The sequence below is a fragment of the Fukomys damarensis genome, unplaced genomic scaffold (genome assembly GCF_012274545.1).
Source record: "Fukomys damarensis isolate Sample0158 unplaced genomic scaffold, DMR_v1.0_HiC HiC_scaffold_23, whole genome shotgun sequence".
Classification (NCBI taxonomy): domain Eukaryota; kingdom Metazoa; phylum Chordata; class Mammalia; order Rodentia; family Bathyergidae; genus Fukomys; species Fukomys damarensis.
In genome coordinates, this window is record NW_022900935.1 from 6569097 (window position 1) to 6641185 (window position 72089).

The window sequence follows — 72089 nt, forward strand, 5'->3', positions numbered from 1 at the left end:
CCCGAATAACAAGCAAAAGATAACTGCAAATGAAGAAACACAAATAATAAGGAAATGAAAAAAGTTTTATCTTACTTATGGCCAAAGGAACAAATAGAAATAATCCTCTGCCTTTCCCTCCTCTAACTTTCTCACTGTGTGATCAGAGCTGGCTTGGCTGGGACTCTGGGGAACAGGTTCTGCCATTCCCTGATGTGAACCCTTCCCCTGCTAATTGGGTAATATATATTAGAAGCCTTAAAAGTTCCCACATGCTTTGATCTGGAACAGATCCTGAAGAAACAGTCTAGGATGTATACAGAGATTTAATTATAAGTGTATTTACCAAAACATTGTTGATGGTAGTGAAAACGTGAAAGCAATTTCAGTGTCTGACAATCGGGCTGGTGATATATCACAGTGGATTACTAGGCAGTCATTAAAAAATAATGTTGTGGAATATAATATTTAATGGCATAGAAAGATGTACATGATAAAGTGTTAAGTGAGGGAAAGCAGGTTACAAAACAGAGAAATTAGTGAGGGCGATAAGACATGAGCATAAACAAACATGAGTTGGAGCCTAGACGGCAGGGGGAAAAAAGTACATGCCCTGAATCTAGATTGCAGAATTGAAACCCCAGCTCTGCAAAAAAGAAAAAAAAAATTAGCTATGTGAGCTCAGGTAGGTGACTCAACCTCTCTGGGCCTTCACGGCCTCATTTGGTAATTGGGGATGCAAAATAGCATCTATCTGAATAAGGAAGCACATATATAGTGCTTGGAAGAGTGCCTGATACATTGGAAGTCCAAATTTTCAGTGCTGTCTGGAATCTGAGGAAAAGCAGCGCTCACTTTCTTGCAGGAGATATGGGTCCACTTCAGAGATGGCGGCACTTGCTTTTGCGGAATTGTTTCGGTCTTGAACAATGAGGGGCCTCTGTAGGTGGAGCAAGAGCAGGGGTGAAAAGTTTCTCCCAGGAGGCTCGAGACAAGGCTTGCCCAGATTCTTGCCCAAGCCTCTGCTCCACTGAGCTGCAGTGGCCTTGGGAAGTTCAGAGCTCCTGGGACCAAGGGAGGTTACTGTGGAGGTTGCTCTTGGTCTCCGCAGCAGCCCCCCTCTTGAACAATGAGGGGCCTCTGTAGGTGGAGCAAGAGCAGGGGTGAAAAGTTTCTCCCAGGAGGCTCGAGACAAGGCTTGCCCAGATTCTTGCCCAAGCCTCTGCTCCACTGAGCTGCAGTGGCCTTGGGAAGTTCAGAGCTCCTGGGACCAAGGGAGGTTACTGTGGAGGTTGCTCTTGGTCTCCGCAGCAGCCCCCCTCTGCGCCTAGGTGGGGCGTTTCCTTTGCTTGTCTGTGCCCTGCATTTCCCATTTTGCTAAAAGAAACTGCCTTGCCAATTTCAATACACAAAGTGAAGCCTTGTATTTTAAGAAATGCACATGCTTTTATTTTGTTAAATAAAATAGTTGTGTTTCAAAAAAAGTTTCTGCCAAGCCAAACTTTAGGCAATACATTTACAGCATTCTTGTGCATTGGAGCCTCAAGTGACCATTTAAGTCACACAACTGATAGTGGAGAAGGTAGCAGGAGTCTGGAAAGTTTTGCTCTGGAGGGCAGGGTAGCATTGTGCTGAATTCCTGGCTATGAACTCCCACTCAGGTACTGCAGACAAACCTACAATCCTTGTACTGGGGTCAGGGGAGCAAAAGGAGGCAGATTTGCTCAAGATGAAGATGATTTTTTTTTTGTACCAGGGATGAAAAACTCAAGACCTTGTGCTTCTGAGGCAGGCAGTAGAACCACTGAGCTAAATCCCTGGCAATTGAAGATTTTTGTTTTGATGGGCAAAACTAATCAGAAAAGAAGCAATAGCAATAGTGGATAGACAGTGAGCTTCCCATCACTAGGGGCATGTAAGCCAAGGCTGGAGGACTCTTGGGAAATGGTGCTGCGAGATTCCTTAACGTCTGGTTTTTCTTCCAGCTCTGGGATTGCACTGTTCCACGACATTTTATTTTCTTTTTTAAAAAGTTAATTATTTTAACAATGAAAGATTTCAAACATACAGAAATAAAGGGAGAAATAATATAATAGAAACTCATGGTACTATCCAGCTCTAAGATGTTAATATTTTCCTGTATTGGTGCAGCCCTCTCGTCTGTTTCTAAGGAAAAATAGCCACAGAAACAGCTCAAGCCCCCGTGTTTTCTTTCCTTTTCAGAGGTATCCATTAGCTGTCAGTTTTTCTTTTTTATTAGCACGTTTGCATTGCACAATGATCACATTCCCTGCGGGGACTTGGTACATGTACGTAGCACATTTCAATTCTTTTCTCATCCCTCCCTCCTCCCTTCCATCTTTTTTGTTGTTGTTGTTGTTTTACTTTTGAAATTAGAGCATTCACAAACACTATGTAGGGTTGCCTTTTGTGTTCTCAAAACTAACGTCAATAGTGTTTTACTGACAGCATCTCTTTGCAACTGATGTCTTCCATTTAATGTTGTTTTCAGACTTAACCATGTGGATGCACAAAAATTTAGTTCATTTGATTTCAGCAGTAGCACAATCACTCATTGTATGAATGAACCCGGCGTGACTGATTTATTCTGTCTTCATGGACATTTTGGTTGCTTCCCAACTTTTCTTTATCACAATATCTAAAAGTGAAAAAGCTGGATTATATGATGCGCACATCTTTAACTTTACCAGATGTTGGCGAGGTGCTCTGGAGAGCGCTACACCCATTTGTAGGCTCGTTAGCAGTGGAAAAGTTCTGATTCTTTCCACCCTCCGAAATATGTGATGTTATCGGCTATTTTAATTTTTGCAATCTGATAAGCACGAAAAGTTATTTCAGTGTTGCTTGCATTTATTTTCTTCCCTGCCTCCCTTCTGCTCTTCCCTCCTCTCCTTCTCACTCCATTGCTCTCTGCCCCAGAACCCCAGGTACCCTAGTCTGCTTGGCTCTAAAAGAAATGCTTCTAAACATCGGCCATTGAGTTTTCGTAAATACGTCTTACCAGGCTACAGTTCCCTCCCTGGTTTAAGAGGTTTATTAAAATCCCAAATTAATACTATGGGACTTTCATCAGCTCTCTTTTAAAATCGAGAGAAATGCTCGCATGGTCATTCTATTTTAATTTGTTAGTCTGGCTAATTAAAATGATAGGTTCTTTTCTTTTTGCCTCACTGGTAAAAATGAGTCAAATATTTCAGATATAATTGAAGCCCTATGTGCTCTGAACAGAACCCGTTCGCTTCCTTCCTTCTCCTGCAGGAAACACCACCCTCAATTCAGTGTTTACCATTCTCATGCATATTTTCATACCGTTGCTACATATGTATGCGTCATAAACAATATGTGGTGTTGTTCTGCATGTTTTCAAAGTTTATATAAATGGTGTCTTACTATGCATATTCTGCAAATTGCTTTTCCATTTTGATACTTAGCTGTAGTTCACAATGACACTGCATTGTGTCACTGCATGGTGATACATTCTTGTTTAGAAACACGATACTTTTAAAACATTTTAGTTACTTCAAATCACGGTACAGATAAACGTCTTATAAAAGATTCTTCCCTGAACAATGCAAGACTACCTCTTATATTTTTTTCTCCCAATGTTGTTAAATATGACCAATGTTAACATACGCAAGGAAATGTAATTAGAGATCTGGTTTTTCATATTCTCACCAAAATTTGGTGTTATCAGGCTCTCCATGTTTGCTAGTTTTGTAGCTACAGAATGATATCATAGCATTGTTTTAATTTGAATTTCTACAATTTGCTGGTATCGTACATATTATCATATATCTCCTCATTGCTCGATTCATATTTTTGTCCTCTTTTTTTACTGATTTTAAAACTAAAAATATGTGTATATTCTGAAAGTTAATCATTTATTAGTAATATACATCACAGAGCTATTCTCCTAATCTGTGACCTGTCATTTCTTCTAGCCTTTTAAAATTGTGAAACGAAACCTATAGTCAAAAAGAATCTTAAGACACAAACATGTTCACTATAATTGCACAATGAACACCGATGGGAATTACCATTCATTCAACTGGATAAGTAGGATGTTGTCACTTTCAAAAACCTCTCACGTATCCCTTTCTGCAAGTATAGTATTTATATTAGTTGGGTGTAAATTCAACTATCCTGATTTTTATTGGTCACACTCTGCTTTTCTATCTACTTTAGCCACCTTGGAAGAATCCTGAAACATTATAGATTTAGGGTTTCCTTCTTTTGAATCTCACATAAGTGAAATCATGTTGTACCTTCCTTTGTGTCCTGCTTCTGTGACTCGGTCTGTGTTTGTAAGATTAGTCCTTGTTGTGATATGGACTTTAGCTCCTCATCTCTGATAGTGCTGTTTGATCAACTGAACATTCCACAGTGTATTTGTCTGTCCTACTGTTGATTTTCTTCCTTCTTGGTTTTTAAATAATTCAATCAACATCACAATGAACTTGTTGTTCATGTTTCAGGTGCGCATATGCGTGAGTTTCTCCAGGGACTAGAACTGGGAAGGGAGTTTCTCAATCATAAGGTATGCATACTTTCGACTTGATTAGAGAGTGCCAGACTATTTTCCAAGTGGCTGTTGTGGCTTGTCTTTCACTTTGCTGTGGTGGCTATTGTTGAACAATATTTTAAATTAAAAGTCAAATTTATTTATTTATTTACTTTTTTTGGTCTTATAGTATCTTGTTTAAGAAATTCTCCTCTATAGTTTCCTAAACTTCAAAATTTTTTTTCCTTTTCTATTTAGGTTTTTAATCTACCTGGAATTAATTTTTGTATATAATAAAAATCAAGAGCATTTATGTTATTTGTTATTTATTTTTCAGTAAAGGTGGCCAATTGTCTCAGTGCCATTTATTGAAGATATCATTCATTGTTTGTTGGTTTGTAACACACCCTCTGTCACGTACCAAGTTTCCAGGTAAAAGTGAATATTTTTATTGAGGAGGATTTTTTTTACCATTTTATTTCTTTAATGGCTTGATTTATTCAGGTTTTCTACTTCTTAAGACACTTTTGGTAATTTTTATTTTCTAGAAATATAAAATTTATCTAGGTTTTTAAATTTAAAAGCGTACTGCTTGTCATGACCTATCATGGCTTTTGAAGTCTTGATTTTAGTGTTTATCCCCTTCTACATCCCCAAGTTTGGGCATTTATGCCTTTTTTCTTGTCTTTTTTTCTTGAGTCTTTTTAGAGAGACAAATTTTCTCTTCCTTTATCTTTTCTATTGTTTTCTTGTTTTTTATTTCATTAGTTCCTATTCTTAACTATAATATTTCCTTTTTAAAAATCTTGTTTCTATTTATTCTACAGCTTCTTTTATTGATTCTTGAGTTAAACATAGCTCCTTTGTTTTCTAATTTTATTTTAATTATGCGTTTTTGTTACAAATCCTCTTATCACTACTCTTCTAGTTACATAATTTTTATATGCAGCCTTCAATTACAATCCAGGTTAAGTATTTTGTAAATTCTAGTGTGACGTCTTCTTTTACAATGAGTTCTTTAGGAATACATTAAAAAATTTCTAACGCGTTTATTTGTCTTATTGGTTTTGAATTGATTTTTATGGTTGCTCTCTAACTTAGTTTTACCACAACAAGAAAAAATGGTCTATATAGTATTGAAGTTTGTTGTTTAGACTTTTTTCTCTGTGTTCTATTATTATAAAGGATTCATGTAAAATAGAAAATAATGCATTTTTTTTTGTATTTACTGGTTGAAAACTCTATGTACATTTATTAGAAAATGTATTGATTCGGTTGCTCAAGATTTCTATCCCTTAATATTTTATGTACTTGTTTCTAAGATAAGTTTGTTAAAAATATTCGACCATAAAACAAAACTGAAAACAAACCTCACATTTTTTCTAATTTTGTCTTTTTCTGTATTGTATATTTTGAGGTAACTTTGTTAGGTTTGTATACATTCATTCATTGCTACATTTCTTTGGTTCTTTGCTTTCTTAATATATGTAATATGCATTCTATGTGGATATTATATATGGTATATTACATATAAATTATGCATACCTTTAAAATTATTGGGTGTTACACTTTAGATTTTAGTTTGTCTCATATTAATAATACTACACTAGCTTTTGTTGTAGGTAGTTGTACGGTTCACCTTCCATGCTTTCATTTCAACCTTTCTAAATGATTTCGCTTCAGATGTGCTTCTTCTGCTTTTGTTGGATTTAAATCTATTCGTACGATTTATTTTAGTAGGTGGACTTATTATTATTATTATTTTTTTTTTTTACTTTTTGTCTTAAAAGCAGATCCTGAAAGAAAGAAGAAGGAGCCAGAGCAAGGGAAAATGGAAAGCAAATAGAAAGCCATAAGACAAGGCTCACCCTTGACAGGCGTACTCAGTCGGCCTGTTGGCCCGTCCCCACAGAGGCGGTGTAGAGACACACACTCCAGGGAGGGAAGGAGAGGAAACTTATGTATCTCTTGGCTCCTTCCTATCGCCTATCTAGTCAAACTTGCCCACTGGGGATTTAACTCTTCTGAACTTCACTTGGAGTTACCTGGTCTGTACACTGGGGCATAAAGTGCCAACTGAGTAGGAGAAGACAGAGTGTGGGCAGTGGCCTCCACCCACAGATGCACAGAGTTGGCTGTTACTTGGCAAGGTCTGCAGAGGAGTAAGAAGCTGCCTCCAGGAGACAGATGAGGTCAGTGTGTACAAGATACATCTCATATATTGTTTGCAAGTATGTATTTGTATATTTTTATCATATTATTTCGTATTTAATGTTTTCTCTTCCTTACTTCTTTTCCTCCTTTTCTTGCCTTGTGTTGAATACAAAAATTTCCCTACATCTATCCTGACCCCCCTACTTCCCCTGATATGGCAATTTGGAAAACAGACTGCATTTTTTTGTCTTATAGTAGTTATCCTTCAGTTTTTCATACTTTTTACTACATTCATACACCTAAATTCACATTTTTTCCTAGTATAGTTAAGTCATTCAATATCTATCTTCTTTCCAAACATGACAAAGACTTTAACACTCTTTTACTGCTCATTTTGTACACCATTCTCACAGTTATTGTCATATCTCTTTTACCTATTATTATTTTTTTATTTTTTATTTTTTGGGTACTGGAAATCAAACTCAGGACATCGCACTTGCCAGGCAGGCACAACGCCACTGATCCCTTACCTATTTTTTTTTTTTAAATCTCTTTCAGTTAATAAATAACTAAATTTACTCATATTTTAGTTCCTATTTCATTACCTTCCCTTTAATTTCACTTTTTTCTTGTTGAAGTAGATCTTTTAGTAGATCTTTTTAATTTTTTAAATAGTTGGCCAGTTTTTGTTTTTGTTTTCTGTGTATTTTTGGCCAGCCCGAGAGATCAAACCCAGAGCCTCACACAGGCAAAACAATCACTTGGACGTTGAACTACATTCTCAGCCCTATTTTTATTTTTCAAAATGGTCATAGTGTTTTAGATGTACAGAAAAGGTTGAAAATAAGTACAGAGATTTCCCGTATGCCCTGTACAGTTCCCCTATTCTTAACATTTCACACTAGAATGACATGTTTGTTATAATTAAGGAACCTATATGGATGCATCACTACTAGTTCAAGTCACACTTTACTCAGACATCTTTAGTTTTTACCTAACATATTTTTTCTGTTCCAGGAGGCCGTCTAGGAAACTACCCAACATTTAGCCACCATGTCTCCTCAGGATCCTTATAAATGTGGCATTTCTCAGACTTTACTTTTTATGCCCTTGACAGTTTTAAAGAGTACTGGTTATTTTGTAGGGTGCCCTACTGTGGAGATTTGTCTGAAGACTCGGGCTATGGTTTTTTTGGAGGAAGACCAGGCACACAACGTACTATCAGCATGATCTGTGACTGTTGATGTTGGCTTCCATCACTGGCTGAGGCAGTGTTTGTCAGGTTTCTCAACTGTAAACTCCTCCCTGCCCCTTTTGCTTTGTGAACATTTGGAAGGAAAATGGCACGTACAGTGCACATTGGAGTGGGGAGATGGGGTTCCCCTTTCTTCAGAGTGTAGTATACACATTATTAGAGATTCTTCTTTTTGGGAGATCTCTTAAAAATCACTTATTATATTTATTCAATCATTTATTTATAAAATATTGGCTCATTACTATTTATTTTATTTTATTTTTTTGGTTTTTCGAGACAGGGTCTCACTATGTAGTTGACACTGACCTATAACTCTCTATGTAGCCCAGGCTGGTCTCGAACTCACAGCAATCCTCCTGCCTCAGCCTCCCGAGTGCTGGGATTACAAGCATGCGCCACCACTCCCACCCCTTACTATTTATTTTATATTTTGGATTTAATCTGATACACCTTATTTATTTTGTTGTTTAAAGTATTCCGGCAGTTTCTATTTGCCCTGGTGCTTCTTTGACATACCCTCTTCAATATGTCTCTTACTTTATGGCGCTACAAAGAGGCTCCAGAATCCTCTGGTCTAATTCCCGCTTCACTCTGAGATTCATCCATTCATTCATTTTTCTCTAGGATCTTTGGTTCCTTTTATTGGAGAATGGTATTAGATACCAAGATCTGAACTTTATGTGTGCTATTGCTGCTGATGTGTCATTTCTTTCAGGGTCTCTCAGCTGATACAACAAAAATTTTCTGTGTTTATATTAAGCGATATGTTAGTGCGGGTTCTCCACAGAAACAAATGGGATATAACCAATGACCAATGAACCAATGTACATAATACATACCTGCATCAGTTTACTATAAGCAATTGGGTAATATGATTATCAAGGCTGAGAAGTTCGAGATCTTTAGATGACAATGTGAAAAACCAGGAGAACAGATGGTCTAAGTTACCATCCAAATCTGAATCTAAGTTGAAGGCAGGAGAAGATATCAGGACTGGGATCCAACTCAGGATCTTGCTCTTGCCAGGCAGATGGAGTGCCTGAGCTAAATCACTAGCCCGGGAGATGATATCCGAATCTACTGATTCAAATGTTAATCTCACCCAGAAATGCCATCACTGACATGCCCAGAAATAATTCTAGATAAATATCTGGGTACCCCAGAGCCCAGCCAAGTTAACACACAATATTAGCCTTTGTGATGATTCCATTAATATTTCTGTAATTAACCATTTACATCTGTATTAAGCTAACCATGAGTTCATACAGTCATGTCCCACTCTAATAGAAGTTATCGTAACTCTCACCACAACAGTGAGGACCGTGGCTCCTGACATCACCCACCTATTTACTGACTGTCCTGTCCGAGAATACACATATTTTGATGTCAGAATTGTTGACCCAGACCTCTGTGAAGAGCAACAACTTTATCATTTAGAGTGCTCAAGGGCAGTCCCTTCTGGTCTTCAGTTTTACCATTCAAATACCTTTCAAAGGTATTGAGGTCAGCACCTTTTTTAGCAGCCCTTTCAGTAAGGCTGTTTCAGGCCTTTATAATACTGTTAGATTTTCTTATCAGAGTTTGCATTCTTTCCTGTGGTCCCTGACTTCCTAGTTGATTTTTTAAAATTTGCATAAAGTTCCACTGTTTTGTGTTCTATGGATTCGACAAATATATATTGTAATGTATCCAGCATTACAATATCATACAATATAGTTTCACTGCTCTAAGATATTTCTTATTCTTTCCCTATTTATTGCTTCTCCCTACTCCCAAGTCCCTGTCAAACACTGATCATCTTGTTGTCTATAATTTTGCTTTTTCTGAAATGTTATGTAATTGGAATCATAAACTACGTAGTTTTCCTACTGTCTTTTTTCATCTAGCAATGTGCACCCAGATCTTTTCGTGGTTAATGGCTTGTTTTTTATTGCTACATAATATTCTTTGTATGCGTGTAGCACAGTTTATTTATTCATTCACCCATTAAAGGACATGTAGGTTCCAGTTTTGGGAGATTATGGTTAAAACATCTAAAAACATTCCCATGCATGTTTTTATGTGAGCATGAATTTTCAAATCTACTAGGTAAAGTGTTTCGGAGTGTGATTGCTGGATTGTCAGGTAAGGCTGTATTTGAGTTTCATGCTCTACTGACTGAGCTAGCCAGGCACCTGGCCATATTTAGATTTCCAAGACATCATGAAATTATCTGCTGAAGTGGCTGCACTATCTTGCATTTCCATCACCACTGAGTAAGACTTCCTTTAGTTTCACAACTTGGCCAAAAATTGGCATTGTTAGTTTTTTTTAATTAAAAATTTTAGCTGGGGATTTAGCTCAGCGGTTCAGTGGCCTGCCTTGCAAGCACAAGGACCCGAGCTCAATCCCCGGTACCCCCCAAAGAAAAAATTTTTTTTGGCTATTGTAATAATTTTGTTGTTTAATGGCAAATCTCTGATGACATATTAAGCAAGTTTCACATGATTGTTTTTATTTATATATATTTAAGTGAAGTGTCTACTCATGTCTTTTGTCAGCTTTTAAATGAGTTTATTTTCTTATTGTTAAGTTTTCAGAGGTTGTCTGATGTTGCTGTATCATTTGGATAAATAGTTATTTGTGGGTTTTGGTTTGGTACTGGGGATTAAACTAAGGACATTGCACTTGTGAGGCAAGTAGCAGAACCCCTGATCTAAGTCCTCAGCCCTGCAACAGTTATTTGTTTTGCAAATATTTTTTCCTATTCAGTGATGTGTCTTTTGATTCTCTTAATGGTACCTTTCATAGGGCAGAAATGTTTAATTTCAATAAAGTCTCCTGGATGATGCTTTTGGTGTGGTATCTAAAATCTGAAGCCAGGTGTATAGCTGTCATCCTAGCAATCAAGAAGATGAAGCAAAAGGCTTCCTTAAGGCGAGGAAATTTGAGACTGGCCTGTACAACATAATGAGAACCCTATTCCATCAGAAAAAAAAATTTCATTGCCAAATCTAATGTCACATAAATTTTTTCATGTATTTTCTTTTATAAATTTTATAGCATTGCACTTTATACTGTTTATGATCAATTTTTTTGAGGGTAGTGGGGATTGAACTTGCGACCTTGAGCTTGTGAGGCAGGCAGCAGCACCACTGAGCTAAATCCCTCGCCCAAGTTTATGATCAATTTTGATTTAATTTTTCTGAAGGTGTAAGGTCTGAATCTAAACTCTTTGTTTTTTCATTTTGAAGTCCAATTGTTCTAGCACCATTTATTGAAAAGATTATTCCTCTTCACTGAATTGTCTTTAATCCTTTGTCAAAGATCAGCTTGCTACATTTCTGTGGGTTTGTTTCAGGGCTTTCTATTTTTTCTTTATTCTCTTATCAAGACAATGCTATCTTTATTAATTTAGGCTTATAGAATGTCTTGGAATTGGGTAGTGTCAACCCTCTAATTTTGTTCTTCACGTGTTGACTTGCGTGGCAACTCTGGGTTTTGCTTTTCTGCATAAACTTTAGAATTAGTTTGTTATTCACAAAACAGCTTTGTGTAATCTTGATTGGGTTTACAGTGAATCTATAAATCAAATGGGGAAGATGAACTCATAGTCATTTTGAGTTTTTCTGTCCACAAATGATGAATATCTCTCCATTTATTTCTGCATTTTTTCATCTTGAGACTTTCATCAAAATTTCATAGTTTTCCTTATATATATCATTGCAGATTTATATCTAAGTACTTTTTTGTGCTACTGTACATTGTTCTTTTAAAAAATTCATCCAATGATTTCTTAGTGATTTTTGTATATTTGCCTTGTATTCTGCAACCTTGCCATAATAACTTAATTATTTAGGAGGTTTATTTTTGCTGTTATTGATTCTTTTGGATTTTTTATGTAGAAAATAAAATCAGCTACAATAATAATTTTATTTCTTCATTCCCAATTTAAATATTTACTGTGTTCTTTTTATGTCCATGGGATCCAAATTAATGACTCCTCTTTTATTTCTAATACTGTTATGTTAGTTTACGTCCTCATTCCCTTTTTCGCTTGGTTTCCCCAGATAGAGTTTTATCAGTTTTATGGAACTTTTCAAGCAGCACTTGTTTTCTTGATTTCTCTTTTTTTCTGTTTCCAATTTCATTGGTTGATATTTTAATTATTACTTTTTACATTTCAAACTTTCTATAATTGTCTATGGTGACAGCTTAAGTTATTGATTTTCAGATTTTTTTCACTACATACATTCAATACTGCAAACTGCTCTTTAATCACTGCTTTCCTTGCATCCCACAAAATTTTTTTTATTAATTCCTTTTTTTTTTTTAATTTTTTTTTTGGTACCAGGGATTGAACTCTAGTCCTTGCGCTTGCAAGGCAGGTGGCAGAACCACTGAGCTCAATCCCCGGCCTGCATCCCACAAATTTTGATAAATTGTGTTTTAATTTTCATTTTGCTCAGAATGTTTTAAAATGTCTCTTGTGACTTATTTGTAGACTCGTGTGTTACTTAGATGTGTGTTGTTTTATCTTCAAGCAGTTTTGAAACTGTCTCTTACTGTTACTTGATTTGTAGCTTAATTTTATTGTGATCTGAGTGCAAACAATGTATTACTTCTATTCTTTTAGCTTCCTTAAGCTATGTTTTGTGAACCAGTATGTGTTCTAGCTTGCTGATTATTCCATGTGAGCTTGAGAAGAATGTGTATGGCGCTATTTTTGGATGAAGTAGTTGATGGATGTCAGTGATATTGGGTTGATTGATGGTGCTGTTGAGTTCAACTATGTCCTTACTGATTTTCTGCCTACTTGATCTATCAATTACTTAAAAGAGTTGACGCCTCTAACTATAATAGTGGACTTTTTTTATTTCTCCTGGCAATTCTATTGGTTTTTGTTATGCGTATCTTGATATAGTTTTGTTAGTTGCCTTTTTATGAAGGACTATTATGTTTTCTCTGATTTTAATTATGTACTTTAAATAATTGTGTTCTCTCTCTTAATATATTAGTTATACTTTTTGGAAAAAAGTTAGTGTTTCCCAAGAGTTTGCAATGTGTACTTATAACTAATTTAGGTCTATTCTCAGAATTACTCCAGTATCTCTCAGACAGTAAACATTACTTTTTATAGAAAATTCTCACTCCTCCTTTTTGTCACATAATTCATTTCACGTATCTATATAATCACCCAATAGATAATTTCTGTTATTATTTTGAAAAAGTTTCCTATTAGATCAGTTAACAATAAGAAAAAGAAAATATTTTATTTTACCTTCATTTATTCCTTCTTTAATGCTCTTTTTTCTACATATATTCAAATATCTGACTTACATTATTTTTTCTTATTCTGAAGAACTTCCCTAACCATTTCTTGCAAGGTGAACTAGAGAAGAATTCTCTCAGATTTTGTTTGAGAAAGTAGTTAATTCTTATTATTTTTGAAGAATCATTTCACTTGATATAGAATTCCAGATTGATGGGCTTTTTCTTCAAGGTTTACATGTTTTTCTTGATTATCTTCTAGCCTTCATGCTTTTTTGTTTGCTTGTTTGTTTGTTTTTTGTACTGCCTATTGAACTCAGGACCTTGTGCTTGTGAGGCAGGTGGCAGAACCACTGAGCTAAATACCTGGCTCCAGCATGCATGGTTTTTAATGAGAAGTCAGGTTCACTTTTATCCTTGTTCTTCTATAAATAAAATGGGATTTTTTTGCTACTTTCAATATTTTGTTTTTTTCTTTGGTTTTCTGTACTTTGATTGTGACATTTCTATGGATTGATTTTTTTTTTTTTTGAAATTCATCTTGCTAGATGTTCTCTAGGCCTCCTGGATCTGTGTATTGGTGTCTGTCATTAATTTTTGGAAAATTCCTGGCCATTACTACTTTAAATAGTTCTTCTCTATCCCTCAATCTTCTTCTTCTGGCATCTAAATTAATTATATGCTACAAATTATCACAAAGTTATTGGATATTCTGTTCTCTTTCTTCATTTTTTTTTTCTCTTTGCATTTCAGTTTGGAAAATGTCCATTGGCATCTTTTCTTTTTTGAGACAATCTTGCAATGTAGTCCAGACTACATTGACATATTTTCAATCTCAGTGATTTTTTTCCTTGGCCATGTCCAGTTTACATATGTATGTGCACATGAAAGACACTCTTTATTCTGTTACAATGCTTTTCGTTTCTAACATATAATTTTAATTTCTCTTCTTCTATGATTCACTGCTTATTTTGTCCATTCTCACTCTGATAATTTCAAAATTCCTGTGATATCTGAGTTCTGATGATTGGTCTCTGGTGATACTGATGTCTTTTCAGATCTTTTTTTTTTCTTTTAATCACGCCTCATTTTTTTGTTGAAAGGAGGACATGGATCAGGAGATGAGGCATATCGGACTTTAGAGTGAGGTTTTGTGCTAATCTGGCTATGAGCTGTGTTGTCTTTAATGTTTGCTGTAACTGCAGATGTCAAATCTTGAATTTTCTCTATTGTTCTTGTGTCTGGGTTTCCCTCTAGGGCCTTCCTATCCTTTAGTGGTAAGCCTCTCTTACCGGACTGGAGCTTTGTAAATGTAGACGTAAGGAATGGGATGGGGGTGGAATAAAGTCACAGAGTTGTATAATTTGAGTCAGTCTTTCAGTGGATCTATGTTCCTGATCTGTGACCTGCACAAATGTTCCTCAGTTAGTTCTCCCTTTAAGTGACACAGGGACTGGAGATGCTTTATTAAAGTCTTTTCCATTGGTAATGAAGCCTTTGATAAAGAGAATGTTCTGGGTGTATTTCCAAGCAGTTACCTTTCTTTTACCCCTGTCAGAAACAGGGCATTTTTATTTTTTTTACTCTTTACCAAGGCAACTTGTTGGAGTTCCTGGAAGCAAAATCAATGTGACTATAAGGCAGCAAGACTACAGCTCTGAGGAGTCTCTCACTTTCATGCTAAGTCTATACCTTCAGCAGTTCATCACAGTTATTGTTTAAGCGTTCCTACCAGTGTTCTGGTTGAAGTAACTTCTGCTTCAGTTAAGCAAATTGTGGTTATAATTTTTTGTATCCACTTATCTTTCAGAATTTGTAGTAGTGATTTGTCTTTTGAGCTCTATTCTCTAGTGGTTTCAAGAAGTCTTTGGTTTTCAGTTTGTTCAGTATTTTTTTATGTGTGTGTGTGTGTGTGTGTGTGTGTTTTCAGTGCTGGAGATACAACCCAGGACCTGTGCATGCTAGTCAAGTGTTCTACCACTGAGCCACATGTGCAGCCCTGTTCAGTATTTTTGTTTTTGTAGAAATGGGAATTCTACCTTTACAAGTCAGAAATAAAAATGTAAATTGCTAATGGGTTTTAAAAAATGAATTAGGAGACTCCTAGTCTTTCTATGTCAGAACTTTTTCTCTTAAAAATTTGAGTGCTAGTTTATATGGGTATAAAATTCAAGATTGTCAGCTATTTTCATTCAGTACTTTGAAACTATTGCTTTACTATCTCCTTGCTATTTATTGTTTCTGCTGAGAATTTTTTCTCATTCTGCCATTATTCCTTCTTAAATATTTTTTCTGATAGCTTAAAAGATTTCATTTTTTTCCTTTGTATTTTATAGACTTCCTACTATATAATTCTAGTCATAAAATTATCTTCATTTTATCTATTTTTATATAATGAATTATATCTTCTTTAAATCTGAAAAATTCTCAGTTCCAATAGTTTTGAAGTTTCATTTCTATCATTTCCATTTTCTTTTTCTGAAGCTCCATTAAACTAATGTGTCCCTTCCATGTCTCTAACCTGCTCTTTTACACAAATCTATTCCTTCTATGTTCCTGGAAACTTCCTCATCATCTTTCATTTGTTCTCTGTGACCATTCTTGAGTTTATCCCATTACGCTGCTTTTATTAATGAAAATATTTTTCTCTTGAGCCAAAATTTTCATTCACTTATGGTTTGTCCTCTGATGACACGCATTCAAATGTGCCTACAAAAATTACTTGAAGCCAAAGAAGACACTTTCTCTTTTTTCTTTAGATTAAACACTATGATTAAGATCATTATAAATGTAAGTAGCTTACAATGGATATTTTCATTCACTGTGCAATGACCTCTTGCAATGCAGTTTTGAGAAGTTTGAAAAGCAGATCAGTATCTAAATATTAATCAATAATCCTATCAGTCTTCATTGGAAAACCTGTTTGGTATTGAACATAGAGTAAGATTCTTGTGTAAGCAGAGGGCAGGAATGAATTTCCCAGTTAATTGCCTCCTGTTTATTGAGTATACTTAGTTTAATAAAACCACAGGTATAACAACCTTAACTTATTTGATTCCTATCTGAAAGGTGACTATTGGCATCTTACAAAGAGATTTAAATCAAGTAGATTGGAAACTCCCCTAGGGTATGTAAATTAACTATGCGATTCATCTGGGTTTTATTCATTTCTTAAACAATACTTTATTATATGATCAATTTGTGTTAACTCCTTTCCAACTATAGAAACTATACTGGGGGTTAAGATGTGTTTCCTGCTTTGAAAGAACTTATAGACTAATGAGGGGACACAGAAAAACAAAGAGGTGCAGAATACAATGTGACAAGTGCTGCAAGGAAAACCATGGGAAAAGACATGAACCAAACTGTGGGCATAAAAGTTATCTTCATTGAGAAAGATATGTCTCGGCTGAGGTTTGAAGTAAGGAACATTCAAGCAACTGGGATAGAGTGAGAGTGTTTCCAGTAGAAGAAATTGCATATGCAGAAACCTGAGGGTGAAATAAACACTACATGCAAAAAATGTAAAGAGAGTGAGAACTTAACATTCACACAAAGAGAGAGGAGAAAGTTTAGGGTGGAAAGCTATTTAGGGGCTAGGTCCTGTAAGGTGCTGTAAGTAATGTGAGGAGTTTTGGGCACTGGGGAGCCAGTGAAGAGATATAAGCAAGGGAATGATATGGATAGATATTTTTTTTAAACAAAAGTACTCATCACATGTCTGTAAACGCCTGAGATGGCAAAAGCTTGTTAGCTGTGGAGATATAGAATGGACCTATATTAGTGAAGGAGAAGCAGGAGTTGACTTCCAGAGTTTAGACTTTGGGCAACTGGATGGGTAATGGGGATGAGGAACATAGGAGGAGACTGAGATTTAGTAAGGATGAGAATTAGTTCATTTTTATGGTAGTGACGTGTGGAACATCTAAGAGGAGATATGCACAGAGAGATGGATATATGGGTTTGGAGCCAAGGAGAATAATCTGGGCTAGAGATATGGATTTGGCAATCATTTATTTATATAGAGCTGTAATTTTCAACATTAGTAGTGGGATAGCTATCAGAACCTCTTGCAATCTTGTAGAATTGTCACAGCACCTCCTGGCTGTCTGATTTTTACTTCAGTGTCCCTGAGGAGTTACTTTTTTTCTCCCTCTCCCCCACTTGCCAATTTCAAGATATTATCCCTAGAGCCACTGCTGCTAATGGGTTCTGAGTTGTATTAGGGCAGGAGAAACGTGGTGAAGATGATGAGAAGGGATGTGATTGTCCAGGCAGAGTATATGGAAAAGAAGGAAAGAGTGACAACACATTGCTTTCTGATTCCAACAGAGCATTTTAATGCACTCTAATAGTCTAACGTGGGGGTCAGGTGGTTGTGTACAGTTCCTCCATGTAGAACTGCAAGGGGTTCAACCTAGCTATTATAGCCTTTGAGACACCCAGACCAAAGACAGGAGAAATAATTGGCCTAAGCCTACCAACAAGTGGATCTGGATTTAGCTCTCTTCCTACTGACTTCTGCTTCAGACATTTTATTGACTCATTCACTGTGGCCGATTGATTATACCAGTGGCCACAATGACTGTCCCCCCTGTATCCAAACCCTTTGCCTTGCAACTTTGTAGTCCTCTCCTATCCTGACTCCGACCACTTGCCTTGCCGTGGCCAAGTGATGTCTGCACATGTGATTCAGGTAGCAGGTGTAGGGGTGTAGGTTTGCTTACTTGCACTTCCGTCTTCCCCGAGACAGCCCGACTAGACTGTCTTGTAAACTGTGCGCTGACGTGAGAAGGTGCTTGGCTTAGCCCGATGAGGGGATGTGAGAGACACATGGAGAAGAGCCATATTTTTCCAGGTGAGGCCATCCTAAATCACGTGGTCCCCAGCCAAGATCATTCAGCCTGGGCCAGATTGGCAGAAAACAGGTTCAAATCAACAGAAGGTGTAACTGACCTGTATATTTTACAATCAATCACAAACGGCTGCTTTACTAAGCTGCTAAGTTTTGGGGTGCTTTGTTACATACCAAGAGCTACCTGTTACAGAAATTGTAGTTAATGGGTGCTCAGTCACTGAACACACTTTGGCTGAGTACCTACTTTGATCCTGAGAGCTTGTGGAGAACTCTGTGAAGACTTTCATACCTGCCACCAGACCTGTTCTGTTGTTGAACTTCATGTTCCTGCTGAAACTAGAGCTGCACTCATGCTGCAGCTTGAGCTCCTGACCCCTGCTCACTTCATTTCAGCTTCCCAATTACGAGGTTCCTTATTTGACTAGATGAACTTGGAATCACAATACTTTATCTCAAACATTTCTTATCACCCTGGTGTCTCCTGCTGGGCACTTGGACCTGCATGGGTACAAACATTAAAGTGAAGTATGCACATAGTCATTGCACCTGGAGGACTGTGCCCCAATTTCCTCTTCTTATATCAGTTGCATTGAGTTAGGAGCCACACGAAGGACCTCATTTTACCTCACTTGCATGTTTAAAGATCCTATCTCCAAATATGTTCACATTTTGAGGTACTAGGTATTAAGATTTAATATATGAAATTGGGGAGGGTGTAATTCGGCCCACAACTCTCTTCAACTCCCCACTGTGTGTGGAGTTAGCTTCCTTTGCCTTCCTTTGACTTCTGTATTTGAGGTCTAAGCATGCTGACCGCCAGGTCTCCTGAATCTCCTGAGCCCCCTGAGCTATGGTAGTTTTGCTCACATGCATATTGTCACTGTAGTTTTGAGGGGGTAATTGTTCAGTTTTCTTCTCTTCACATCTTGTGCACTTAGGTGACCATCATGCTTCTTAGGAGTGATATTTTTGACCAGAGTAGCTGAAGCCATTTGTTTGCTGAAGTGAAAAGACAAGAAAATGATGTGAACTGTTAGACCAAACCCACAGCAGAGCTTCCCAGGGGGCATCTTGTCTTGAGTGCAGTAGCTGCTTTCCTCACATTCAGCCTGTAGAAGGCCAAGACTCAGGTGTTGTGTGCTTAAAGGTGGCACCGCAGAGGGAGCATTGCCTGTGTCAGCTAAGAAGCACAGTACAGCATCACAGAAAGAGCTGCAGAAGGAGGCAGAGCTAGGTTGGATCCCGGCTTCACCAGTTGCTGGTCATGACCTTGGACAAGCCATTAAACCTCTCTGGATCTCAGTTTCCTTGGCTGCAAAACAGAGAGAATGCCCCTAACCAATAGAGCTGCTGTGAATGCTCAGCTCTGTGCCTGAGAAAGTACGGGATCCGGTATGTGTGCTGACTGAAAGGGGAGTGACCCCAAGCCAGAAAGATAGGAGGGGCCGGTTGGAAACTCTAGGGGACACTGACATCTCATGGAGTGGTTGAATAATATCAGCCTGAAAGGCTATTCAGAATTTCCTTTTCCTTCAGGCTCCTCCTATGTGCATGCACTTGTCTACAAGTGTCTACACACACACACACACACACACACACACACACACACACAAAAGGATATACAAGATACATACAAGAAAGTACTGTGCAAAGGCTGTAGACAAAAATATGCATGAATGTGGAACACACATTTCCAAGCGCATAGGAACTTATGTGGCCCCAGGCTGTCCCTTCCTCCACTACAGATAGACACACATACACAAGTGTGCACACACATACATACAGAAATGTGCTTGCACACACAATGCACAAGTGTGCATGCACAAACACACTCCCAGCCCCATTTCACAGTAGCTATTTCCCTCCATAAAATAAAACCTGACTTCACCATGGTGTGGTCACCAAAAATTCACCTTGTTTTCTCCTCAGTATATCTAAAATTAAATATGAAGCTGGGAAAACCCAAAAGCCCAGAGTACGAAGCCATACGTACAGATTGCAATCATCATACAATGTTGCTGGTTGAAATAAATGGATGTTGAGTATTGAATGTTAAAAATTGTGTTGAATTAGATAAGATAATCCCATGTAGACTTTGTTAATGATTCATAATCAGCTAATAAGCTCATCTTGAGGAGAATAATGATCCACGGACCTGTTGGCTCGTTTATCACTGTGTTTTACAACATTGGCAAAGAAACTAATTAAATCCCCGCATCATTACAGAGAATCCCTTTTAATAGAGATACAATGATGCACTAGAGGCTACAGATTACACTGCAAATTGTACCAGGAGATTTTGGACAGCGGGTTTTAATTAACATGTGAGCCAGAAGCAGCTCGTTTAAATAATAACTAGCGCTGGAACCATCTGTAAGTCGGAGCCAAGCAGTAGGAAGAGGTGGGGACTGAGGCCTGGGAGGCAAAGATGGTGTTGATGGGGCTGGGAAGTGTTTCAAAGTTAGGACTCCAGGAGAAACTAACTCAGGGCTCAGCTCTAGAAGGGGAAGGGAAAACAGAAGCTGGGAATATCAGGGTTAAGAATCAGACTAAGTCAGTGGCAGAAAACCTATGGCAAACCTATGCCATGCAGGGCTTTGTGATCACTGAAAGCTCTAAAAGGTTCACCATCCCTGGAATAGGTGAAAGAATGCAGCTATGGCCGGTGGAGTTGGAGGCTGGGTCCACACTAATGATGGTGGTGGAGCCAGGTAAGCTTTAAATGAGTCCCCCCATTTTCCACTTGGAATGACAAAACCAAGAAGGACCCGATATGAGTGAGCATCTCCCATGGATCCCTGCGTGGAGTTGATTTTTGGACTGCTAGCCAGTCCAATAAACTGCTGACACCTGCTGCAGGGAGCCGGGGTAGGTACCCCAAGGGTGACTCAATGTTCTGGCTTCTGCCACAGAGCAGGGAAACCTTCAGTGGTGCAGTCATTGAGTCTTTTGTAACTGGAGTCCAAGCTTTCCTTCCATGATCATCTGTGATCTGGCTTTCAAAGGAAAACTTCAAACCCAGACAGAGTGACTCATGTCTCTAGTCCCAGCACTTGTGAGTTCATGGCCAGCCTGGGCTACGCAGTGAGTTCAAGGCTGGCTGGAGTACATAGCCAGACCTTGTCCCCAAAAACAAACAAAAATACACACACATGCGTGCACACGCATGCGCGCGCACACACACACACACACACACACACAGAGGAAAGAAACTTCAGCCACAGAGCAGCAGACAGATAGAAAAATGATTGGGCATGAAGTCAGATGACCAAGGAATAAAGCAGGCAACCATTGGCCAGGAATCCCATATGCACCCCCTTGGAATGAGCCTTTGGTATGTAGGGTGACCTTTATGCCGTGAAGGCAAACACACACTCCCCATGCAGGCTGCTCCTGCTGAGATGAGCGTCATCCTAAGAACACAGGTCAGTCTCGGGGCTGCCTGGGTCAGACAGCAACTGCTTGGTCCTAGCTCGAGCTGCTGATTTTTCCTTGGCAGCCAGTCTCCAAATCTGGGTACTTATCTGTTTCCTCCTCGGGATCCACACTTTCCTTCCCAGGCTGAGGAGCAACCCAGAGGTGGCCGGTGCCACAGGCAGCATCAGTGCCTTCAAAGAGGCTTTTCTGACAGCTGTGGGGACGATCAAGCAACTCTGCAAGCAAGAGGTGGGAAGGAGTTCTCTTCGAGTTCATGTCCCCCTCTTGGAGAAAATAAGCTGAAGGCTTCTTCCACCGAGGCTTGTATATTATTATTTTTTTAAGATCAGCTGCAAAATGATTCATAAAACCTTGGAAACGGATTTGGTGTAAAGCCTCAAAGAACAATAGCTTATTGTGCACTGAGACTCCCACCTGATGTTCTGCCAAAGGCGTGATACAGGCTTCTTCGAGATGGAGCTGCGCCCAACAGTCGCTTCCCAGCCTGCACTCTTCTTGGGCTCCCATGGCAACACCAAGAGGATCAGCCCAGCATTCTGCTTATATCACGGGGTGGCACCCTGCTCTTGTGTCCAGGTCTCAGGACCACTAGGGTAGGGATGCTGCCTGTATATTGGAGGTATTGCCGACACCACGCACACAGGCTTCCCAAATTAGACTCAGCTCACTGTACACACACAGAGGCACACATTAATTTCCCCTCACTAGCTTTCCAATCTTGAAGCTGGTAATTATGACCCACTGCCTCCCACCCCTTCTGGTCCCACCTGGCTCAGCGGTCAGGTGTCCCACATCCTCCCCTCTTCTCTGTCTACACACACCCCGTTGGATCTTTATCCCATGGGTGCAGGATAAATAGCAGTCAAATTGGGAGGTGGTCAGATATGTAGTCCAACTTCTTCATTTTATAGATGAGAAAGAAAGAGGGTGTATATCAGAGGAGGAAATGACCTGTTAGGCATGTCACAGTGGAGAGCAGGACCAAATGGTTAGGTTTGCTTACTTTCAGACAGGCATTTCTCCTACACACACAAAAAATGATCTCTTGTCGCCCTCTCAGCTGCCTTTAGGAGGCTTCTCAATGAAACTAGTACATTGCTTCTTACCCAGTCTCTGCCTCCTGCCCAACCCCTGCAGCTCATCATCCTCTGGCTCCTGGCATGATTTTATCACCTGTCTGCTCTGAAGTTGTCAGAAGCTCCAGCATCACCTGTGGTCCGCATCCTTGCAAGTGAAAGGATTTTATGAGCAGCTCTAGGAGAGGTTTTTGAGGTTTTCTTGTCTAACCTGCTCATTTTGATAGGAGAAAATTGAGACTTTGGAAGGTTGAAGGGAGTGGATAGAGGAAGTTGACCAAAGTTCCTTCTCTTAAGGAGACCCACAAAATTCTTGGTCCCAGAAAGAGACTTTGGGACATAGTTATGAAAGTGGGTGCTTATGACCAGGGATTTAGCTCAGTGGTTCCACCACCTGCCTTGCAAGCACAAGGTCCTGAGTTTAGTACAAAAGAAAAAAAAATGTTGGTGCTGACTTTGATCAGCAGAGGCAGGGAAGGTGGCCACTGCCTAGGCTGGCTCCAAAACCTGGGCAGCAACAGGAGGCCAGCCATGCCAACTTTCTTTGTTGGGTACCTACTGGTCAACATCTCCCTCTGTTCTTCCTGATGGTGCTCAAGGCTGACCTGCAATTCTAGGCAACCAAATCCCCACCTTGCAGTGCAGACAAGAAGCTGGTGGCAGTGTGGGCTCTGGAGTTAGCCAGGTCTGGGTTCAAATTTCAACTCCAGCTCTAATTCAGCACCCACTAATCCATTATAATCAGGGGTGTGTTTGAGCTGGCTCCTGAGAGATGCTTGGTATGTGTTAGGAAATTTGTGAGCCAGTTGTTATGTACAGCTACTGCTAAAGATGAACCTATATCAACTTATAGTTAAACTATACTTATAATGAAGATAATCCACACTAAGAACCACATAATTTTCTAATTATTGTATTATTCCAAATTCTAGAGCTGCTATCCTGGATGCTGCTTCTGTCTACTGTGCCTGTCTGGGGGGAATGCCGTCTCATGTCGTGGTGTTCCTCATCTCTGCTCCACTCTGTATGCTGGGACAGTATTTACTGACTTGACAGCAGTCAGAGAGGAGGTATTTACACTATGGAAGTCAGCACATCCTACAAATCTAGGCATTTTTTTAAAGAACTGGTTGTTAAATATTTACTAGAAGGTCCCTAATTGTATGTTTTTCTGTAAGGAAGGGATTCTTGTTTTGCAGAGCAACCAGGTGAACCTTAGAGTGCAAAGTGACATCTCCAACTCATCTGCTGGTGGGTTTTAAAACCAGGCACTAACTTCACCTATGTTTTATGGCTCCAAGTCCAGAAGTTTTTTTCAAACTAAACTTTTTACCTTTAGCTGTCTGTGGCAGCAGTGTTGTTCCCTTACAGGCTCTGGAGGCCTTCACCTGAGAGGCTGTGATGCAGGGGCTACCATGTGGCTGCTGCTCGCAGGTGTAAGAGTGGTGGAGGTAGAGTCTTAAGGAGGTGATGGGTATGTATGGAAGGGGCGCCTGGCTGTGAGGGAAGAAGTTCCTGGATTTAAAGCTCTGCTCTGTGCTGCTGCCTGTCTGCAGATGCTTGAGCAGCGACCTGGAGGTGCAGGTTTCTGATCTCTGCAGCAGGGGCAACAGCATCATACACCATTGGGTTGAGAATTAAAGGAAACGTTCCCAAAGCCCCTGGCATAGCGTTGCGCACAGTAAGCGTGAATAAGTGTCTGTTACCTTCCTCCTTTCGTCTCTCCTGCCTTGTCCTCCTCCCAATGAAGTGTTCTATTGTCATCTAGGCCAATATCCTGGGCTGACTGAGGTGGCACAGGCTGCTTCCTTCTGGAGTCTGTGCCAACCTCTTGGTCCACATCCTTCCCCCACGGCTGGAGCAACTTGGAGCTTTCTATGGTTGGTGGGATTCTGGGGCCTCTGAGGATTCCAAGCCAAATGGGAGAGAAGGCAGAAGCCTTAAGGTGCCGAAGTCTAAGAAGTCAAAGCTACCCTCAGCCCCCTGCACACCCTAGTCCCCTCTCCTGGCCCAACTATCTGTGCACTGCTCTGGCCCAACACCATCCTGAGTCACCATCCCAGCTTCCACCAATACTAAAGCCATCAGATGCTGCCACCCTACAGCTTCTGCCATATCCAGAGTCTGATCGCTGGGGACCCACGCTCACCATGGTGAGGCTGAGGCTCCTCCAGCTTTCTAGCTACAAACCATCCTAACCCAATCCTTTGTCAGTTTTTTGTCTTCCTAATTGGGAAGCAGAGAAGACTCCTCTGTTCTGTCACCCAGGTCAGTCCTGTCCACTTTCTCTGGGCTCCCCATTTATTCTGCTCTACCCATCACCCTGGTCCGTCTCATAGTTCCAACCTCCCTCTTCCTCTCCATCTCTCCTGGCGGGTTCGCTTGGGATTATGAACAAATAGAACATTTTCATCTAAAAATAAAACTTTCCTCCCTCAAGCCAATGATTGTCCATTGCCTCCTTGAAAATTCTTGGGAAAGTGGGCATGGTCGCCTCTCCTCTATCTCCGCTCCCTCCTCTCCCCACCACATTCCAACTTTCGCTCCCCCAGAACTCAATCCCATTAAGGCCCCTGTGTTGCTTCATCTGTATCTGATGGTTATTTTCAGTCTTTTGAGGACCACTCAGAGCTATTTGACACTTGCCGCTCTTCCTGTCTTTGAACTGTCTCCTGCCTCACATGCTATGCCCCAGATCTCCTCTTGTGTTTCCCACTGGTCCCTTTCAGGGCCCCCTGCCCCAGTCTTTGCTGCCTCTTCATTACTGGGGATCCCGAGGCTCTGACCCAGCTCTCTTTTATCGCCTTGACTACTAACACACACCTCCCTCCTCTCACCTCTATCTGAGCTGGCACGCTGATGACTCCCCGGTATAAGTTTCTCTCCAAAGATCTTTTGTCTTCAGACCCATTAATATGCTATCCCAGGATGATCCCCTTGGTGACGCTCAGCAGCTCGAATGGAATAGGTCTGAGAAGTTGTCATTTTCTCCTTGACTCTCCACTTCCGTGTTGCAGTCATTCCCAGTATTTCTCCAGGCACCCACACACGAAAACTGGGTGTGATCCAGGGTCTTCTTCTTTTTGACCCTACCTGGAAAACCCTTAAAATGCATCTACTTCTCTTCAGTGCTGCTGCCTTCAGCCCTGGCCTCCCATCTGGAGCACTCCAGCAGTCTCTTGACTGGTCTCAACATCAAGTCTTCTACCTTCATTCAATCTTGCTGCCCAACACTTACCTAAAATACACATGGGAGCTGTGTGGGATTCTCCAGGTGAGCTCCACACTCCTCACTGTGGGTTGATGGGCTCTCACTTCATCCCTACATACCATCCCATTCGTGTTTTCTTCCTAACCGCTTTGCATCTTTGGTTCTAACCGTGCTGAACAACTTGTAATCCCCTGAATATAATAACATGGTTACCTTTACCCTAAAATGGAAGCTCAGTGTAGACTGTGATTTGGGGCTCTTTCGTTCTCTGTTATGTCTACAGCCGCTAGAATAGGCCTAGAAAGCCAGTGAGTGAATCACTATTGGTTGAGTAAGGGAATAGCAACCTTATCCTCTTTTCTGCTGGAGATTACGCCCAATTGGGCTGCTCCGACATTCCCCTCTTCAAAAGCTTGCCTGACCATATAGGAGTGGGTCAGTCATCTACTCCTTCTTCCTGCAACACCTTTGGCATGCACATTATATTGCTCTCTTCTTTTCTTCACAGCTGTGTTCTCGTTATTTGGGTATTACCACTGCCAAGTGTAGAACTTGGCATTGAGGAGGCTCAGTAAATGCTTGTTGAGTGAGTGAGGTGCGGGATGGGAGTTGGAGCACTCCAAGCCCACTTCTCATACAGGCATCTTTCATTTTCCTCAGATTTTCTGAGTCTTCCAACATGGTTCTTTGCGGCTTCATCATCCCGACAAGAATTTACCAGGGTTGAAGGGCCTTACCCCTTGCAGTAGGGAAGGACATCACTGTTCAAGGGCTCTCTTCAGGGAGCTTGGTGACTTCCTGAGCCTTGGTCACCAGTGTTGGGTTTCTCTCTGCCTGAGATGTTCCAATAGAGAATTCTACCTTTCAAAAGATCCAGGCAAACAACATGTCAGGGAGAGTTCATTCCTCCAGGATGGGATTTGGAAGTGCTTCCATTTGGACGAGGGCTCAGATGTTGGCCATGGAGATGGAGGTGGAAGCCCTGCTATGCCTTGAAGGAAAGCCATAACTTGGCAACACAAATAAGTCACTTCCAGAATACCAGATGTTGGGCCTAGTGAGGTAGCACAACTAAGTCTGACCCCTGTCTGGTACTGGAAAGGAAAAATATGCTTGTGCCCTTCAAGAATGAGAAGACACCATGATGGGAAAAGGACCTATTTGCAATCCCCGAGCTGGCCTGAGGTCAGTCTTGAAACTCCACAGACATTTCCCTCGGTTCTCTTCATTTGTCCTCTGCCTTTAGACTGCCAGTCTCGACCTCAGCGTCAAGGTCTCACTACCTTCAAGCCTCCTCTGCCCTTGACTACCTGCAGCTCTGTGCTAACCCTGAACTCTGGGAAAACTATTCAACTGTATACTTTTCTCTTTGGGCAGAACCGGATGGCCTTACTGATTGAGTCTTCTAAAGATAGTTACCAGGAAGCCCAGGTCAGGGCTCCCTCCAATCTTTTTATTCGGAGTGGCTCCTGATTGGAAGACCTGGAGTGGTTGCTCCAAACCTTCTCCACTCTTTCCAGACTCTAGGCTAACACAAGTGAGGTCTCCTGGTCTTCTCAGAGGACAAACTATGGAAAGCCTAAAGCTGTTAATTTCCTTCATCTTTATGTCAAAAATGCTGAGCATCTTAATCGGTCCCCGCTTCACTATTGGAGGTAGAACTCCTCTCTTGTTTGAGGCGCATCCCTCCTCTTTGTCATTCTATTCTCACCCCACTCCTGATACCTCTGAGACTTACTCCATCAGTCACCTCCCCTTTTTGCATTTCCTATCTTTTCTTTTTTGGTTGACATCTTCCTAGAAACTCATAAACGTGCTCAGGTCCCCCTGACCCCCTTGAGTGACTGCTCTATCTATCTGCATCACTCACTTGTCACTGCTGCCACTTCCTCACCACCCACTCCTTCCTCAATCCTTGTACAATCTGGCTTCCACCCCCACTTCGCTATGGAAACTGCTCTTCTAATTTATCTAGCAGCACCCTCATCACCAGAATGGCTGCATTCATGGCCCATAGGAAGCACCAAGAAAGGTTAAGCTTCTTTCTCAGGAATGGCTAGAAGGCTAAGAAAGGCCAAGGCTGGTAGGAGTGTATAGCCAGTGGCAGATTCACTCACAGGCAGATTGGTTTTCAAAGAGCTGCTGCCCCCGAGCCTATGTCCAGTGATCTTGTGCGATCCCATTAGGTTACAAGAAAGTCCTCTCAGTAGCATACTCCGCTCCAGCTGCCACATCATCAGTTCACTCTTATCCAGGCTCCACATTCCCAGAGACTGTGCCTATCATGAAGAATCATCAGGCCCCTCCCTATTCTCACCTGCCTGCTCAGAGGGAGTATTTGATTAGTCAGCCAAGCTGATCTCTGCTGTAAGTATAACAAACTGATCAACAATAGTTCCACCTAACGGAAAGTCATCCGCCACATTGACTCTGATCAGCAATGCCTAGTGGTAGATCCAGCAGGTATGGGGCCTTGACATAGAAACATGATTTCTGCACTGGCTTTCTGTGCAAGTGAGAGGAACATAGTTGTGAGGTTCAGTCCCTTAGAAACATTCTGTAAAGTGAGGTGTTCTGTCCCTTTATTTGCCTACCTATGTTTCTGCCATTTTTGATGTATTTTATTTTCAGTGGATACTTGATAAATGCTGACTAAATGGATACATGCATGAATAGATGAATAAATATTGTAAAGATTGGGGTCTTTTTCTGTAGATTTACCATAAGTCAATCCTCCCTGCTAATAATATTATCTGGTTATTATTGACCTTAACCATAGCCCAATCTTTGGATATAACACATAAGAAGGTACGTTCTTCATGAACAAAACATATAAATCTAAGGGTCCAAGGGTACTCGTACTCTCTGTTTCAAAGCCCGGAGGGTCCTTACTTTGTGGATAATACTCTCCTGGCCAGACACAACAGCCAGCCCTGTTCCAAATCTATGGGTGAACTGGTAGGAAGATCTGTAGAGAAATGTTTTACCTGGGCATTCTTCAACACTTCCTCCCGCTAAAGAGTGTCATGGACAAGTCATACTGCTGCTTGGAGCATTGGGCTGGTGCCCATTGGAGTGACCAGCCTCCTGCAGCATCCTGCTGTCTCCCTCCCATTGATTTGGCCAGTATCTTTATTGTCTGCTTAAATGTAATTAAAGAGTCCTCTGATGGTGCCAATTAAAGACTCGGAGGGATGGGAGCGGGTGCTCAGGCATCACATGGTGCGGCGCAGTGAGGCTGTAAACATCCATTAGCCATTACAGTTCTCATTAGTCCTTGAAAAACAACTCATTAGTGTCCATAGAACTGACAGGTAAATACAGCTAATGGGCTAAATCTATCAATAAATTCATTGTGTGCAAAATCAGGGTTTCTGTCATTGTGCTGCTTGCAGTGACTAATCAGAAGGTTAAATACTCCTCCTGCAAAAATATATATAAGTTGCAAAGCACTTAGCCTGATAGACTGTGAAAAAATGGCATGTGAGAAACTAATGAAGACATCAAAGGCTTTATTTATACGTAGGGTGGGTTCATTTCAAGTTCAGGTTGCTATGAACTGTCACAGCTGTTTAGCTGAGACTAAATTTTAGAAAGCATATTGATTTGTTTTAATTTAAATGGGGCAGTTTACAAAAGCTGCTTGAATCTGAAGTTATTCCAGAAATGATTGCTCATGTATGGTGGAGGGAGGTCTCAGCATGCTTCTCCAGCCACCCCATGGAACATCTCCCAGGAGGATTCTCCTCCTCCCACTGTTCTAGCAACATAGGACCGCAGAGTGGGATGTGCTCTTAGAGCTCATCTAGTCCCACCTAGTCATGGTGCAGTGGGAAGTGAGGCCCAGGGAGGGCTGACAACAGGCCTTGGCTTTTTTGCTGCATTGGAACCCAGACTTCTTAGACCATTGCTTCTCACTCTGCTCGATGCTACCCTTTCTGTCCAGAGAAACCACAATGCTCTTGGAATGGTCGTGATTACCCACAGATGACAGTGATATCTCTGGGTATTTGTTCCACTTCTTTACCTACAGCCTTTTCTATTCCAGCTACAACTACATTACTTTGGAGGACAAACCTTACTTTCCCCTTGATTCAGCTCAGCCTTTGCCTTTGGAATTCTGTGCTTTAGGAATGGAAGCTTAAAGCTTTATTTTATCTTAATCTTTTTTGGTACCGGTGATCAAACTTGGGACCTTGAGCTTTTGAGGCAGGCAGTGGAACCACTGAGCTAAATCCCCGGCCCCTTGATGCTTTATTTTGGCCAAGAAGCTTCTAGCTTCATTGGGCTGTTGCCCAGCCTTCTGCTAAAACGCTCCCTTTTCACCTTGTTAGATACAATGAAGGATTTCCTTATCTCACAAGAATAACACACAAGGAAGGAAGTTATAAACTTATGACTGGCAAGTTACGTGTGACCTCTCTGCTCCAATTTGAATTTGTAATCAGCATAAAAACTAGGAGATTTTACATAAAAAAATTTGACTTTCCAGCTTCTTTTGGGCAATTTGAAAATCTGGCCACATGAGACTCTCTTGCCAGTCTGGCCATCGTGGCTGGGGTTGAGCCATGGTTGCCCCTTTGGATGGCACCTATACTTTCCCCAACATCCTTATGTCCCCCCAGGCCATAACCTGTGTTAGAAGAGAACAGCACTGTCTTTGATGGCCATGCTGAATGCTCTCTCTTTATAGTGACTTCTGAATGTCCCCAGTTGTTCTGGTTCCCATCTTCAGATCCAAATCCCAAGCAGGCACAGCTAGTCAAAGCTCATTTCCTGCTCCACCTACAGGGGTTAAGGATGGCAAGTACTTATCATTTTAGTTTCTGGCATAAAGAACAGGCCCCACCTCCCAGATAACTCCCATGATGATGGGCCTCCAAACCCAAGGAGAGCTTCCAGAGGTTGAGCAGTCATAGAAATGCCAGATGTCTACTCCAGCCTCCTAACCTGGCTCCCTGTATCGGCCTTGGTCCTTCCTCACCTTGCACTTCCTGCAACCTCTCCGAAGAAACAAGGCTTTCCACTCTGGCCTTCCCTCCCTTCCTATCTGGTGCATGCCTCTCTTCTCTAATTTCTGCTACAGCATTAGTGTCCCTCTTGGTCCCAGCAACCATCATTATTGATATCTGTTATGGCTTGTGTCTAAATGTCCCCCCACCAAAGCTTCATGTGGTTGTAGGTGGGGATTTTCAGAAGTGGCTGGATCTAGGGTGTGAAGTCCTGGGATTAAGTGTGTGATGCTGGGATCAAGTGTGTGTAATCATGAAATTAGGCTACTGATCTGTTTGGCATAGTTTTGGATGTGGATAATAGGAAGGCCCATCCTGGGTGTAGGTGGTACCACCCAAAGGGTGGGTAGTCCAGAAGGGATAAAAGGGAGAGGCAAGCGATTGCTGATGCTTCCTCACTACTTTGCTGGTTTGCTGCCTTACTGCCTCCTGCCCACCATGAACTGCTTCTGCTCTGTGATGCCCTCTGCCATGCCACCTGCCTTGGAGCCAGCCAACTATGGACCAAAACCTCTACAATCTCTAAGCTGAAATAAACCTTGCCCCCATTAACTTTGGGTGTTGGGTATTTTGTCTCAGCAAAGAGAAAAGTAACTAAGACAGTGTCTCTCTCCCGTGTCAGTGTTTGATGTCCAGCTTCAGTCCAGTCTCCTCAGCATTTTCTCTTTTCCTGAAAATTGCTAAGCTGGTTTTGGGACCTCTCTGCTTGCTGTCCCTTTGGCTTGGAATATGTTTCCCTAGATCTATCCATTGCTGGCTCCATCTCATCATTCAGCTGCCAGCTCAAATACCACCTTCTCAGAAAAGCTTTTTGCAACAATCCCTCCCACCCTGTCTCTCTTCTTTATGGCACCAAGCGTAGTCTGAATTTGTATCATTTCCTTGTTTGTGTTCTTGGTTATTTTACAACTTGCTTTCCTAGAATACAAACTATATTAAAGCAAGACTTTATCTCACTTCTTTGCAGACACACCCTCGGTGCCTAGCAGATGGCCTGGTTTACAGGGCTACTCAATAAAGAACTGTCAGTGGATGGCACCAAAGGCCCCTGGAGCTGGAATGGACCTGGAGAGCGTATCAACCAGTTTTCTCCAATATGTCAGAAAGCAGTAATGCCCAGAGAGGCCAACCCAAGTGTAACGGGATGCAAAGATGGGAAACAAGGCCTAAGAAACAATGAAAGATGTGCAACCTCATTAATATTCCAGGGTGCACAATGTAAAAAACACAATGCTATGCTCACCTTAATTAAGCAATAATTTAAAGTTTTGGAGAGGATCTTGGAAGGTAGGAAACTCATGTCTTGGCCACTTTGAACAGTAATGCAAATGGAAACATACTGTCAAGGATCAGGACTTTTCCTTGTGTCTGACCCGCAGAAACCCACGTGTGCACAAAGATTACATGCAGGTGTCAACTCGCCAGCAGATATTTATCATGCACCTGCAGTGTGATCTCCAGAGAAGAAGAGAGCCATAAACAAAATTCACCTCAGCCCCTTCCTTCACACAGCCTACCTTCTACTTGAAGAGACAGGTAATGATCAACGAATAAATAAACAAGGAGTGTCAGGTGGTGACACGTGTTGTGGAGGAAAGTGAAATAAGGTAGACAAGGAACACAGAGGAAGTGGTTTTCAGGGCAGTGCAAAGGACTGAAAGCAAATTCGTGTTAAAGTCTTAGTCCCCAAGGTGATGGTATTGAAGGTGGAACCTTTGGGAGGTAATTAAGCTTGTATGAGATCAAGGCTAGAACCCCCACAATGGGATTAACATTCTTACAAGGGGACAAGGAAACTTGAACTCATTCTGTCTCTGCCATGTGAAGAAACCAGGAAGAGGACTTTGTTTGTTTGTTTGTTTGGTACTGGGCATCGAACTCAGGACCTTGCTCTTGCAAGGCAGATGTGGTGGCACTGAGCTAAATCCCCAGCCCATGAAAGAGGACTCTTTTTTTTTTGTACCAGGGATCAAATTCAGGTCCTTGTGCTTGCAAGGCAGGGGCTGAAACCACTGAGCTAAATCCTCTGCCCTGGAAGACTACTCTTAATAAGGACCTGGCCACACTGGCATCCTGATCTTGAACTTGCAGTTCTATATTAGATCAGTGTTTTTTTTAAAAAATTAAGATGCTCAGTATATAGAATTTTTGTTATGGCCACCTGAATTGACTAATATGGATAAGAAAGCCCTTTCTTATAAAGAGACATGTGGGAATAGTGAAACAAGAAGCTTTGTCTGAGAGAGGGAAAGGAGGATTTTGAACACAAGGACTAGCCAGTGCAAAGGCCCTGGGGTGAGAGGGGGCTGGCGAGTTTGAGAAATGACTGATAGGTCCGTGTGGCCAAAGTAGGAAGAGTTAGCATGGGGGAGATGACATTAGCGACAAGGCCAGGGAGCCCATCTCATGCAGAACCCTGTCAGTCCTGTAAGGGTTTCTGCTTTTACCCTGAATGAAATGGGAAGCCGTGGAGAGTTCTGAATAGAATAACATGATCTGAAATTGTTTTAAAGGGTCTCTCTGGTGGCGATGGCTCTGTGGAAAATAGACTGGAAGAAGGACAAGGTTGGAAATGAGAAAGGGAGCATCGCAGTACTTCAGGTGAGGCATGACGGTGGCTCGGACTTGGTGGAGATGTTTTCAGCATCAGTGGTGGGCAGCTGTTGAAGGTACAGCCATTGGGATTTCCTAGACGATTGAATGGAGAGTGTGAAAAAAGGCTCGAGTCCAGGTTTCCTCCCTGGTTTGGGGCCTGAGCACCTGACATCTGGACCTCCCATTTAGGAAGGTGGGGGAGACTGGGTAACGGTAGGATTTGGGTCTGTGTGTATTAATCTAATAAGTTCATTGTATAGTAAAGAAAAGATACCAAGAACGCCTCTGGATCCATAAGGCTGGAGTTGAGGGGCGAGGTCATAGTGGGTAGGGCTCAGAACTGCAGGGCCGGGGAGCAAGGGTACACGATGAAGAGAAAAGACCTCAAGACCAAGTCCCAGACCCTTCATGGGTAGGAGCACAGGGAGAGAAGAAATCACAGAAATCAGAGAAGCAGGCTGAGTGGAAATGTGGCTTATTAGGACAAGGACTAAGCAGAAAAGATGTGAGTAGAGTTTCCAGAAGAGACAAGAATGAGCGTGTGTTCCACATGACGTGGGACGAAATGGTAGGGTGCTAATAACTTTTGGATTTGGCCACATGGAGGCGCCTGGAAAATTTGGCAGGTACTTTGGTGGAGTGGTGGGCGAGAGCCAGAGGGAAGTGGGCTCGAGAGAAAATAAGAAGGCAAGGTAGAGGTGCTGAGTAAAAGCAACTCTGGGGAGATCTGCAGTTATTATTACATTTGACTATTATTATTATTAATTATTATTACTATTTTTTTAAGATGAGAAAAATTATCATGCATTTGTTGGCTGGTGGGAACAACCTAGTAGAAAGGAAAAGAGCCAGTGGTAGAGGAGACGGACAGGGTAACGGCTGAATGATTTGTCACGGCAAAAAATGAGAAACAGCCTAAAATGTCCATCAAGAGAAGAAAAGATAAATAAAATATATTATATTCAAAATGATGTGGTGCCACATAGCTGGCCCATTGCCTCAAGGAACAAATGTCAACAGCATAAAAGGACTTGGTGCCATGTTGCTTATCGATGTTTATGCCAAGAACTCCTGCACTGCAGACTTGAACCCAGATCACGCAGGTCCCTCTCCTGTGTGCTCTCTGGCTTCGTGGTACTACAACAAATACCACAGGTAATCGACTCATAAGGATAAAAGGGTTACTTTGGATCTTGGTTTTGGAGCTTCCAGCCCATGAGTGGCTGCCTCTGTTGCTTTGGGCCTATGGCCAGGCAGCGAGGAAAGGAGCGAATGTGGAGCGAAACTGCTCACCCGATGTCCAGAAGGCAGAAAGGAGAGGGAGAGGAAGAGACTGGGATCCCACAATTCCCATTAAGGTTGTGCTGCAATTGATCGAAGGATCTCCCACAGGTGCCATAACGTAGAGGTTCTGCCACTTCCCAGGAATGTCACTCTTGGCACCAAACACATAGGCCCAGGGTGTCCTCGAGCGCCTTCACATATCACAAGGAGAGTATGGCTAGGCTTTCTGCTATCTTGGAAATTTTTCTGTCTCTTTGCTTTGATCAGAAAGTCCTGCATGATGATGATGATGATAAAATAAAAATAGCAGCTACTGATTATGAAGTGTTTCCTCATCTCCTGGAAACTACATTCTAGATAGCTATTAAACAACCAGTTCTAACAATTATTAATCTCGGTTATCACGAATGCTCTACGGGAGAGTTCAAAGGGGCCTAGACCAATCTAGAAGGATCAAGAAATGTGATCCTAAGGTGAAAGCAGAGGAATGAGCAGGAATCAGGCAGGCAAAGGAGGAGAGAGAGGAGGGGAGGAAGGAAGTGAAGGAGGAGAATAATTCGAGAAGGAGTGGCGTCCTTCCTCAACAAATAGTTACTGAGAATGAGCCACGTCTTAGTGAGGGGATGCACCAGGGAGGTGCAAGTTCCTGCCCTCTCAGAGTTGCCATTGTGGTGGAGAGAGACAGAGCTCGAACTGTAAGTCACACATAATCTGAAGCAGTAATAAGTCTATGAAGATACTAAATCAGGGTAATTGTGTGGGGAGAGGGATTGATTAGTATTTTAAGCAGAGTGGTTAGAAAAATCATCAAGAGAGGGGAGCTTCCCTCCCATGTGTACTGCACCAGCACCCCAAGGCTAAGAAACAGCAAGCGCAAACACCTTCATGTAAGGAGTCGCTTGTCATGCTTGGATACAGCAAGAAGACCAGTGTGACTGGGCTAGGAATAAGGCAGAGTGTGGTGAGGCTAAAGTCTGAGTGAGAGAGCAGGGGCTGGATCACGTAGAGCTTTGTAACAGCATTTTAAGCTTTGATAATTCTAGGGCTTAGCTGGGCTATGGACTCAGATGTAGTATTTCTTGGAAAAAATCCAGGATCCCCAGGTACTCTGTGAGAAAATGGGCTATGGCTGGCTTGGCTCGCCTCAGCCACAGAGGTAAAGAATTCTTCAGTGCCCAGGCCATCACTTCCAGCCATACATCTTACTGTCTCACTCCCATCCGTTTAGCATGAGCCATATACTGCACTCCACAGGAGAACTCTCACTTAATTAATTTTAGATTTAAAGCAACAAGAAGTCCTTATATTAAAAACGGAGTGGGGGGAGAACAGCTTGTTAATTAAAATGTCAGTTAGGGTGTTCCTGGCGAAAACTGTGATTAGTGGGTGTTTCCTTTAGTTACAAGCCCTTGTGCTTTGATATTTTATGTATGAATTTAAAGAGCCTCACACATGTGCCCATCACCCCAGAGGTGGGGTACATTTCAAGGTGGGTTGTTTCAATGGGTCTTCTGTTCTGCCAACTCCCACGTCCCCAGTATTGTACCTTGCGCTTGTCTTTTACCTGCTGACCACAGCCCTCTGCACTGGGAGGGTCCCCTCTCTCTCTCATTGTGTGCCATTTCACCTGGTGGGCTTTTCATCTCTTCTGTCTTTGGAAAATCTCTTTCCCCTTTGGAGATTAGTGTCACCATTTTCAAATCCTTCCTAGATCTCCCCATCAGGAATATTTCTGACTTATGGCACACCACCTGTATCTTTCTTAGAATCTTTATGGCAAAGTAAGTTGTCCACTACCGTTTAAGAAGCATGAGAAAATTTTTTTTTTTTGGCTGTGTTAGGGTATGGGTGTGGGGAGGCTGACCTGGAAAACCTGGGAGAACCCTGCGCCAAGAGTCTGCTAAGCACGGAAGAGCTTTAGAAATGTCTGGGAGTAGGGGGTCGCTGATCTGAGTGAGCTGCTGGTCCGCACGGCAACTAGGCTGAAGGGGAGATGGATGGGGAAGGGCCCAAAGGGAGAAGAGGCAGCTGATGGCTGAACATGATGCTTTGGGGGCTGCATGGAGGAAATGTTTCATGTGTAGTGTCCTATGTTCCCCTCTCTTATGTCTTCCCACGGCATCTTTAGTGAGACTGTATGCTCACTAAGACTTTGTAGGGTTGGATTACATGGTTTCTGGAAGGATAAAGATCAAGCACTATGAATGATCTGAGGCTCATGCTTCTTGCAGGCTATGAAGTTAGTCTGTCATGGTGTCATGGTTGCTGGCAAAAGATAGGAGACTCACAAATGAGACACAAAGGACACCGTGACTCATGGAAATGGAAGTTGCCAGTGGCAGCGTTTGTGCTGGTTCCCAAAGCTGCAATCCCCAAAGGTGTCCCAGAGACAGCAAATTAACAGAGTAGCATGTGCAGAGGGTTTCATTAGAGGAAAGGAAACCCTAGTTTGGGGAACCCATGTCTTTTATAATGAGCAGTAAAACTGCTTGAAATTCTTCCTACAGAATGGTAACTACATCATGTTGGACAACCGACCAACTTTCCTGCTGCTCTGGAGAGAAACTACTTCTAGCCTCTAAAACTACTCATTATACAGTCATTCTTTTAAAGATGGTCCTAAACAAGGTGCCTTTGCTTGCAGAATGTGCAGAAGTGCAAAAGTCTCCTGGAATGTCATCTCCCTAGAATAAGATCCAGTGCTGCTTCTTGCTTCAAGCTTGATGTAGGACGAGAGGGGTTGTTTATGGAACTCCGGTGACATTTGAGTGATGAGTTAGTTTCACAGTGTGCTTTTTAAAAGATTAATTTATTATATGCTGTATCATTTAGTGATCACCATATAACAAATTAGCCAAGAGCTGGGGCATAAAATAAAAGTTATTTATTACTGCTTATGAATCCGAGTCATCCAGAGGTTCTGCTGATTTGGGTCGGAATTGGCTCTGCTTTGTTATGTTGCTTCAGTCTCATCTGGGACAATGGAGCTGATTTGGCCCTGCTCCAATGGTCTTTCATGGCACAGCAAAGCCCTAAGAGCCCGAGCAGCACGTGCTCGGGCCTGTTAGGGTTAGACTTGGAAATGCCACAGTCTGCACACTAAGGCAAATCACAAGATCAACTCAAGTTTAAATCATGGGAAATGGGTTACTTCTCATATGAGATAAAGTCCAAAGTCACTTTATAAAGGCATGCATATACGGACAGGAAGACTTGGGTCTATTTTTATAACCAGTCTAACACGCTTGCCTTCCCACTAGCTCCTAGAGGACAACGATTTTATCCCATTCACCTTCATATCTTGGTGAGTGGCCTGGCCTGGGCACAGAAAAGGGCTCAATAATGTCCCCTTGAGTGAATGAATGCTACGCACCATAGGCCAAACGAATGATACACAATAGGGAGTTCTTTCCTCTAAGAACTAGACGATCTACTGGAGATTCACAGTGGGAAGAGCCCTGGTATCTGTGGCAGATCAGAGGGGCCTCACCTTAAAGTGTGGTTCTGTCAGCATCTCCTTATTCCCAGTGCTACTGTATCGATCGGGACCTCATCATCTCATACTGGGACTGCATGGGACTTTGCTACTGCTTGGCCTGCCTTGACTATCTCCCTTCTCACCGTCCCCCACCTAGGTGCCAGGGATCTTTCTATACGGCATGCCTGACTCCACCCCACATCAATTTAAACGAATTGCCAGTTTCTCAAGGCCAAGAAGATACAGTTTCAGTTCTCCAACGTGACATTTGAGGCTCTTTGCCCTTGGAACTCAGATCATGTAGTTTCTTTCTGGATCTTCCACACTCCTCCTACATCTTGTCCCCAGATCTCTGACACAAAGCAGACTGCCCCTGCCCTCGGTCCAAGTGTGCTGTCTGCTTGCTGTGCACTTACTTATTCGATTTCTCCTCCTTTGCTCAAATCTCACTTTGGCCTTCCAAAAAGGATATTTGTCTATGCTTTGTTCTTGGCACGGGGTTAGATCTAAAATGTCCCCCCAAAGCCTCATGTGTTTGGAGGGTGATTAGATCAGGGGGCACTCATTAGGATTCATCCATTGATGAGTTACAGGAGCTGAATGTGCCACGAGGGGGTGAGGTCTGGTGGGAGATAGGTCGCGGGCAGCTTGACCTAGAGAAGTGTACTCTTGTCCCTAGCGCCTCCCTTTTCTCTCTGTTTCCTTGCTGCCACGAATGAGCAGTTTTCCTCACCATGCCCTTCTACCATGTGTTTCTGTCTTGGAGCCAGCTGACTTTGGACTAAATCCACTGGAAACTGTGAGCCAAATAAATCTCTCCTTCTTCAAGTGGTGGGTGTCCTAGAGACGGGAAAGTGACTAATACAGAAATGTTTTCTTGTTCCACGGATCTGGCAACCAGGGCTCTGTGTGCAGCCCCTCTCCTGGACTGGGAGTGCTGTAAGGACAGATGTGCTCCTCCTGGTTTCCTTGAGGCCTTTGACACTCTGAGTGCAGAATGGGGCATTATATAGAAGGGACTCCTGTGTTTGCCAAACCCAACTGAGATTCAGAGTGGCAGAAGGGAAAGGAGGGGAGGAAAACAGAGGGATGAGAAGAGGGAGAGGAGGCTGGGAGTGGAGAGAGAACTCCGAACACAGCCCGCACCCAGGTAGGAAGTCCAGCACATGTGGGTCTGCTTTCAGCCACTGGCCCCACTATCGGAACCTGGGGCTCCTCTCCCAGCAACCTTTTCCGGAAAAACCCAGAGCCCATGGACCAAAGGCTTTTTACCCCAAGGCTCCTACTGGAAATGGATCCTTTGGGCCAGTCCCTGCCCAAGGAATGACTGCTCTGCACTGCTGGGGATGACTGCGGGGAGGGGGGTGCCATTGCTCTGGATTTTCATTATTTCAGTCTTTGTTACTAGCTTTATTTAATTTGGCACTTAATTACTATTTACTGAGTATGCTTGTAGATAACATGCATTTATTTACTGTGCACTTTGTCTAATTTTAGTAGAGTTTTTTCCTTTTCCTTTCTTTATATCTGTATTGTTTACCCTAATAATGCATGATTAAGTAAAAAAAATTTTAAACACAATACTGAGAAAGTAAAAGTCTTTTGACATTTCATCCTTCAGAGATAACCACTGTTGACAGTTTGGTGTATATCTTTTCAGAATTTTCTTGATGCTTACATAAATATATATAGATGTGACCCAAATATATCTAAGAAGCCTTTAAGGCTGATCTCTGCTCAACAATCATCCAAAATAACCCAAACTGAACGCCAGGAGCCTGAAGAATAATGCAAATCTTTATTGTTGGTTTCCTTCAAAAGATGGGGTAGCAGCTTTTCACACTTTCCTAAGAACTGGCTTTAGACATCCCCCTCCCAAGTGTCTTATTCACAGCAGCTGCTGAAAGTCTCTCTTGCTTCCTCCCACTCAGCTCTTCCTTCTTTGAGCTATGCCCTCCTGAACTCTATTGACATGGCCCTCACCCCTAAAAATAGCTCCCAGAAAGTGCTGCTTCTCTGTGCGTGCTGTCTTCTAAGAGGCAGCCCTATTGGAATTTTTAAGGAGAAATGTGCTGCGTCTCTTTATCAACATAAATAAGATTATATTATACCCATTGTTTGGTGACCACCCCCTGCAGTATCATAGATACTTTTCCATGCCTGTGCATTTAAAGCTACAATTCCCTTACTGCCCAGGGTCCAGCTTTCTGGATTGTTGGTCTGTAATGGGACCTTCCAGCTTTTGCTGCTAGAATAGGGCTGTAGTGAATGTTTCTGTGACTTTGAATTTTTGTGCCGTATCCTTCTCTTCTACACTGAGCTCTTAGCCTAACTTAAGTTTTGCTGTTCTAGCAAAACGTCTAACAAAGTTGTAGGATTTTTGTTGTTGCTTTTGACCAGCATGTTTCCACTGTCTTCCTTCTGCTTCCTTTGGGAAACTCTCTCCGCCCTCCATGCAGATACTTGAGGACTGCCATTATGACTCCTAGCACAGGTGCAGACACATGACTGATCTGGCCAATCAGAGCACCCTCATGGCTGGCTCCTGTGATGATCCGATCAGTTTCTATCATCCTTCTTCAGTCCCCCAGCCTGAAGCCCCACTATCGTCTTCTCCTTCTTCCAGCTCTGCAGCCAGCATTCTTCTTGCTAACCTCCCTTGACGCTATCATTCCTGTGCCCAAGTCATCAAAGGTGACTTGTTGACTTCAGTCCAACAAGCCCTGCCTTCTCGGTCTACCATCTGGAACCCAGGGGCCTTGGCTTCTCATTACTCCTCCATTCCTGGGCCTCTGCACTCTTGCACACATATCACATTCCTGGCAGATTATACCTCTTCCTGGTTTTTGAGGATGCCCTACATTTTCCAGCTTCTACTCTCCCATCCAAGTACTAACCAGGCCTGACCCTGCTTAGCTTCTGAGATCAGACAAGATCGGGTGTGTTCAGGGTGGTATGGCTGTAGACCAGCTTCTACTCTCTAACGCTGCTCCTAGTTCCATAGCAGTCTCACCTCCAAACAATGTAGGTACAAGTCTTATTTTATACATATATATTTGGGGGGGTACCGGGGATCAAACTCAGGACCTTGCGCTTGTGAGGCAGAAAGTAGAAGCCCTGAGCTAAATCACAGCCCTGTAAGTCTTACTCAAGCTTTAAACTTCTGGCTCCCAAACCTCCTCTGGCACACACAGGGAATGATCCATTCTGTTTTCTTTGTGGCTTCCTAAATATGTTGGCTTAGGCTTTCTCGTGTATTTGAAGTAATGGAGCATGGAGCTGGGACAGTGAGGACTGGAGTGACTGGAGGCTAGCCAAGTGTCCCTTTTTCTGTAACCCGAGGGTCTCTCCATGTAGTATCTTTGAGAAGACTAACTTGTGCTTCCTCACAATATGGCAGCTTCTAGACAGCTGGACTGCTCTCAAGACACTCAGGGCTCCAGGGCAAATGTTTTCCACACACAGGCCAGGGTTTTGACCTTTTTCATGACCCCCTTTAAGTCCTGAGAAGTCATAAAAGCTCTCCTGCTGCCACATCGTATTGGTCACATGTAGTCATAAGACTTCCCAGACTCAAGAGGATAATTAGACACCAGTTTTTTATGAGGCCCTTATCTACATGTTTTAAATGTTGCTTTCTATTTTTTTAATGTGTTCCTTTTCTCTCACTTGTGATCTACTAGAAAATCAGATCTATGGAGGAGGAGACCTTTCTATCTGGTTTGCCTCTATTCTTTGTGTCTGCTTTGTAGAAGGCACATAAAAGTTTCATAAAAATAAGTCACATTCTCTGAGGTATACTAGAGACCTAAGATAGACTATCAGATGCCTTCAGTTCTAGTTTTTTGAGCAGCTACTCAAAAGGCATCACTGGACACTCTGAAAGATATTTTTAGAGTTGTTTTGTGGTTGGAGTCCCAGGGCTTCATTCACCTGGGTATCCTAGGCCCCAGGCTCCACTGCCTTCGGTTGCCTACTGGTCTCTCGCACCGGGGCATACACAGAAATTCTAATTTCATTTGAGGCCCTGCAGAGGGACTGGCATCCCTTAGCACCTGCCTCCAGACTTCCTTTGGCCTGCAGAAACTTCCTGAAGTGAAAGACACACGTCATGTTATTAAGGAATCCTGATTCAGGGGCAAATGTCCATCTACTCTTGGCTCCTGGACCTTCAGTAAAATGATTCTTGCTGGGACTTTAGATATAAAAGTAAGCTTTACTAAAGTTTTTCTATGAAGGCTATTTGTGAAGTCTATTCCAAACTCATAAAAAAATCACTTATGAATGAATGTATTAGAGTTCTCCAGAGAAACAAAACAAACGAGATATGTGTGTGGAGGGGGTGCGGTTAAGGAGCTAGGCCCACATTATTGTAGACTGAAAAGCCAAAATTTTCAGAGGAGGCTGGCAGGCTGGAGACCTAGGGAAGCTGCAGTTCAAGTACAAAGGGGATTTGCTGGAAAAACCCCACTTTTGCCCAGGGAGGTCAGTTTTTGTTCTACTAGAGCCTTCAACTTACTAGAGAAGGACACTCGCTGTGGAGGGTACTCTGTTGTAGTCAGACAATATTTATCATTTTAAATGTTAATCTCATCCAAAAAATATCTCCATAGAAACATTCAAAATAATGTTTGACCAAATATCTGGGCTCTGGGAACCAGCCAAGTTGTCTGTCACATAAAATTAACAACAGCGACGGGCAAGTGCAGAGGATAAAACTTAAAAAGAATGAGCTGTCTACCATATTCCATATTCCACATTTGCAAGGAAGCCCCAAATCCGTATTCTAACAGGGAGGGCACTACCTTAATGGTTCTTGAATGAACAGTCAAGTGAAAAAAAAATGTAAACTGCAGAGCCATGCCCTGGGGAATTTGGATTTGGAGGCAGAGTCCCATGCCACTCCTGAGCTATGAGGAGGCAAGGGCGGAAGTGTGCAGTTCTTTCGGAAGGGAAGAGATGCTCTTAAAGGCGGGTGGCTGGAGAGCCTGGCCTGGAGATGTCAGAAGTGTAAAGGAAAGGTGGGGAAGGGTGTTCCCGGCAGAAGGCACAGCAGCACGGAGGGCCAGGCCACAGCATGGCTGAAGCATGGTGTGGGGTAGCAGGACACAAGGCTGATCAGGAGGTTGGAACCCCTTGGAGTAGTGTGGTTGGGTAGTTAAGGCCATGGACTCTTAGAACCAGACAGGCTGATTGCTGATTGCACCTGAGAATGCTTAAAAGTGTCAAAACTCCCTGGGCAAAGATCACCTAAATTCACTGAGATCTACAGCTGAAGACAAAGGGGAATAATAATATGGCATTAGTTTCTTACTGCAGCTATAACAACTACCACAAACATGACAACTGATTACAAGGAAGGTACCAGCAGCACTATGTGTCTTCTAGGGAGGGGGATACCTCCGGTGTTTCTTGGTTTACGGCTGCTCCACTCCAACCTCAGTTTCCATCGTCCTACTTCCTGTCTGACTCTGCCTCTCCCACCTCTCTCTTATAACAGCTATCTAGATTGCATGAGAGCCACCCACACTGTCAGGATCATCCCCAACCTCAGGATCTTCAACTCACCACATCCACAAAGTCCCTTCTAGCAGCCACAAGTTTTAAGGATTAGGGTACGGTTCTTTAGGGAACCATTATTCTTCTTACTACATGCATGTCCTTCAACAGGTGAGAAAGATTAAGTGAGATGATGTGTGTGAAAGCCTGGTGCATGTGCCTGCTCGTGTACTGTTCTTACAGAGTTGTGAATCCACTATAAAGAGCTGAGAGGAACGGGAACAAAGTGGAGATGAGATCAACTCCTCTTAAAAATGTTAGAGGTTTTTGCCAGGCCTTGGGAGGTTGGGCTGGGCATGTAGCTCAGTGTGAATGCCCTAGGTTCAATCCCACTACTGAAAAAAGAAAGAAAGAAAAAAAGGAAGAAAGAAAGAAAGAAAGAGAAAGAAAGAAAGGGAGGGGGGAGAAAAAAAAGAGAAAGAAGGAAGGAAATCTTGTTGGAACAGCAAAGAGAGAGAGGCTTGAAGTTGTCTTTTTATAAAAATGTGGAAATTAACCATTGTTTGACTGGCTCAGCTGCTCTTCTTTGGTTTCCTTACACTGGTTTGGTTCACAGTTTGACCAGATTTTGTCTTGCTTCTTTGTTGCCTTGAGCCTGATCTGTTCCTTTCCACCTGCCCAGAGTCTCTACAGCTGAAACCCGGGGAGAACATCTGTGGGCCGGGGCCCAAGCAAGAGGCCTCCCCTCTCCAGATGTACCCACTGTAGGTGGCCTCTGCCAAGGGCACCTGGTCCTTAGAGTTAACCTTGTCCTGCAGTCCCCAGTTTAGTACCCAGTACTGGAGAGTGGAAAGTTGGATAAATCTTGTTCCCTTCCTGGGCAGCAGGAGCTCTTAACTCCAGACCCACCGGCCACAGCAGAGGAACAGCAGCCCCTCTGCAGGATTTGTGCATGAAGGGATGTAACCTTTTCTAGGGAGGGGTCATAGTTTTTACCGGATTCTCAGATGGATCTGTGAACCCCGAACTTTCCCCAAGCACAGGGAAACATGTCATCGCGTAAACTCTTGCTCCTCATGGATCCTGTGGTTTGTTGTTTAGCCAGCTCTGGCAGGCACGTGACCTGGTAGAGGCAGGCAGAGGCGAATGCTGCTTCATCTTAGTTGGAGAGGCTCTTGCCTGCTCTGGTTTTTGAGGAATATAATTGCCCAGCAGAGCCATATAGCATTGTCTCTTCTGCTGAGCTCCGCTATGCAGACCCACATTCATTATGTGGGGGTTTACATACGGAGGCCCCGGGGGAGGGGATGGCCCGGCTCCACTCCAGATGCACACGGTCCCCCTGGTCATGCCCTCTATTAGAGCATGGCTGGGCAGACCCTTCGGCCTTTCTCCTGGAATTTGAAGGGATCAGGATGAAGGCTGGAGCTTAGATTTTTGAGCAGAGGTAATTTCAGAAGGTGGAATCATAGCTTAAGGAACTCTCTGGGGAATTTTCCTGATGCAAAGCTAACAAGACATTGTGATAATTTCTCTGGAGCTGGCCTCATTCCAAGTTGGATTTTAAACGCAGATTATAAAGCAAACACCATCCCCCACAAGTATTAAAGGAGGGGAAAATAACAGGACGGGGGCTGCAAAAATGGTCTCTATTGTGGGACCAAAAGCCGTCAATCATGCAGGCTGACAGGCGTCAGAGATTGACAGACAGGCCCTCGCTCCTGACTTCAGTTATCAAGGGGAATGGGAAAAGTGTCTGCAAGAACATGTTAAATTGCCAAAGTCATTACCAGTCACCAATTACCAAAGAAAAGATAACAAGGTGTATTTTAGAAAAATCGATGCAACAACATGCATTTCAATACAGTGAGTTTTTTAGAACTTTCGAAAACAAAACGAACTATTTAGGGAATACACAATGGTTTTCAGTGCATACCAAACACTGGGCTTTGTAAAGTCATCAATATTCGCTTTAGACTTGGCTCTGCTTTAGGGGAGCAGAGATCAAGCAGTAAACTAATATTCTTCAGTTTTTCCCCCTGCATTTCTACCAAACGATGAAAGCAGGACTGGAGGGCCAGGCGGCTGTGCTATAAACTCCCACAGTGAAAGGCCTGCTGGCCACTGGGGGCACCTCCTGGGGTCCAGGGCACAGACGGGGCACAGGTCAGGCAGGTGTTGATGTGCTGAGGCGCTGTGGGTGACTGTCCCACGGGATGCATCCGGCCGAACTTCCTCATCACCTGTTCTGAGCCCTGCCTTGAGGATGAAGAGAGAGAGGACAGAGTTGCAGCCCTCTGTTGGTGGTGAGAGCGGGGACACAGTCCCACTGGATGAGAGCACAAAGAAAACGGATGAGCATTACCAGACAAGTGAGCATGAGGAACAGGAGTGGGAGGGGCTTCTGCAGCCTGGAAGAATCAGGAGTCTGGGGAGAGAAGGGAGTATCTGTGCTGATTCTTAGAGAATGAGGAGGGTATCTGTAACTGGAGGTGCAAACACCTGAAAGGAGGAGAGTGCAGCCAGAGAAAAGGAAAGACCCCGAAGTAGGAGAGAACACTGAGCCGACAACTGTGGTGAGCCTCAAATGAAAAGCTGAGGTGCTGGCTGCTTTGCAGTCAATGGAGAACCACTGCAAACTTTGGAGTTGGGGGATAGAATGGCCCAGAGTTGTGCTTAGAGAGACAGCTCTAGCAGCAGTGTAATGCACAGAGGAGAGGAGGGCCTTTTGGGGGCTGCTGGAGCACATCCATGAGAAGGGCAGAAGACCCGAACAAGGGTGGGAGAGCCAGTGGGCCACCATCACACTATCCTGCACGCACAGCGCTCTCCTTGGTCTCTGCCTCTGGAAACTTCTCACCCTCCAGGTCTGCTCAGACACCAAGTGCTGCCCCTCCTCTGCTAGAACATCTCGAACATCTCCCTCCTGACCAAGCTTGGTTGTCACCATGGTATAGTTAGGAGTTCTGCTGGGACAGCAACCCTGTTGCATACATCTCTGTGGCTTTTCCAGGATGAGGTCCAGGCCCCCTTCCCAGCGGAGAGAAAGATGAAATAGCAAAGCCTGGTGTGCAGAAGCATTTTATGGTAATGTTCAAGAAACTCTAGAGCTGGCATGAGTTTGCTCAGTGGATCATTCTTTCTCAACTTGAATACAGTTTTGGGAAAGGATATTACGTGACGTGAGAAAATGAGACTTACAACCCTTCCAAATCTCGCAGTTTGAGCAGCATCTGGAGACAGTAAGCTGTGGGAGCCCAGGAGAGAGAGGGCTGCTGGGCCTCAAGCATGGGGAGTAGAAGTGCGTGTGGTCAGCAATGGAGGAAGGCAAAGCTTTCTCCGTAGGATTGGTAGGTGGCATGGCCATATTATTTTCCAAACAGGGACACCTTTGAAGGGGACAAGGGCACTGTCAGTAATTGCTGCACGATAGCAGGCTTTACTTTGGCTTGACCCCGAGAAAACAGTGTGTAACTACCGTAGCGAGGGGCACTGCTGCTGGCTTACTCTCTGCTCCAACGTGGATTCTCCGTGTCTTGCAGGCACGGGAGCAGAGACCTTCCCTTGGCCTTTTCCTTTCTCTCCATTCTCCTCCTCCTGCCCAGGACGTAAGTGGCTGGGAATTTGGAATGAGGATGGAGTGTGGTTGGCCCCTTCTAGGTTTAGCTCTCTAATGGAGCAGCGGTCCTCAGCATCTGGGTGTTTTCTCTGGCTCCCTGTAGGCAATTTAAGGAGTTGGTCTGCCCCGGTGGAGGGAGCTGTGGTTATCGCATTGGTTAGTAATCGGATGGAAGGAGAAATGTTAAGGAACTCGATTTAACCATTGAGTCTGTGACTTTAATGAGCTTTAGCAAAGATGGACCTGGTACTTCCAACTCTCTTCATCCAGTCCCAGGATCTCTTTCTTGGTCGATTCTGTACTCAAAGCAGAATGTGGCTTTCACTTTCCAATCCCAATATCCATCTTAAACCGAGTCTGGGGATTTTCAGATTTGGGGGGAAATTCTCATACCAGAGAATATGAACGATGCAGGACAGAGTGAGACCAGGACTTAAACCTGACGGAAAAAAAAAAAAAAAAAAAAGAAAAGAAAAATCTGGGCCAAATTTGTTTTTGCATCACTATCTGGGGGTGAGGTTCCACCAGTTTCTTTTGGGAAAGACATGGAAATTAATTATGAGAGCCCCTGCAATATGTATGTATTTTAAAATAAGTTTCACCGAGGTAATAAATTTAGTGTACTAGAATAAATCAGTTTGAGGTTTGGCAAATGTATACTCCTGTGTCACCGCCATTCTGATCAGTGTATAAAACACTGTCACCTCTCCCGAAGTCAACAATAAGAATGACCGGTATTGCTGGGTCATACAGTTAGTGTATGTTTAAAATTGTAATAAACTGCATAACTGTTTTCTAAAGGGCCTGTGAAATTTTACTAGAAAATTTCACATAGAAAATTTATGAGAGTTCCAGCTGCTCTAAATATTCTCTAACATTTAGTAATTTTTCTTTCCTTTTGTGTAATACTACAGATTTAACCCAAGGCCCTCACACTGAGTTATATCCGGGTCCCTTTTTCATTAAGTTGTTCAGTTGCCCGGGCTGGGCTTGAATTTACGATCCTTCCATCTCAGCCTCTTGATACTGGGATTATAGGTGAGTACTTTAACATTTCTAATGCAAGCTACTGTGGTACCTTTGAGTAGCACTTCATGGAGGTTTTTATTTGGGTACCAGGGCTTGAACTCAGGCCCTTGTGCTTGTGAGGCAGGAAGCAGAACCTCTAAGCTAAATCCCCGGCCCTCATGTAGGTTTTAATTTGCCTCTCTTTGGTGTCTGATGATATTGAACATCCTTTTGCTTTTATTGGCCACATTTCACATTTTCTTTTGTGAAATGTCTGTTCAAATATTTCATCCATTTTTAAACTGATTTGTCTTATTGAATTTTAAGAATTCTTTACATATTCTGGGTACAGTTCTTTAGTTAATAAGGTATTTTTATAGTCTATATTTTTACCATATATGTTTTGGTCAGTGAACTACCTGAACTAATTTTTCCATATAGCATGAGGTAGCAGTTGAGGTTTACTTTTTTCCCCTAAGGGCACTTGATTGTTCCATCACCATTTGTTTAAAAGGGTTCTTCTTTCCCCCATTGTATCACTGTAGCACATTTGTCAAAAATCAACTGAAGAAGCTGGGTGTGGTGGCGCACGCCTGTAATCCCAGCACTTGGGAGGCTGAGGCAGGAGGATCTCTGTGAGTTCAAGACCAGCCTTTGCTACATAGTGAGTTCCAGATCAGTCTCAACTACATACTGAGACCCTGTCCCAACCCCCCCCCCAAATCAACTGAACGTATTTGTATAGATCCATTTCTCAACTCTATTCTGTACCAGTGACTTATGTGTTTATATTTATGCAAATACCACATTGTCTTGATTACTATTAGCATTATAAGTAAGCCTCAAAATGAGGTAGTTAAGTCCTCCAACTTTAGCACACCACACCATATATCACTTGTGATTGCTACAAATAAGTGTGCTTGAATTAAATGTATAATAAATCGTATACATTATCCTTTCTTAGTGTGGGTTGTTCAATCACTCTCAATCAATACATTTGTGGTATTCAGACAATCCTGAGCTAAATGATTCATTTGGGTTTTGCAATAAATAAAGACTGGTGGACTCTGATGGGTTCCTTGCCATAGCAGTCTTTTTATCAAGGTGTCGGCTCTTCCTCACACTACCACACATGAAGTTGTCAACTATTAGCTGTTGCATCAAAATGCCTGGCAAAAACAGCTTAAAGGAGGAAATGTTTCCTTTTACTCACAGTTTCAGAAGTGTCAGTCCATGGTCAGCTGGCTCCATTGCTGTAAGGCCTGTGGTGAGGCAGAAACATCATGGTGGAAGGGCGTGACAGGAAAACATTTCACCTTGCGATAGCCAGGAAGCAGAGAGAAAAAGAGAAGAGCCGGCTGGTAAGAGGCCAGGGACCAGAGAGAATCCCCAAGGTAAGATCTTCCTGATTCAGCCTTTCACTTAGGTCCCACTTCCTCTTTCATCATCTCTCAGGGATGCCATCCAATTATGATCTCATCAAGTCCACTGATGAAGTTACAACCCTCGTGTTCTAATCGTTCCCCAAAGACTACCAGCAACCAAGCCTGCAATGAAATGAGCTTTTGGGGGACATGGTGGATCCCGACTATAACAGCAGGATGTTAATACATCTGCTGCCTAGTTCCTCCAGCTGTGATGTAGTGGAAAAAAAATCTTTGGACAAGTTAATTGCACAGTGCCCCTCTCTGCATTCACCACAGAGTTGCCTGGCATTTTCACCCATGGCTTGAAGAGGACTAAATTTAAAAGTCACCCACAAAGTTCACAGACGCTCTGGCTCCTGGGTGGGTCCATTGCCTAGTGAATCTTCTGGTATCCAGCCAGGAGTTGCCCTCAGATGATGTCTGCCAGTGCCCAGACATAGAACACAGTACATCCTCATCAAAGCTGGAACACCCACCAGGCCTTAGCTGGAGATTCAAGCAGTATCATTCTATTCTAAAGAGACTGTCTTTTTCAAAATTCAATTGGACTCCTAATCCTCCTACAGTTCTTCCCCCACCCCCACCCCAGCCTGCAGCCACTGTGTCTCAGTTTCAACTTGGACTGCAGAACAGATTTGGAATCAAGAGCTCGGAGTTCAAGTTCTGGCCAAGATACCTACTAATAGAATAACCATAGACAAAGCACTTTATGTTTCTAAGCATCTAGTTCTTCTGTGGGACAGACTCCGCCATCTCCCTCACAGTGCTACTCTTTGAATGTGAAAGTATGTTGGCAATGTAAATTACAAGGCAGGAATCCCTGTAGAGAATTATTAGTATTCTAGGGCCAGGGATTTAGCTCAGTGGTTCCGCTGCATGCCTTGCAAGCGCAAGGTCCCAAGTTTAATCCCTGGTACCAAAAAAAAAAAAAAAATCATTAATTTCATTTCTCCTGTTAGCCAAAATATAGCTAACAGAGGCATGAAAGACATCATGGTGCCTGAAGGAAAAGTAGCATGTATATTAGTTTCCTATAGTCACTATAACAAATTCTTACAGAATTGGCGGCTTAAAACAATAAAAATGTGTTGCGTTACAGTTCTGAGCCAGTTTTCCTGGGCTGAAGTCCAGGTGTCAGCGGGGCCTTTCTCCCTTCTGTGGCTGGGGCAGAGTTCATTCCCTGCCCCTCCAAGCTCCTGGTGGCTGCCAGCATTCCTTGTGCTTGTAGCCTCATCTCTGCCTCTATCTTAATGTCACTTGCCCTTCTCTTGTGTCTGTGTTTCCTCTGTTTCTTCCTAAAGGGACACTTGTGATGGCATTTAGAACCTGTCCAGAGGTCAGTAGCATCACCTCATCTCAAGACCCATTATTTAATCACTTGCGCCATCTTCACCAGATAGATGGATGGCACACACAGTTTCCAGGCACTAAAATCTGTTATCTTTGGAGGCGACATCACAGGGAGTGTGTGTATTGGTGAGTAAGATATGGAATAGGAAAGAAAAACGTATCTCCTCTGTCCTGTTGATATAAATCACTTTCCAAGACAAAACAGCCTATAGTAAGTCTAAAGGACCTTGGTGAAAGTTGTCCCAAATTCTCCCCTATACTTCCAGTAGACGAAGAGCCCAGTTAGAGATGTGCAGAACTCTGGGGTTCCCATGCCTTTCATTATCTCTTTGGATCCCGGTCTGCTAACTACAGACCCGTGGTCCAAATTTTGCTCCTGCTACTTTTGCCGAGTTCAGTGGTTATAACAGAGACCATGGGACGCACAAAGTCTAAACAATTTACTCCGTGTCCTGGACCAGTATCTCCACCGCACAGATAGGAAAACTGAGGCCTAGGAGGGCAGGTGATTTTCTCAAGCCCCTTCCAGTGCCTAGGGGCAGATTCTAGTGCTCTTGCTGCAGGCTCCTCTCCACTAGAGCTTGCTATTCCTCAGGCTTGTGATTGGTGGAGCTCAAAGCCCCAGAAATCAGATTCAGGCAGCTCTCAGCCTCCAAGAGGGGAAGACCCGCTAGCAGGGGCTACACCAGGCCCTGGGGAGGTCCAAGCAGAAGCTGAGTTAACTTCAGCAAATATCCCCAGGGCCCCTGTGGGGCCTGGTGAGTGCCCGAGTGGTTAATGAAGTGAGCCATGATGTGATCAAATATGGTGCTGTGCAGGCCTGGAGAATTCTGCAAGCCTCACTCTGGGACGACAGAGAGATGGACTTTGTGTTCAGATCTCTCACCTGAGGCCAAATGCGGGCTTATCCCCAATTTACCAGGTCCTAAGGGCCCACAGGAAACCACCCGAGAGTGTGCCGGAGCTGCAGAGTGAGGAAGTCCACCGGCAACTCCCGGAGAGGTGGGGAGGCACAGTGGGGCCTTTAATGATGACTAATTTGCAGCTTATTAATGCAGCGGTAATTAAGAATATTCATTTTATTAAAAGCCGTTTATTGTAACAGTGCATGCAAATCTGGAGACTGGCATTGTGCTCACGTACCAATCGACATAGGTCTATTGTGGCTCTGCGGATGGCAGGTCGCTGCGTCACTAATTGTTAAGAGTTTAGGGTCTAATTTTAAACCCTTTTAATTCCATTTGAAATAATTGCCCTAATGAAATTCAAAGTACTCAGAGGCAACCACAGAAAAGGCGAACGGTGCCTCCGCCTCCTGCCCCCAGGGAGCTGCGCTTTGAGACTTGTGGCAGGAGCTGTGCTTGTCTGGGGCTAAGCTGGCTGCTCTCTCTTCCTGGAAGAGGAAGCTGCTCTGGCTGCCTAGTGAAGGCTGGAAAAGCCTTCTGGGGGCCGGGTCCCTGTCTCCAGTGTGGGGAGGAACCAGCCCAGGTGGAGAGGGACTGCAGGAGAATGATGTCGCTCAGGATGATTTGCTTCTGTGAGCCACACAGGGACAGGATCTGCAGAGACCTACGCCACCCCTCCCATCCAAAGACAGGTGTCCTCTGCTCCAGGGACACCACTGACTCTCTGGGTCACGCCTCAGACTGGCTGACCCAGGTATCATCTTCAATACAATGTAAAAACTTTTATTTTTCAGCATCTAGCCCATGGTCTTTGCACTGAGCTACATGCCCAGCACTTTTTTATTTTTTATTTCAAGATAGTTGCTGAGCTATCCAGCCTGGGCTCAAACTTGAAACCCTCCTGCCTCAACCTCCCAGAGTGCTGGGGTTTCAGCCTTGCACTGTCACATCCAGCTAGAACATAGCAACACTTTTGGAGGGGTTCTCGCATGGCGGGTGTCCTACTGTACAAGCTTTGGCTGACTGAATCCTCACAGCCACTGTGTGGGGTGCGTCCTTTATTCCATTTTACCCGTGAAGCAACACAGGCTGGGAGAGGATCTGCGCCTTTTCAAAAGTCAAAAGGTTAAGTGGCAAAGTTGGACTTTATTTTTTAAATTTTAGTTTATTAGTGCATAATGCTTACTACATTCTTTGTGGGCAGTTGGTACATTACATAACATATCTTAACTCTTTTTTCGTTGCCGTTCCCTTCCTTTCTGCATCCATCCATTGATCTCTGTTCTGCTTTTGTACATGTTTGCAGTACATAATGTTTACATTCCTTGTATAGAGCGGGCACATGTACATAACACATTTCAATTCCCTTCTCTGCCTCCTGCCTGCCTCTATCTTTTCTTTTTTGTATCAGGGATCCAACTTGGGACCTTGCTTTTGCAAGGCAGGAGGTGGCAACACTGAGCTAAGTCCCCGGCCCTGCCTCCATCTTTTGATCCCTTTCCCTATGATAACCATCTGTCTCCCTGTGTCTTATTCTGTATCTTTTACTTTGCTCTTTACTTTTACACTGGACTATTTACATAAGAGAAACAGTAAGATATTTCAACTTGTGTGTCTGATTATTTTCATTTAATATTATGGTCTCAAGGTGCATCCATTTTCCTACAAACGACTCGTCTAGTTTTTATGGCAGAGTAGTACTCCATTGTGTGTAAATACCACATTTTCTTTATTCATAAATCTGTTGATGGACATATGGGTCACTTTCAAGTTTTAGTTTTCATGAATTGTGTTGCTATAAATATGGGTATGCACGTATCACTGTATGATGTCTTTAACTCTTTTGGGAAAATATCTAGAAGGGGAATCAATAGCAGAGTCAAATGGAATTTCTACTGTTAGTTTTTTGAGGCATCTCCATATTGATTTCCACAGTAGTTGTACTAGTTTACACTCCCACCAGCAGTGTAGAGGGCTCCTTTTTCCCCATAGCCTCTCTAGCATTTGTTATTATTTGAGTTCTTGGTGATGGGGATTCTTTCTGGGGTAAGATAGAATCTTAGCATTGTTTTACTTTGCCCTTCTCTAGTGGCCAAAAGTTGAACTTTAGCCAAATCCTTTCTCTGTGTCTCCTCAGAGATTACGCAGGCAGCATTCTGCAGAGAGGGTCTACACCAGCGGAGTCAAAGCTGACCAGGGAGCTTTATAAACACAGATTCTTGTTTGTTTGATTGCATGTGTTTTGAGGCAGGGTCTCGCTATGTAGTTCAGGTTGGCCTTGAGCTCACTGTGTATCCCAAGCTGGCCTTGAACTCACAGCGATCCTCCTGTCTCAGCTTCCCCAGTGCTGGGAAGTGTGTGCCATCATGCCTGGCTTCAGCACAGATTCTTAAGCTCCACCCTGAGTACATCGAAGCAGGATCATTGCAGTAGGATGGGGGTCTTAGAATCTTCATCTTTGACATGTTCCCCAAGTGATTCTGGTATGGCCAGTCCAAGAATGGATTCAGGGAACCTTGCCAGACCTGCTTTCTTTTTCCATTTTCGTCTAGTCTAGTCCGTGTCGTATAATAGGATTCCATAGGTGCTCCCTAAAGCCAGCTGAAGGGGGCTCACCTCCAGAAGACGGTAGCCTTTGCTGAGTACAAATGTAGTCTTAAGAGAAAAATGTTCTGGACGCTCAGACATTTAGAAAGGACCCTTGACGGAAGGCAGAGTTAGGCGGGATCCTGATAGCAGGAGATGGAGGGAAGGGCACACCAAAGAAAGAAACAGCGCGAACAAAGTCTCCGAGCTGGAGCATTTGGGGCATTTGACAGTCTCTACAATGATCTCTCAGACCCTTGCCTTCTGGGGTTCACACTCTGATTGTGGGTGGGACTTGTGACTGTCTTCTGAGAAGTAAATTATGGCCAAGGTGGTGGGAAGTCAACCCTGTGATTACATTGCTTTTATGTGTTTCCATCTTGCTAGCATCCTGTTCTTTCTCTCCCACTGACTTGGTGACCCTACCTGTGGCGGCACTCACCCTGCAAAGAGCTGTAGGTGGTCTACAGAACTGGAGGCCCTCAGTCCTCCAGCTTCAAGCAACTGAAATCTGCCAACCACCTGCATGAGAGTCAAAGCGGATCCTTCTCCACTCAAACTTCCAGACGAGAAGGCAGTTCCACCACACGTGGGTTACAACCAGAGAACTGTGCTGGGCCAGGCCTGGACTGTCAACTCCGAGAAACTGAGATAATAATTGTGCATTGTTTTCAGCTGCTCCATTTCTGGTCATTTATTTCTCAGCAACAAAATAAAACAACAACAACAAAAAAATGCACACAACCCGAAAGAGTAACAAAACCCATATCTGAAAAGAATGGCAGCTAGGTAGGATAGTTTTCAGTCTTTCTGCCCATCTGACACATGTCCTGTTAGAAACTGTGGCTGTTGACAACAGTACAGAAAGGCTGGGATGGGAGACAGGGCTTCCAACGTGAAGGACCTATGAGATCAGCGTAAGAAATAAGCTTTTTCCTGTAGGATGTAGTGAGATGGTGTTTAGGAGCACGTGACATGATCAGATCCTTATTAGACAAGGATCACTTTAGTGACAGAGCCTAGGATGGATTGGAGGGAGGGAGGCCCAGCAGGACATTGCGAGAGTTCAGGAAGGACGATAAGAACTTGAGCCAAGGGAGAAGCAGTGAAGATAGAGAGGAAGGCAATTTGCATTTGGAAGAAAAAAGTGGACCATCCAAGAAAACATTCCTTCCACTAATAAAGATCTTCGGGAAAGGAAATATTCTAACTCATGCCTTCCTTCTGTCCAATACTCAAACAAGGCTGACTTTACTGACTTGGTTTTAGCATCGCCTGGTTAATGGTATTGTTATGAGGAATTTGGTATATTGGGGTTCCTTTCTTCCTCCGGGCACATTGCATGGGGAAGAGGCAGCTGTGATGATTTTCATTTTATAAAGCAACAGAGAATGACTGCAGTGAAATCATTCCCATAGAATCTTGCTGGTCAAATGTCGCTTTATCAAGTCATCTGCCACCACTTAACGGGTTTAGTATTTCTCCTTTTCTGCAGAGACGTTATTTGGACCTTAATAAGATCTTGCAGAATGAGAGGTGAGTGCAAAGAAGAAATCTTGACCCTTCACTATCTATCCATTCTTTCAACATTATTGACACTAGCTGTAAGGGTAACCAGAGTTAAATAAGAAATAACTTTACCCTCAAGGCATTTGCAATCTATTGAGAAAGACAGGTGTGTAAAGCAAAAATTGCAGCAAAGATTCCTAAACTAGAGGCACCTAGTGAGTGGCATGAGCTTCTCCAATAAAAGACTGATACATCATTCAAGTAGAGGGATGTTTCGAGCAGAGGGATCCGCGAATGCAAAGGTGTAGGTCCATCAAAAGACACAACAAGCTTGGCAATAAACGCGGTTGAGGATGCAGAGCAGAGAGAGAAGGAGAATCAGAGAGCCTGAGGTTAGAGTCAGCAGGATTCAGACCTTGTGCCTAAAAGCCTTGGACCATATTTTTATAGACAGGAAGACCCCGCTAAAAAAGAGTAAGCAGGGAGGTTACATGGTCAGAGTTTCATCCTGCAAATTTTACTTTTCTGCATTGTGATCTCATCTTAAGATGCATTTCAGCCAAGGAAGCCAAGACATGCCATCTTCCAGCGTTCACCAAGTCCCGTCTTTATCTCCTCAGTGTCCTTCAGTGCTGACTTCGCTTCAGTTGTTGTTGCCATAGCTGTAGTCTAAGCACCATTGTCTCACCTGCTTTACCAAATACCTCCTGACTGTTCTGCCTGAATCCATTCTCTGCTGCCTCACATCCACTCTCCATCTTCAACTAAAAATTCCAGTCACGTCTGTGTACAGTAAACTACGCAGATTCTAACCATCCGTGTCATTTCATGAATTTTGACGCATGGATACACCCAGGCTACTAGCATCCAGTCGAGACACTTCCATCCTTCTTAAAACAGTTCCTTCTTTTTCCCATCCAGCCAATTTCTACCCACCGCAGGAAACTTCTGTTCTGATTTCCAGTACCAGAGATTAATTTATTACTGCTAAACAGTTCGCCATGCTACACTCCTCCCAGCAACGTGGAGAATTCCAGTGCCTCCAAATTCTTGCAGAGACCTAGTATTTTCTGTCTCTTTAATTTTAGGCATTTAGTAGGTATATGAAGTTGCTTTGATGTGTTATCCCAATGACTAAGATATTGACCAACTTTTCACATGCTTATATACTTATTCAAACGTACTCCTTTGAAGCATATATTTAAGCATTTTGGTCCTTTTGCCCACTTTTTTGTGGATTGACTTTATTCTCAATTTCTAGGACTTTTGACTATATTTAGGCAGACATGTGTACTGAAGAATGTTTTCTCCTGGTCTATGGCTTATTTTTCATTTTGGTTCTGGCAGCACAGAAGTTTGAAATTTTGATGAAGTCTAATTTGTCAGTTAGTTCTCCACACCACTAGCTTTACTGAGGTATAATTGGCGAATAAAATAATTATTGTTTATTACATGCTAAAAAAAGGTTTGTTAACCCTGATGTTACGAGGATTGCCTTCTATATTTTCTCCTAGATGCTTTAGAGTTTTAGCTACTATATTTAGGCCTATTACCTATTCAAATAATTTATTTAGTATGGTGTGAGGTAGGAGTTGAAGTTTGCTTCTTTTTTTCTCATATTTTCCTACTTGTTTCCCTTGCTGTTTGTAGAGACTTTTATTTCATATTGGCTTGTCTTTATGTTTTTGATAAAATTAAAATGATTACATATGATAGTTCCATTTTTCATTTCTGTTTTGTTCCATTGACCTAATTGCCTAACCCTGTCTCCACATTGAGTTACCTTTATTAACTGCCTTTTTTTTTTTGGTACTTGGGATCGAACTCAGTGCCCTGTGCTTGCGAGGCAGGTGGAGGAACCATTGGGCCGAATCCCAGGCCCCATTACTGCAATTTTACAAGTTTTTTAAAAAATAAGTTTCAAAATCAGGTGCTATCTTGTAACTATGTTTTTATTACAAGATTATTTTGGCTATTCTATGTCCTTTGCAATAATTTATATACTTGAAATAACTTGTCAGTTTCATTTCAGAAACCAGTCTATTGAATTTAGAGTTGAGATTTATGATTATCAAGAGCATTGGTATCTTAATAACACTGAGATTTCTAAACCATAAGCATAGTATATTTCTTCATTAATTTAAGGCTTCTTTAATTTAGTATTTTGAGATTTTCAATGTAAAGACCTTGCACATTCTTTGTTCAATTTATTTCTTATATTTTATTTTTCTATTATAAATAAAAATTTCTAATTGCTCCTTTCTTGCATATAGAAATGAAATGACTTGGTATTTGTTAACTTTATATATTATTGATTTTGCTAAATGATGTATTAGTTTGAGTAGTTTTAAAAATTTTTATTTTTGACTCTTTCTACGTATGATTGCTGAATAGAGTTTTGTTTGTTTCCTATTTCTTATTTACTAGTTTTCTTCCTAATTGTATTGTTTAGAACCATCAATACTATTTTGGACCAAAACGGTGACAGCAGACATGCTTGACTTATTCCGTTTTGTTTAGAAATTGTTCAGTATTTCACAGTAAGTTGTCATAAGAGTTATTGTTGTTTGTGATGCCCTTCATCAAGCTAAGGAAGTTTTCTGAGAGCTAAAGGAGCGCTGAGCTTCTCAAAGGAATGTTTTTGAATGCATTAAGCTGATATTCCTCACCTCTCCTCTCTTTTCCTTCCCTTTCCCTTTCTGCAGAACCAGGGATCAAACCCAGGGGTGCTTTATCTCTGAGTTACACCCTTAGCCCCTTCTGGAGACAGGGTCTCCATAAATTGCCTAAGTGGGACTCAAATTTGTGATCCTCCTGCCTCAGCCTCCTAAGTGCTGGGAATTGCTGGTATGAGTCATCATGATGAGCTTCTCCTTTATCTTTGTAATGGTGTGGATTCACTGATTTTCAAACACTAAATCAACCTTGCATCCCTGAGATAAATGTCACTTGATTAAGATAGAGTATCCTTTTTATATATTTCTGGATTCAATTTGTTAATATTTCATTAAGGAGTTTTATACTTATGCTTATGGAAAATTTGGTACATACCCCACACCTAAATTATCTGGTTTTGGTATAGATTAAAGCTTCTTTTATAAAATAAATTGGGGATTGTTCCATCCTCTGTTTTCCAAAAGAATTTATTTAAGATTGATGTCATTTATTGGTAAATGTTTATCAAAGCTCAGTAAAAACAGCTAAGTCTGGAGTTTTCTTTATGTGAAATTTTGATTACAAATTCAAGTTTTCTAGGCTGGGGATGCAGCTCAGTGGCCTCAAAAGTGAAAGGTCCTGAGTTCGATCCCTGGTACAAAACAAACAAACAAACAAACAAAACCCAAATTCAAATTTTCTAAGCACGTAAACTTATTCCAATTTTCTGTTTCTTCTTCTGTTAATCTTTTACAGTTGTGTGTTGCAAATAAATTTGTCCATTTCATCTAATTTGTCAAGATTATTGGCAAAAAACATATTGCTTTTTCTTTTAATATCTGTTGCATCCAGAGCGATACATCTTTTGTTCCTAATATCGTTATTATGTTCTCTTTAAATCTTTTCTCTTTAATCCCTCCTCTCTGCCCCCCACCTCGTGTTTTAAAGCACTTTATTAATCTTTCCAAAGAAGAAGTTTTGGTTTTGTTAATTTTCTTTGGTCTTTTTTTCCCTTTTTATTTCTTCCATTGTCTTTATTGTTTTCTTCCTTTTCCTTCTTTTGATTTCCTCTTCTTTGTAGCATATTAAGGCAGAAACATAGGTCACTCATTTAAAAATCGTTCTTTTCATCTAACATGGAGAATTCACACACGCGGATACATTCCCCTCGCACTGCTTTGACAGCCCCTATAGGTTTCGGTATGTGGCAAGTTCATTATGACTCAGTTCAAAATACTTTACATTTTCCTTTGGGAATATTTATCTGATGCACTGGGTACTTACAAATGAATTCTTCAATTTCGAGTTATTTGGAGATTTTCCCAGATTTTTTTAGTGTTATTGATGGTTTAAAAATTCAAATCTACTCTCTCTTTTTTTTTTTTTTGGTACAGAGGCTTAAACTCTGAACCCTGTGCTTTCGAATCCCCAGCCCTTCAAATCTACTCTTGTTAGAGAGCATACTCTACAAGGTTTCAGTCTTTTGAAATTTGTTGGAATTTAAGTTCAGCACATGGGTGATCTTGGTGAGTGTTCACTGTGCACTTGGAAGTCTGTTTAGCAGGTGTCAGGAGATAGTGTTCTACGGTCATGAACCAGGGAAGGTTGGCTGATTATGTTGTTCAAATTTTTCTATATCCTTACTAATCCTTTTCTAGTTCGAGTAATTACTGAGAGGGTGGTGTTGAAATTTCCAGCTATAGAAGTCAATGTTTGCTTCATCTCTTTGAGGATTTGCTTAAAAAGTACATACATATTTAGGACAGTCAAGCCCTGATGAATTAACCCTTTTATCATTATGAAATAGCCCTCTTTGTCTCTGATAATATTCCTTATCTTAATGCCTAATTTGTCTGATATTAATGTAGGCATAGAAGCTTTTATATGCTCACTGTTTGCATAAGAAAGAACTTGGACTATCTTTTCCCTTCAACTTATCTGTATCTTTACATGGAAAATGTGTTTTTATAGACATAAGTAGTTGAACCTTGCATTTTTATCCAGTCTGATTATCATGGAACTTCCAAGTTTTTTAAAAGCTGAATAATGAATGAGGAACTTCAGACAGCTACCTGGAGAGTTGCCTTCAGGCCCTGCTCTGTGACTCTGATGGATAGCAGAGTCCCTAAGTCTCTGGGGCACCTTTCCTTAGTGGAGGAATCTGTGTGTTACCTGGCTTGCCATGATTTGGAGCCAGGATCCAGCATGGAGGGATCCAGGAGGAGTGATCTTGGATGGGGTTTGCAGTGGAGCTAGGTATGAGGCTGTAAAAAAATATCAATCTTTGGTTGCCCTCTCCACATGTCCCATGATCTTGCTTTCATAGTGCTTCTTTTATCACAGCCAAAGTCCCTAAATTATGTCTTTGGCTATACTGTCTCTTGATCATAGTTTTTTTCTTTTTGTTTTTTTTTGGGGGGGGTGGGGGCTGAAGTGGCGCTACTCTGGAGAATGGACTCCAGAAAACAGCTTCTCCTATCATCTGCTCCTCCTTTGCTTTTTGGTGCTTCCAAGGCCCAGAGAGTTGCTCTGAGCAACTTGCTGGAGGATATCTTTCAAGGAAAGATGAGGGGAAAAGCAAGAGGAAGAAATTAGAGCATACAAAGGGCCTAAGCTACTTCAGACCTGCATTACGGAATCTTAACAGCAACCTTGTGCTTGTGTTTATAGTTTGTAGACAATGAAACAGAGCTTACAGTAACTCGCCAAGGTCACTACAATGTATACTACAGAGTGCCAGGTGCCTGTCACAGTGGAGAGACTGCTAGACAATCCCCCACCTCCTCACTTCTTCCTTCCTAGTAAATTCTTCCTCCGTGTGATTCAGAATGAAGTGTGTCCCAGCCCAGATCTATGAGTGGAGATCCTGGTCAGTCTAACAATCCATGTGGCCTTCTGGAATCAGATACAGCTCCAGGATGGACAGCCAAAATAACTGGCTCAGTCAGACAGAAGGGGAGGGCTTCTACCCCATGGCGGGAGGAGACGCTCGCTCCCTCTCCTGCTGGATCAGCCCTGGGGAGCTTACATCCTTGCCAGGGGAGGGGTGGACCTACATCCATGAAGGCAGAGTCAAGAAAGATCTTTGATGATATTGATCTATCCACGAATTGCATCACCCCTGCAGCCTGCACTAGCTCTTCTCGCGTGAGATTATTCATTTCTGTATTGCTTAAATAGTATTTTATGTTTCTAAGAGTTAAAGACACCCTAACTCGAAAGGTCGCAGAATAAGGGAGTGGTGGCACCAAAGCGGGTATGTCCACTTCCAAAGTGAATGCTCCTAGCGGCGCAGCTCCTTGCTGTCTCCCAGAGGGTGTGATCTCTGTCTTACTCAGGACAAAGCTGAAGTTTAAAGAGAGGAAGTGATTTGTCCAGGGTCATAGAGCTAGCAAGTGGCTCACCCTGGCTCAGAACTCAAGTTTATCTGACTACAAAGCCTGCACTCTCTGCACGCCACCTCCTGTGGCTTCCCACCCTCCTGGCTGCCACCGTTCTTGTACCTTTGACTCCAAACAGAGGCCTCTCCGTCACCAAATAATGTGATCAAATCAAACCTTCTTTCCATACAATTAGAAAACATAACAGGTTACAGCAAAAAATGCAAAAACCTCCAAAGCTGCTCAAAGCTAATTAATTTCTATTACTAGTGAGAGAAGAACCACTTAACATGTCTTTTCTTATTCAAATTACCATTGACGGCACCTGCTTTTTTATTCTTGGGAAATCCTGCTACAATGCGGGTAAATTATGTAAGACTGTAGAATTTATGAAGATAAGGCAATTAGCATTACAAAACCGAGTCCGGGTTACAATTTCTGGGGAACAGAAAGAGTTATGATGCTCCCTTAAATGGCCTAGTGAAGTCTCACAGATTGAGTTAATCCTTGCGGTAGTCAGGAAAATTGAAGGCTAAAAGGCGCCATGATGGTGAGTAATTAATTGCCCGGGTCCTTTGGTGACGGAGCTGTCTGCGCTTCAGAGGAGGCGGCCAGGGCACTGCCTGCTCCTTTTGGAAAGAAAAGAACAGGATTTAAAGGGTGGAGAGGCAGAGAGAGGAAGAGGAACTTACTCATAAAGTCCTTGGTCATTCGGGCCAAGCAGGGTCCTGCATACAGGTCACACTCCCAGGAGGATTTCTGAAGCCTCCACACTCAGCGCAGCTGCCTCGGAGCAGGTGTTTCCCGGCGGTGTTTCGATGCCGCTGAGATTTTGCGTCTGAGTTGGAGGACTCTTAAAGATACTCTGGAATCAGTGTGGCTGCCGGGTGGGGAAGAGGCATGGGGCGAAAGTAGAGCAGGGGGGCATTAGGAGTGACTGAAACTGCCTTTCCAGGTGAGAGACGCTGATGGCCCAAAGACAGGGACACCGCACAGAAGGCGAGGAGAGACGGCATTGGGGAAGTAGTGGTATCTTCAAGGTGTAGCCGCGGAAATGAATGATACCTTGGATATAAAATATGAGAAGAAAAAGCTCAAGAACGTTTCAGGATTTTTGGCTTTGTAGAATGGAAAGAAGTGAAAGGTGCAGCTAGATCTCTCTCTCTCTCTCTCTCTCTCTCTCTCTCTCTCTCTCTCTCTCTCTCTCTCTCTCTCCTTTATGGTTCCAATTCCAGAACCAAATCCGTCCACCTATATCCTTTGCCCACCATGTCTGTACTGGGACCTGCTTACCTCTGCCTCAGAACTGACTTCCTTCTGGAATGTCGTTTCACTTTTTTTTTTTGGCTGAACTGTTGCCTTATACCTGACTGCTGGATGTCACCCTCCCATTTACCCACCCATCCACCCATCCTTTCATTCACTCATAAATAAATATTTACTGAGGGCCTACCGCATGCAAGATGCTGATCGATGCACAAAATATCTAGCAACGACAAAGACAGGGGTTGGGCATGAGCTTAAATTTCCTCTGGATACTTGAGCTAGGGAAACACTACCCTATCTACCCAGGCCCACCAGCTACCTACCTACTTCATGACAAATTCCATGCCTTTTCTTTGTAGTTTAACCCTTTTAATCAGGTAGGGGAGACATGGGAGGTCTTTGGGCTTTATTTTTCTTGCCCCTGTCATTTCTTCAGTAATCAGATGCTCAGTTACTGTTACACTGGGAAAAATTAGTAGCCCTTGGAGTCAGGAATCATAGCCACAGAAGTTTTTTTTAACCCTACACACAAATAACATGTTCCTTGGGTTTCCACAGATGGTTAGGAAGACATTTGAGGACACTGATTCTGAAGCTTTTTGAACTGTTCTCTGGTGTTATTTTGGGACACCAACTAGCATGGCCCAGGCTACTGGGCTGGCAAGAGACGTTAGGACCCAGAACATGACCCATCTTCTGGAGAGGGCCCACGACTTGCTTGGGAAGAGCTTACTTGGGAAGGTTCTGAAAGGAAACCAATCAGGCAACAGATTACAGCAGTGTGGGTAGGAGGGGAGCTACATTCAGGTAAGGACGGGCAAAGTGTTATCCCTGGATGGGAGGCTGCTGGGCACTCTCTTTCCTTTTGGAGTAAGGTCTGGTTGCCTTCAATAAGGCACAGCCAGCTCGGGAGATGCTCAGGTGGCAGTGGGAATGTTTGTGCACAGCCTTGGATTGCTTGGAGGTTGGGGACTTTAAAGGCCCTTTGGAACCATTGACTCGTCACTCTTCACACTGAAGCTTTGAGCACAATTATCCCTCATTTTAGGGACAACAAAACCAACGCTCAGAGATAGGGCACCTGGCGCTCCACCAAGCCAGCACTGCAAGCATTTCCTGGTCTCCATTTCCATCCCTAACGCTGAGGCTTTTCCCAGATGGAAGGGTCTAGGCCGCGCTGCCTTGCTGTGGATGGCACTGGATTACCAAAGTTGGAGGCCAGAAGCGTACCCAGAAACCATCCTCAGACCCTAAGCCCTAACCATGCACCGGTCCCTGGAATAGTGACATCAATCCAGCATCCTATCTGGTCCTCCCCAGGAGGCTGGCCGAGCTTTAATCCCCTCCTGTTTTATGGAGGAAACAGACTTGGAGAGGTAACTTTACAGAGCTGCACACACTCTCTCCCTGGGATCCACAGGCAAGGTTTCAAACCTTAGTTCTGCCACTCATAACGGAGGTGAATTTGAGAAAGGCCAGTTCTCTGATGTTCAGTTTCCTCATCTGTGACACAGGGGTTGTGGTGGGATTAAAGCATGAAGTCCTGACACTGAGAAGCATCAGGTTCTATTTGTGCCCATCCCACCCCAATAGATTTTGAGGAATACAAACCACTGGGTACCCGGGGACTAAAGGCGTTCTCACCCAAGTGATCGTGCGTGATTTAAGGTGCTGGGAGGCACTCTCCTGGGGAAGGGGTGGGTGGTATGTAAAGGCTGGCAGGCTTAGCAAATTAAAACATTGGATGCCCAGTTAAAGTTTAATTTAATTTTAATTTCAGATAAATGACACTGAAATTTAAAAACTGTCCCAAAGTGGCATACCTCTATTTTATCTGGTAAAAAAAATGTGAGCCTCAGACCAGAGTGGGGCCTGTTGCTGGTCTCTCCTGGAGCCCTGCAGTGTGACATCAGTTCTTCTGGGGAAGAGCTGTGGGAGCTATGCAGGGCAATGCTGGGCCTGCAGGCTTCACCCCCTCAAGGTGCTCTGCTGGGCCCAAGGGCTCCACAAGAGAATAATGGACTAGTAATTATCATCAGTTAGAAGCTCTGAGTGCAGGCCTTTTCAGAACAGAAGTGGATTCTAGTTCTTAAAAGGATTTGCAGACTTGGACAAATGCCTTTCCTAATCAGTACAAATTGTTCCTTTAAACAAGAGAGAGCTATGTGTCCACTTTTTCTCCATCAGGCTAATGAGCAGTCAGCATCATTCCTGGGGGTCTGGAGTCTTGCTCTTCCCTCTGGTGCACAGGGAGATGGTAGAGGAGGTGGAGCTGGCACTCAGGGTAGGGAGATGACCTCCTGTGGACTGCACTGGAGATACCGCCTTCTGTCAGCTGGATCTCAAAGCACGTGGCTTTAGTCACTCAGTCTTCTCATCTATGAATGGGAGTAATGATAAATCCTGCCCTACTTCATGTGACTCTCCTGACAGTCAGACAGGAGGATGTGATGTGTGTTATCAGCCTTCTGTGGTGGAGAGCCCCAGCCCAGAATCCTGACCCCTCCCACATTGTGTTCATTTCCAGAACTTCTGCAAACAGAACTCCGTCTGAGATGGAAAAACCCCAACCCAAACCAGCTGACTTTACATTTGCATTCCTCCTGGCCTCCTTCTTTGTCCCCAAATGCCTATGAGTTGGTTACATTTGTCCCTTTAGGTCCCCACCTCAATTCATATGCAGAGATCACTCATCTGTAGATTTTAGGATGGAGCTGCTCTTTATCAAATTTCCACCTGTCACCAGGTAACAGGCTTCCTCCGTCCTTCATCCAAGGCTGAGCCCTGACTCCCACACTCCCCAAGTGCCCACCCAGTGTCAGGCTCACTCTTCTTCTCTCTGTTCCTTTGGTTGCAGATGGTAAAACTGAAGAGTGGCTGATGTCTCCTTGCAATCCTGAACTCAAGACCCTCTCTAACCAGATGCAGAAAAGCTGATCGGAGCCACTGCCAGCGTCACTGCCACATCCTAACGAGAGTCCTAGGTGGCCAGAATGCCAAGGAAGAGATGGGGGACGGCACCTGTCAAGGTGGTATGCTTACCTTCTTAGGGAAAAGGAGCCCTCCAGGTTAACATGTCACCTGTGTGAAGGCCTTGTGGATCACGTCGTTGCTGTGTGAGCAGCAGAGCCAGTACCCAAACCAAGCCTGTCCTCCTACCCCAAGGCCACCTGCTCAGGATCAGTTAATAGCTTCCTTGATGCATTACCACTGGCCTGACCTCATTTTTCAACAATGAGCTTTCACTGAAAAGAAGGCTGCCCCAGGGGCTCAGCGGGTCCACGGGGTCATTCAAATTAAGGTTCTGCTGTACATGATCACGTGTCTACCGAGTGTCAGCCCGGGCTGGCCAGGCGTTCACAGATACCCTGGGTACCCCGGGACCTCTGTGTGGCGATGTTCGTCCCGGTTTGCTGACAGGGCTTGGTGAGGCCAGTGAGCCTTACCCATAGTTGCCCACAAATTAGGGGCAATGCCAGGATTCAGAGCCACCTTGTTTTTTCCTTCATACCCATCCAAGTACCTGCGCGTCCCAGAAAGCCAGATATTATCTGAAGAAATAGCTACTATTATTGTTGCATGTACAATAAAGTTGGAAGCCCTACTCACAAAGCTTAGACCCTAACCCCTGCTCAGCTTTCCGAGTGTATCCCATGCCTCTTTCCTTGTTCAGCATACTCTGGGGTCACCCTGTTTATTTCCCCATAAGCACTTGGCACTTGGTATATCATCTCCCTGGAACCTCCTTTGCCTGCCATTCACACATGGATGGCTCCTTGTCATCAAGTAGTTGTCAACTCACAAGTTACCTTTGGAAAGGGGCTTTGACACCTCAACTGCATTAGTGCCCCACTCCAAATCTTTTACCTCATCTTATTTGTTCATACCTCTCGTTATCTGAATTTATCTTACTAATTTTTCATTTGCTCACTGTCTCCCTCGCTAGCTTACAAATTCATTATCTCCTTCATACGTGTTTTATTCCAGTGCCCAGAACAGTGCCTAACACACAGTAGGAACACTGACAAGGCCTGCTGGATGACACACGAATGGTGAGATGTCATCACATCTTGGGACAAAATTATCCTGTTCTTCATGCTGACCAGGTGCATTCTTAGCAGTGAGACAATTTTTTTCTTCTTTTTTTAATGAATCTCCTTAAAATCAGCCTCGCCACTGAAACAAGTATTGCTTTAAATATACGGCTTAATCAAAGCAATGACGTGAAGGTGCAGAGGGGCCTAGGCTACTCACTGTGCCCTCTAACCCCGGGCCTGGAAGGAATGGAGTTTGTAAATAGGTTGGGGCCCTTGCGAAGACCCATCTACTTTCTGTAATAATGTAAAAGGAAAACTTTCAAATACCACAATTTGCAAATGAAGACCTTTAAAATAATGGGATGGTAGCTCTGGCATGGGAGTATTAGGATAATGGGATGTTTAAGTGGGCGCTTTTCCTCTCAAGGACCTGCCTGAATTCTGCTGAGCTCATTCCACGAGAGACCTCAGAGAGATCAGTTGTGACTTTTATTAAAGTCAAACCAATACCTGTATTCACAGCCGCCTGGAGGAAATTTCTTTCTGTAACTCTGATTGAAGTTTAATGGGAACTACACAAAGAAAATTTACTTAACCTCCTCACCCATCTTTTCCGCCGTGGAAGTCTGTTCATCACGTGCTCTGCTCCCAGGAGACACTATCAAAGATAGCACTTCTCAATTTCATAATATTTTTCAGAGTAAAAGAGGAAAGACAGCTGCAGACCTCCATATTCCAGAATACCACATAGTCAATGTCTGACTTCACTTACAGGAACAATGCAGAGGGTTTTTTCCCAAGAGTGTGGGCATTAGTATTTTGCAGATTACAAATAAAAAAACATATCAGCTACTAAGACCATTTTGGGTGCATGTGAATATCCATGGACACAAAACCCTGGCTCATATGCTTGATTTCTTCATCTGGCTGATCAACCTCAGCTCCCAGTGCATAGGAAAACAGGCACCTGCTCACACATAGCAAATAAAAGCACTAACATCACTCATTTCTGAGAGAACTGGACACCTGTCATGTGTAGCACCTTGTAGATACAAAGTACCTCTGTAAAATCCCACATTTTTTCTTAGGAACTTTACACACATATAAAAAACATGAGAACACAGTCGCAGAATTTCTGAAAAGTGTTAAACAGTGAATGTCCACATGGCCATCACCGAAGTCAAGGAATAGGACATTGTCATGACCCAGAGGCCTCCTCTGAGCTCATTCCTGGTCACCACCATTTCTTGCTTTCCAACTTTCTTCCTAATTACTTGTTTGCTTTATTTAACACTTTTGCCATCTAAGTGTGCATTCATAGACAATATGGTTTGTACCGAATCTAATATCATATGGAATGTACCCCTTTGCATCTGGTTAATTTTTCTCAACATTTTGTTTTTAAGCTCTGGTTCTGAGTCTTATAAGAACATTGTCATGTGTGCTATACAGATCATTTGATTTGCTGTTTGACAGTGTAAGGACATAAACCATGGTTATTGGTTGAGTGTCCTATTGATGGGCATTTGGATTTGAGTTGTTTTTGATTTGGGACTATTATGAAGGATATCATACTATATTTTTGTACCTGTATTTTGGTACACTCCTGCATGCTTTTCTTTCAAATGAGTTGGCTCACTACTTGTATTTGTAAATAAATTATATTGTCTTTCCTATTTGTTTACATATTGTCTGTGGCCATTTTTCCAAAATGAATGCAGAATTGAGGAGTTGTGACAAAAACTGACCATATGGCCTGCAAAGTTAACAATGTGAACTAGCAGGCCTGTTTCAGGAAAAAGCTTGTCAACTTCTGCTTTAGGCCCTATACTTAGAAGGGAGCTGTGAGGTTACAGGGTTTACTTATTTACAGCCATCATCCTGCTGCCGATTTGTTTTTTCATATTGGGGATTAAAAACAGGGCCTTTGCACTGAGTTACATCCCTGGAATTTTGTATTTTTCCTTTTGAGACAGTCTCACTAAGTCACTAAATTGTCCAGGCTGGGCTCAAACTTGTGATCTTTATGCCTCAGCCTCCCAGAAAGTTGGCATCACGGGTGTGTGCTGCTACACCCAGATTCTACTGCTGTTCCCCCCCACCCAGCAAAGTTCTTTCTATATTTTTAGAATTTTATTATGAAAAAGAATGTTTCAAAGGTAACTGGTGAAGGAAGGTCTTCCAGCATTATCTATTCAAGACCATGTCACAACTTCAGGGCTTCACAAAAAAGGAGGAAAAACTATGAATTGTTCTATGTTTCACGGAAAATCTTACACTAAATGGAAAATCAGTGCTTTCAAAACCTACAGTAGAAAATTCTTGTCTGATTTGCTTGGTGGGTTTCCCAATGCCATGCTATTTTAGCATACTTAGATGCCTGTTGTTACAACTCTATTATGTCTATGAGGGCTCTACATAACAGATTTAGACTTGTATGAGCCATAGACTCAGTGGCCATTGAGTGTGAAGTTGTAGAAGCCTTTAAAGAAACACCACGGTGTCTAGGATGTGAAACACGGAGTTCCTTTTCCCCTGACCTTTTCTTCATCATCTTCACAAGTTCCAGTATCAGGTCATTCACATCACTTTCTGCTTTTGAGAATTCCACCTGATTCACCCTCTTCCTGTAAACCAATGAAGGAAATCATCCTATAAACCATGGCAGAAAACTGTTCCCAGGTGTGGCTATAAAGCTCACGTGTGCAGCACTGTTGCCTATAAGAATGAACGCCAGCTGGGAACCCCAAGAAGAGGAGCCACACAAAACCAGCTGAAGACCCAGAGAAAGCCATCCCATGTCACTCTGCAAGATACTCTGCTCGCGCTCTTGGTGGTCCGCGTCTGCTCCACCACCTCTTCAGTGGACATGGGATCCTGGAAGGCAATGATCACAGGTGATGCAAGCTTCGGCTCAGGAACTGCTAACATAGTCTTAGCATAGAGTATTCTTGAGTGAATTCTGTCTACGTGTGGGCCCTGTACTGCCTCCTGCTTTTGACTCCAAAAGGAGACAGTGTTGGCCCAAAGGGCTTGTTTTTTCTGTTATTAAAAGAAACTGGGAGATTGGTAATCTCAACCTAGTGTGGCTTTCAGATCATCACCAGGAACCCAGACTTCTTCCATCTTCTGTGCCTTCCTTAGCCAAGGAACCCATCCTTAGAGACTTATCCATAACTCTGTGCAGTTAGAAGAGGGTGGAGAGAGCCAAAATGTGCTTCCCAGCTCCCTTGTCACTTTAAAAGAGTTTTCCAGGAAGTTTTCCACAATAACTTTTACTCATTTTGGCCAGATCATAGGTTGTGGCTGTTCCTAGCTGCAAAGGTAAGTGGAACTTAGTCTCCTTTTTGGTGCACTCTGAGTAAAATCAAGGAGAAAATAAGCATTGGGTGGGAAAACTGAAGTCTCCACCACATGGAAAAATGTCCCAGCACTGGGGCAAGAGCTGAGCTGGGCCTCCAGCTAGGACCAGTGATATTAGCAACAATGCCACTAATCTCTCCTCTCCTTTACAGGGCCCATGTGGTTTCTTTCTCTGCACTCCTCTCTTGCCTTTGCCACCATATAGTTTCTGTTCCCTATAACCTCAGCATTCAGGGAATAGTGAAAACAGAGCCAACTCCATTCTTTAACATAAATTTCAATTCAAATTCTTATCACTGCCTAAAGGTGCTGCCTCTTTTTAAAAATTCTATACTTAAGCAACTTGATTGGACCGCGGCTGGCCTTTGAACAAGTGTCCAGCTCTAGACCAGATATGTGTTTAGAGCGTGAGAACAGCAAGACCATATAGAACGTGGGGTGGCCCTTTAGGTGGGGCAGATTCTCCTGGAGGGCCGGCCAGCAAGGGAAGTAATTATACATAGTAGTTCAAGGCAATAATCATTAGAAGTTTTACAGTATTTGATTTCAAGTCTCCCCATACTGGAGAACCACAGTTATTCCAAGGTTGCTGGAAGAGAGTTTACTGAGTTGATTCTGGGTTTTAAAATTTGTGAAGCTTAGGCTTGGGCAGGCCCGAGCTTCCCTGTTTGGTTGTAGTGCCGCACAGTGTGAACTTCTAGTCTACTTTAGCAACCATGCCGTCCAAGGACCTGCTGCAGTCCATGCAAGTCTTCAGTCTCAGGAAGATGGTCACAGCTGTGGCACACTGCAAATGGGGCAATGGCCTCATCAAAGTGAACAGACGTCCCCTGGAGATGATCGAGCCTCACACACTGCAACACAAGCTACTGGAGCTTGTTCTCCTGTAAGGGAGGGGACAGTTTGCTGGTGTTGACATCCATGTCTGTGTGAGGGGTGGTGGTCATGTGGCCCAGATTCACTCTATCCATCAGTCCATCACCAAAGCCCAGGTGTCCTATTACCAGAAATATGTTGATGAGGCTTCCAAGAAGGAGATGGAAGAAATTCTCATCCAGTACTACCAGACCTTGCTGGTAGCTGATCCCCATTGCTGAGAATCCAAAAAGCTTGGGGGCCCTGGTGCCCATGCTCTTTACCAGAAGTCCTACCGATAAGCTCATCATAAGAATCGGCATTGACCTTGATAATAAACATGGAATTTTAAGGTTGCAAAAAACATTTGTGAAACTTAGAACCTTCAATTTACAGGATCCTGAGAAGTTTCTGCTTTTGGAAGGAAAAAGAAAAATTGTATTTTTTTTAACTAGGAGAGCATCCATTTTCTAGGCAGAGACAGTAGGGTAGAACTCTCAGTCTTTTAACTACAATAC

The 72089-nt window shown here is 42.9% G+C and overlaps 1 long non-coding RNA gene and 1 pseudogene across 1 annotated transcript; both read left to right on the forward strand.

Annotated features, from left to right (window-relative positions):
- The first annotated feature begins 4207 nt into the window (after window positions 1-4207).
- Window positions 4208-48262, forward strand: LOC104863456. Its single transcript, XR_780581.3, has 6 exons — window positions 4208-4537; window positions 6295-6693; window positions 31723-32042; window positions 32135-32291; window positions 33269-33356; window positions 48145-48262. It is a non-coding gene; the product is annotated as an uncharacterized LOC104863456 (long non-coding RNA).
- A 23167-nt stretch (window positions 48263-71429) lies between these two features.
- LOC104863457 lies at window positions 71430-71873 on the forward strand (annotated as a pseudogene).
- The last annotated feature ends 216 nt before the right edge of the window (window positions 71874-72089 follow it).